We start from the raw sequence: 72089 nt of genomic DNA on the forward strand, positions 1-72089 counted from the left end.
TTTCTGTGCCCCCCATTTGTTTGATTACAGGAAATAGGCTTCATTCAGCCTCCATGACCTTTCCTGAGTTCCAATGGGCAGATCTAAGCAGTTGATAATTAAAGAAGGGAGGAGATGTGAGACCAGGGAGAAACAAACAGTCAAGAAACAATAGTGCAGGGACTTGCCTGGTGGCGCAGTGGTTAAGAATCCGCCTGCCAATGCAGGGAACACGGATTCGAGCCCTGGTCTGGGAAGATCCTGCATGCCGCCGAGCAACTAAGCCCGTGCGCCACAGCTACTGACCCTGTGCTCTAGAGCCTACGAGCCACAACTACCTGAAGCCCGTGCACCGCAACGTGTGCTCTGCAACAAGAGAAGCCACTGCAATGAGAAGCCCGCGCACCGCAACGAAGAGTAGCCCCCACTCGCCGCAACTAGAGAAAGCCTGTGCACAGCAACAAAGACTCAACACAGCAAGAAAGAAAGAAAAAAAGAAAGAAAGGAAAGAAAGAAAGAAAGAAAGAAAGAAAATTTAAAAAAGAAAAAGAAACAATGGGCAGGCTTGGGGCAGGGTCCTGGATCCCCCTCAAGGGATACACACAATAATATCTTTGAGCTGTTTTTGCAGATACCAAAACCCCTACCAGGTGGGAGAAGTTATTAAGTATGGTATGCTGCCCACAAGTACGTAGACCCCAGACCAGTTGGAACCTGAGGGTTGATGATGCCGACTCCTACTTACCTCACCACCAACCAATCAGAAGAACGTCCACGAGCTGCTCATGCCCTCTCTGAACAATTACTATAAAACTTCTCACTAACTTCTCCAAGTTGGGACACACAGTTTTTCGAGGCAGGAGCCCGCTGTGTCCCTCTTTGCCTGGCAAAGTAATAAAGCTATCCTTTTTTACTTCACCCAAAACTGTCTCCGATCAATTCAGCGTGGGGTGTACAGAGAAGCTCAGCTTTCGGCACCAAGAGGACCCGAAATTTCCTTCTGGGGGACAGGGGCGGCACTATTTCCTGCAGGGAGTAACCATCACTCTGCCAAGTTGAAAGTCTGGCTGGTTTTCAGGGAACTTAAACTTCAATTTTTCCCTGATTCAAGGGTTTGGCCAAGACAGGAATTTTACAGAAAGAGTCAAGAAGCAAAAAAGGAGAGTGGAAAGAGAGAGGAAGAGACAAAGGCGGATGAGAGGGAGAAAGAAGGAGGGGCTTCAGAGCAGGGAAGGAAGTCCTCCAGCTGCCTACAGACCCCACCCTCCTCCCCTACCACCACCTGGCCCGACCCCATCCTGTGATCCCACCACCGCTGACTCCCAGGGACCAGGGCTCGGCTGGCCTGGGACTCCTTCCGCCCCATCCCCACCTCACTCCCACCTGTGCAAACCTCAGCTGCACCCCCAGCCTACTCAGGACCCTAACCAGCAAACGGGGCCACAGGGAGCCATGGCTTCCCCTCATGCATCCTTCAAAGGCATCACAGGACAGTGTGTGAGACCGGGAAGAAAATGCATCTGAAAGACCAAAACCATCAGCCTAGAGAGGAGGAGCTCGTGAGACATCACTGGCTTTTCTCGGGCAATGCTTCACACACACACACACACACACACACACACACCCCTCACAATAGTGCAGGGCCAGCTCCTCTCCCCGCGCAGCCCTGCCCCTGGGCTCACCACCCCTCTGTGTGCCCCCTGGCTTGCTTTCCCCTCTCCAGCCCACCCAGGTGATCGAGTACATCGTCTGCATGTCATTTTTCTGGGTCAATCTTGTCTCCTCAGGTGCGTGTAGACTCACTGAGGCCAAGCCTTTAGCCTCTTCTTTGATTAAAGCCTCCCCAACACGCACTACCGGACCCAGCACAGAGTGGGTCCCCCAAATATTTTCTGCAGCCCGTGGATGTGGCCCACAGGTTGAGAGCTGCCTTGTTCGGAGCTGTGGGACCACGAGGTCACACCTGCCAAATCACAGCCCGGACCAGAGCTGGGGCCCTGGGATTTTCCAGGCCTGTCCCTCCCGAGTCCCCAGGTCATTCCCTGTCTCAGCCATCAGGTGGCACCACGGGTCCACGGGTCACCGGGACCGTGACGTGTGGGAGGGCAGCTTTCTCATCGGGCTGCCGCGAGGGGACCGTCCCCAGCCTGCGTGGAGGGGAGCCTAGGGCTGTGACCTGAGCCTGGGGCGGGGGCTGCGCCACCTGCCTGGGGCGTGTTGATTGCCCAGCATGCAAGGACACAGCCTCTCTGCGCTGAGCAGGTAAGCAGGGCTCGCGACTAGGAGGCTCAGGAAAGCACGAGAAGTCTGGCTGTATCACTGACACTCACCTTCACGGGGCGTGCCTGAGTCCCCACATCCTTTCCCTTCATGGCCACCTGCCCCTACCCACTCCCCTTTCCTGATTTAGGCAGGAAAGTCATTTGTATTCCCTACGAAGGTCATGGTGGACACGAAAGGGGCAAGGCACACAGAGGACCCTCTGCCCCCGAAGCCGCAATTTTCTCAAATCCTACAGCCTTTCCTCCTAAAGCCACTTTGCCTAACAAGACTTTTTATCAAACTCTCAGCAAATTGATCAGAAAAAAGTACTTACCCAGTACATTTATTTTTGCCAATTTACCTTCTTCTCTGAAGGCATACAGATTGGATGATGTTGAATAATCTTGATTTCAAATCAGTGCATCCAGGGCTATGACCACAACTCAGCCCAGAGACTCTCTGGCGTATCTGGTGCCTCCGACCTTGCCCTTGAGTCTGTGCACCCCTTGTATTACACAGCTAAGGTCGTAACAACACAACCCACTGGGTCTCTAACGGTCAGAAAGAGGAAGAAGGAAGGAACACGACTTTAAAAGATTTGGTAACAATTTAAAAGCTACAAATATTTTAATATATGTGAACTGCATACCAGCGACCCGATGAGTATGCGGATCACACCGGGCTCGTCTCTAAGCTGAGCTTTATTTGGAGTTCACATGATCCCCAAGGCAGCTTTGAAATTTGAGAGTTCTCTCTCTCTTTCTCAGTCCCTCTCTGTTTTACACACGCACACAAACACATATCTGTCCTTTGTGTCAGGAGTCAGCTGGTCACTTATGCCAGACGCCCCTCCCTGACCCCCCGACCCACCAAACTGAGTGCGGCGTGATCCGAGCATCTTAACCTTTCCCTGAATCATAACCGTCCATGGGCCCCTCTGTACCATTAGCTTCCTGGGAAAGGCAGCTGTGTTCCGTCCTTCTCTGGCTCTGGCGCTGTGCTCTACAGATCTGTTACACCCATGAACACACGTGCATGGGGTGTGGACACACACACACGCACACAGACTCACACCTTTTCACAGGAACTGGTCTCCAGGGAATCTCCAGGAGCCGCAGGGGTCAGACCCTCCCTCGCAAGGCTCAGGGATGCTTTTCCAAACGCAGGTTGTAGAGGAAGCAGCTCCTGTGGACGTGGGCAGCCCAGCCTCACAGTTGATACCTGTGTGCGGGGGTTGGTGGGGATGCAGACACACCGTCCAACATCAAATCAGTAGGAGCCAGACTCAAAACAGCCTTGTGACCCTCTTTTCCCTCCGGTGCCCGGAAATGCCCACTTCTGATGGCCCCGGAGGCCCACGCCCCTTCCTAGCGGCCACCAGCCTGAGGATACGCTGCAGGGAAATTGCCTGCCTGGCGGGCCCTCTGCCGCAGCGCCTTCCCCTCCTGGTTATGCGAGGGGAGCGGCTGAGGTCCACCTCTGCCTCCTCCAAACCAGGGCCGACACACTCATGCTCTCCCTCTTTAAAATCCATAAAGCCCCTGCTCCACTGGGGTATTTCCTCTCACCAAGGTCCTACATTTTTCTAGGACTGAAAAGAAATTTGTAAAAATGTTTTAAATTGGAAGATGATAATTCTGCTCCTCCCCGATCATTTCTGTTGGCCGGAAGGAGTAGAGATTCTTGCTCTGCTCCTATTGACTTAATAAGGAAACAGGGAGGCCAGCACTGATCTTGGGACAGGTCCAGAACCGTCATGGGATCAGAAAGGCCCCGACCTCAGTCTCTGAAATAGTCTCCCCACTGCCTCACCCCAGGCTCCCGCTAACCCTTCCGCGGCTTGGTTTTTCTTCCTGGCAACCTCCCCTGCCGGAATTATATCATATATGTATTCATTGGCCTGCTCTGTCTTCTCCAAGGGGAGTTAAGCTTCTCGAGGTCAAGAACTTTGTCTCATTTATCACTGTAGCTGCAGAGCGTGGAAGAGCGCCCAGACACGGGCGGAATTTGACACGCGTTTAGAGAATGAACGAATGAATGAATGGTCACTCCTGACCCTCTGCGTCTCCAGCTCTGCCTCCTGTACTCTTTCCTCTGTACCTGGGCCACCCTGGCCCGCAGTTCCTCTGCTCACCTCTTCTGTCCCCGGATCCGGCGCACCTAATATACACCCAGCCCCTTCCAGACCTCAGCAGAGACCCTCGCCACCCATCCCCCACCACGCATGTCACACCTACCTGTACTTCTTCTGCACAGCACTTGTCATTCTTTGTGATGTTGTATTTATTTGAGCGATTATTTACCCAGTGACTGTGCCCTCTGCCCAATTTCTCATCACATATTCCCCGTTCTTAGCACAGGGGAACACAGCAGGGGCTTAATAAATATTTGCATTTGATATTTATTCTGGCTATGATATTGATTATGACTAAATCATATTGATTATGATTTTGTCGTGAATAGACGTTTCCTTCAAACTCTTTGAGTTTGGGAGTAAAGGGTACAGTTTACAAAGATAGAAGTCATGCCCCAGGTTGCCAAGAAGTTTTAAAAATCTTTCTGGGCAGACTTTGCTAAATTTTCCTCCTCTTGGAAGCCAAAGCGCATAGGATTAGACCCATTATTTTTCAGCTATTTGCTAATGATGATTTTCTAAGTTAGGTACCAGAAGGATGGAGAGGTGAGGTCTGGAGTGGGAGGGGAATGGATGATAACAGGGGAACAGGAGGGTTTGCCCAAGAAAGAGGTCAAGGGTTTTGGTCTTTCCTCAATAGGGACTACCTTCCCAGCCCCCCGTTGTTATATTAGGAAAGGACAAAAAACAAGCCCTTATCACAAAACACCTCGGCAGTTAAGACTGTGAAAATGTCTGCTTTTCCTTACTGCCACAAGATTAGCAAGACAACCTTGGATCCAGTTTCATAGCATTTTGTAACTTTAAGATATTGGGGGAATCGTGCTACCCGAGCCTCTAACTGTACAGATAAGGGAACTAAGGTCCACAAGTTAACCAGGTTCACAGAATTCAGTCCCGTCTCCTACACCGCTCTCTCAGAGGCAAGTTTTTGGTTTTCTTAAATTAGCTAAAGTTTCCAACATCGCTGTTTGGAGCAGAATATGGTCAGTAACACAAGGCACATGACTGCTGATGAGAACCACGTGTGTGTATTAAGTACCTAGCGTGTCTTCATCTGGGTTTCCCCCAAAGCAGCCTGAGACAAGGGTTTGAGTGAAAGCAGTTGATTCTGGAAGGGGTGTCAGGAAGCGGGTAGTGATGGGGAGGGCATGGGGGGAGGGGAGTGGTGAGACAACAGAGGGAGTCCATAAAGGTGGGCTGATGAGCAATTTCTAACCTCGCTGGAGATACCCCAAGTTGGTTAGTCACCCAGGTTCCACCCCTCTTCCCCTGAGCTCCCTTGGGGGAGGCTGATGGGTGAGTAGCACTTACCACCTGCCCACTGGCTGTCTCCTCGGCCATATAGCACAGGGCTGGGGAGACGTGAGACCGGCTTCAGGCAGCCTCCACGGCAGGTCAGGGGGCACGCACAGACCCCCCCACCATTGTGTAGGCAGGTGAGATGCAAAGCCTTCCAAGGCATGACGCCTCACCCCAGATCCCTACAAACAGAGGGGCCTTGGAACTCATCCAACCAGAGCTCGGCAAACATTTCTGTAAGGGCCAGGTAGTCAGTGTTTGGGTTTGGGGGCAGCGTGGGCTCTATCGGGACTACTCACTTCTGGCTCTATAGTGAGAAAGCTGCCATAGACAATATGGAAAAATGGAGCATGGCTGCGTCCCAGGCAAACTCTGTTTACAAAAACAGGGTGGGGAACTGGACCTGGCCCTAGGCCGTAACCCACTAACTCATGATCTAGACAAATGTCTTTATTTTAGCCTAGAGGGAAATAGACCCACAAAACGGACCTCTGCTCAGGGGTCATAGCCACTTCTGTGTCAGCTCAAATGACCTAGGACCCTTCCTGGCCCCAAACCACATAGGTTTCAACCCACAGAGGTAAGTCCTGCTAACTCAACCCTTGGGGAGCTGCCCGGGGAGCGGTCCCTACCATACGGGGCATCGTTGCTGGGGGAGAAGTAAGCTAAACACAGGCCAAGACCTTGGCACCATGGGGCAGGACAGTCACATTCGGTAGAAAAGTCTGTGAAAACCTCCCAAGTGGCCCATGAAGTGCGGTGCCCATGGTCTTAATTCTGAAAACTCAGCCTCTGTGCACAGTTGCCAAATCGAATCTCAGAAACAGTTTCGGGTGAAGTGGAAAAGAATAGCTTTATTGCTTTGCCAGGCAAAGGGGGACACAGTGGGCTCGTGCCCGCCAAAAACTGTGTGCCCCAACCCGGGAGGGTGGGGTGGGGCTGGGGTTGGTGAGGAGTTGTTTGTTTGGTTTTTTTTTTGCGGTACGTGGGCCTCTCACCGTCGTGGCCTCTCCTGTTGCGGAGCACACCGGACGCGCGCAGGCTCAGCGGCCATGGCTCACGGGCCCAGCCGCTCTGCGGCATGTGGGATCTTCCAGGACCGAGGCACGAACCCGCGTCCCCTGCATCGGCAGGTGGACTCCCAACCACTGCGCCACCAGGGAAGCCCACGGTGAGGAGTTTTATAGCAATAGTTCAAGGGCGGGGTTGCTGATAAGGGTTAGAGTGTGTGAAGGGCCTGCACTCCTTTAATCTGGCCTCAGATGGTCTCTTGATGAGCTTCTCGAGGTTATCAAACTGTGACCTCTCTGGAACATCTTCCATCTGGTGGGGGTTTTGTGCTGTAGAAGCTCAAAGACATTGTCACGTGTATCCCTTGAGGCAGAAAGAGGACCTGCCCCGAGGCTGCACTATTGTTTCCTGGCTGCTCCTTCCTTTTTTCCGCATCCCCTCCCTTCCCTGATTAGCAGCTGTTTGAATGGCCCCCTTGCCCAGGAGCCCCACAGCGTCCTTCTCAGTTTCACTGTCATGCACACTGTTGTACATCTCCTGGCTTCGCCTCAGATCCCTCCATCCTTCCCCACCCTGCGCCCTGTTTACCCAGAGTCTGGACCATAAGAACCACAACAGCAGGCTCACATCCTCTGGATTCCTGTTGGGTTCAACAGGGGTTGGGAGGAAGGGGGACAGTAAAATCAGGACTTTAACTCTCCCATGTCCCTCCCAAGGGGTCCCTGCAAACTGAACGTTTCCCTCTAACAATGGTCCGGCCAGGCTGGTCCTGATACTAACCTGCCCGCGCTCCTTCCAGCATAAGTGAAACTGCAACTCAGATTGGGACTCAAACCCACAGTCTCTTAACTGAGATCACACACCTGGTCTCAGGACTTAATGAAGCTCAGGTCCTTGATGTCTCACCACAGAAAGAATTCAGTGAGGGACAAAGTGATAGGTAAGGAGTGGATCTATTTAGAGAGAAACACACTCCACAGACAGAGTGTGGGCCATCTCGGAAGGCAAGAGAGGCACTGAAATATGGCATGGTTTGCTTTTATGGGCTGGGTAATCTCATAGGCTAACGTGGGGGAGTATTATTCCAAGTATTTTGGAGAAGGGGCAGAGATTTCCAGGAATCGAGCCATCGCCTACTTTTTGATCATGGCGCTGGTGGGTGTGTCACTTAGCTTATGCTGATGTATTACAGTGAGCGTACAATGAGGCTCAAGGTCTCCTGGAAGTTGAATCTTCTGCCATCTTGGATCTAGTTACTTCTAACCAGTTTTTGTCATGTCCTATGGCTACGTCATTCTTTTAAAGGTTGTGCCCTGCCGCCTTCCCTCCTGTTTCATAAGGATGGATAAGGCACCCCCGGATTCTAGGGCCAGTATCTTGTTTTCCTCTATCCCGAGTTCCCCGCAGGGGCGGGGGATGGGGAGTGTGACTGCTGATGGCTTGGTGGCTGCAGATCCTTTTTTACTGACATGGCAGGTGGCATTCTTTGTCCACAGGACCTTGGGAGCCCCTCTCCCATGCTCGCTACTCACCCGTCAAAGGCGGAACTAAGTCAGTATTTTTCTCAAGGTATGATTCTTGGATCACCCTTTTCAAATGATCAAGGTACGTGGTGACAGTGCAGACTCTTGAGTCCCCCAGGCTGACTAAATGATGTTTACTTTGGGACCCCAAGACAAAAGGATCCCTCAACCTCTTCCAGACCATCCGTCATATGACCATGTGACCACACAGAGACAGCAGTCAGCTCCGCCCACCTCACCTTCCCACCTTTGAAAGTATCAGGTCTTCAGCATCAGAGTCTGATTAAAATACCGCCCACACTTCACTTCCTTAGCTGAAGGCTCTGGCCCACCTTCAAGTCAAATCTCGTGGAATAAACTATTATCAGTCACTTACACCTAAGTCAGGCCAAGCTTCAAATCCTTTCTGAGGACAGATATGAACATGGAGAAAAGTATGGCGGGAGGGAGGAGAGGGAAGGAGGGGGGAGGGGAGGAGAGGGCAGAGGGCCCGGGGCTCTGCTGGGATGAACGTTGCCCCTTCACAATTTCAGCCATGGCTGGTGCCAGGTAGGAATCAATCTTTAACAATCTGCACGTGTTTCCTGAGACGGGGGTTGTTTCCAACTTTGCTACATGCTTGGAGTTTAGTACATCCTGACTAAAGCCTTCAGCCCTCCTTGCAACAGAACTTGAGCTGCAGACTGGTGCTTGCCAAAGGCCTTCCTGCTCAAAAATAATATTTGTGGAGGGACGGGGCGGGTCTCTGTGAAGCTCTGAGAGGTCAGGAAGCGTCTCCCTCACAGGCTGGTCCTGTGCACCCGCCGCTCCCTAGCCACACCCCCAATGCATCCTTCACATTTTGGCACTTCTGGGGGGGACACACGGGCCCCTTCAGACACTCCAGCAGGAACCAGGAAACACTGGAGGGGAGTTTCTGGCAGTGCTATGAATACCCCCTCTCAGAAAGGGCCAGGGCAGGCACCAAAGCTGTCTTATCCTGAATTTAGTGCTGTTTTCACTTGCTCTTTGAAGCTATTTGCACCTCCCTCCACACTCCTGGGGCTCTTTAGCTGTTTTCCCAAAGACTCAGTTCCTTTTTCTTCATTTATTTCATGCCACGTTCAGAGCTCCCCAAACCCCTCACCTCCAGCACTTCCCCTGTGCCCGCCACTCTCCTCCTCCACTGCCCCTGCCCTCCTGGGTGCACTCAGCCCTTTCAGGGGGCTCCTCGCAGCAAGTCTCCCTCTGGTTGCAGGTCCATAAGAGCAGCAGGGCCATTCTGGCAGGTGCGTGCTTCCACCTCTCAGAATTAGGTAGGAAACGCTGGAAAAGACCGAAAGGGCATGCGTCAGTCGGTGAGGTTCATTGAACACAAACTCCTTGCTCAGTACCACGATGTTCTGGGAAAGAACAGAGAACAGGAGCCCAATCCCTGCTCCCAAGAAGCTCAGAGCAGGATGAGGCTGACGGTCCTTCACTCTGCAGGCCCTGCTGGGCGTGTAGGGCAGAAGCGCTTGGAGCACAGACCAGGTGATTTCGGCATCCCTGCCCTTCTTACAGATACAGAGAGGGAGACTCCTAGAAGTGACGTGGCTTGCCCAGGGCCTCACAGGGGTACAGGGGTGGGCCGTGATGCTAATTCAGGGCATCTGACCCAACGGCCAGGGAGCGTCCCACCCAATGGACTGGGGCACCAGTACCAGGATGCGAGGTCTGGAGCTGAGCTCACAGGGTCTGGCACTGGCAAGCCGAGTGGGGACTCGATGAAAGCAGCTGTTCCGGGAAGAACGTGTGCAATCCATGTACGAGACGGACTGGAAGGAAGAAGGGTAAAGATTGGGTCGCCATCTGGGGTCCGTTAAACGAATTAATATGATCAGGTGACTGTGTATATTAACTCTCTTCCAGGGCTGTGATATTGTGATTTATAATAAGAAATACGTATTTGGTCTTTGTCTTGGTTCTAGCATGAGCTCCTAAAACCCTTGGAATTTCCTAAGAGACGAGAGTCTTAAAGGTGTCTTTTGTTATGTTAATGAGGTGACTTTTGGACAGCCCCATTAGCTTGGGGGCTGGTTACCAGGGAAACCAACGATGTGATTGGAGGGTTGAAACTTTCGGTCCCACCCCTGACCTCTGGGGAGGGGAGAGGGGATGGAGGTTGAATCCTTCGCCAATGGCCAATGGTTTAATCAATCGTGCCTGAGTGAGGAGGCCTCCATAAAAACTCTAAGGACTGAGTTGGAGAGCAGCCAGGTTGGTAAACACATCAGGATGTAGGGAGAATGACACCCAGAGGGGGCATGGGAGCCCCGTGCCCTTCCTCCAGACCTCACTTTCTGCGTCTCTTCCACATGGCTGTTCCTGAGTTACATCCTTCTTTTTTTAGATTTATTTATTATCATTCTTATTTTTTAAATTTTTGGCTGTGTCGGGTATTAGTTGCGGCATGCGGGCTCTTCCATGTGGTGAGCGGGCTTCTCTCTAGTTGTGGCGTGCGGGTTTTCTCTTACCTGGTGTGGCATGTAGGCTCCAGAGCGCGTAGGCTCCAGAGCGCGTGGGCTCTGTAGTTTGCAGCACTTCCCTGCGGATTTTCTTACCATTGGACCACCAGGGAAGTCCCCTGAGTTACATCCTTTTATAATAAACAGGCAGTCTAGTAAGTAAACTGTTTCTCTGAGTTCTGTGAGCTGCTCTAGCAAACGAATGGAAGCCAAGGATGGGGTCCTGGGAAGCTCTGATCTCTAGCCAGTCAGTTAGAAGCACAGGTGACTAAGTGGACTTGCAGTTGAGTCTGAAGGGGGCAGGGCGGTCTTAGCCCCTTAACCTGTGGGATCTGACGCTCTCTCTCGGGGAAGCCGTGTCAGAACCAAGTTGACTCATGGGACAACCTGCTGGTGTTGGAGAATCATTGTTGATCTGGCGACGCCTCGTCTTCCCCGACACTGGAATTGGTACCAGAACAAAACTCAAAAGGGCAAAACTCAAAACACATCTTTTGTGGGAGGAGGGGATTCACTTTTCCAAGCAAGCCCACTGACACCTACCCTCATGGCCTCTCGAGTGAAAGGAATGCAAAAGCAGCTCCCTTTCTTGCTTCTCTGTCATGTCAGCCACCCTCACTCTAACAAGGCCACGGAGCCGGAATCATCACCTGCTTCTCACTATCACCTGTGTTCGAACTGAAGCGGGCTCCGAGTTCAGCCCACGCCATCCACCACCCTGTTCTCCACTCCGTGGGCAAGGCAGTCGTGAGCATCTTCTCCCAGGCCAGGCCGCAGCCAAGCACACTGTCCCACTCCTAGGACGTGCCACCAGCTGGCTTATCATGCAGGCAATGTTTGTTGAGGGCCAGTTCTGTGTCAGGCACTGTTCTAGGCCCTGAGATACGTCCACAGGCCCAACACCCTCTTCTCCTGCAGCAGGTAAAAAATGAGATGGCCAAGGTAGGTCATTTGGTAGGTCATCACAGGTCATGGCGAGCCCTACAGATGGAGGGCCATTGACGGCCTTTTACACTGGGGGCTGAGGCCTGAGGGACAGGGAGGCTTAAGCCGGATGAGAAGCTGGAGGGTGAAAGTGCCCGGCAGAGGGGACAGCTCGTGAAAAGTTCAAAGGCAGTCACCGCAGTCTGAGGACCCGAACGGAGGCAGATGCAGCTGTAACTGGGTGACGAGCAGGCCGCGTACTCAGCCAGCGCGTGCGAGCACCCACACGCTTGACATCTGTTCTGATTGGTCAGTTGTCCACTCCGATTGTGTTAGGTAGCTAGTCAGACGTGAGCAGGTCCTGCCCCATCCTGGAAGGGGTCATCTTTCCCTCGCCCACCTGGACACTGGTAATCAGAGCATGCCCAGAGATCCTCCCTCTATTGGTCAAGGACCACTGCTACGTTTCCAGCCCTATCAGAACCAAGCAAGGTAAAACCGTCAGCACAGGTCCGCGCAGGCGCACCAAGACCAAAAATGTGACTCAAAGCACCCCGGGGTTCACTATGCCGTCATTATAGTAAATTAGCCCTGCGGTTCCCCCTTCCATGGGTTTCACTTGTGTGCTTATGATCATGTAAGCATCCGCGCACTAAGGGAAAGGTCATATGACCTAAAATTGTCAATCAACTCAGAAAGTGAAACTTAGACAGTCGTCTAAGCCACAGCAGCAGCATTTCATCATTCCCACCCCAACTCCAGATTTGAACCAGCAGGATCTAACCCCAAGGATTTTCCATGGTGCACAGAAGACTTGGTCCTAATGGAGAGAGCGTGTCCTAAAGGTGGTGGTCAGAAGTGGGAACTGTTCTCTGCTCCCAGCCTGAAGCAGTTACAAAGGGCTGGGCCAGCCGGGCTTAGAAAAGAGCATCTCGGATGAGGTCCCGAGGCTTGGTTCTTTCTCCTTCACTGGTTTTTCCCAAAAAGACTAGATGGATTTGGTTCGGGGTCAGCCTGTCCTTTTACCCTTTCAGCGCATCAACCTTCTGTTTCCCCATCTACCTTCTATCTCTGCCACAATAGCAAGATCCTACTTTGACCTGTGCGTTCTGATTCACAGAGCTCCTTCACATGCGTGATCTCATTTGACCTCTCAACAACCCTCAGGTAGAGATATCATTCCCAGTTTACAGATAAAAACCTGAAACTCAGAGGCTATCACTTGCCCAAGGTCAAAAAACAGAACTCATGACTTTCCCCCAGATATGCCCTTCCTCCAGCTTTCTCCACACTAATGATGGGCTCCACCAGCTACCCAATGATTCATGCCGGAAGCCTGGGAAACAACTTTTGACACTCTCTTCCCCAGCCTCCATCTCATCGATGACCAAATCCCATTATCTCTGTCTCCTAAATATCCCACTCTGAATCCAGCTCTAGACTATCATCTAAGTCACCATTATCTCTCCCCCGGGGCTGATAAGACAGCCTCTCATCTGGTCTCCCAACACCATTCCTGCCGTACTTGCATCCTTCCTCACACCAAGCTGAGAATTGTTGCAGAAACGCAAATCTGACCATATCACTCCCTACTTTAAAACTCCTTACAAAGTCCCAAAGTCTAGTAAAAAAAAAAAATAGAAAATGCATAATGTGGGTCCCAAGCACTTCATGCCTACCACGTCTTCATCCTACCACGTCTTCATCTTCACCTTCATCACACCTACCTCTTCCCCTCCACCCCTAAGTTTAACCACAAAGCCTTCCTTCCATTCTCCACAGATGCTAAACACTTCCAGCCTCAGGACCTCACACCCGCTGCTCCTTCTGCCTGGAATGTCCTTTCTTTCAGTCCAACATCACTTCATTTGGTTAGTTCCCACCCAGAGGTCTCAGCTTAAATGTTCCTTCTTCAGAAAAACCTTCCTCACTTGTCCAGATGAGGTCAAGTTGTTCTCTTACATACTTTCATAGTTGCCCATATTCTTCCCTCACCACTAGTATCACAATTAGAATTCGTGTATTATTTACGCAGTTGTCAAAGTTACCTATTGCCGTAAAAATACTGCATCACAAACTGTTCCTAAACACAGGGACTTCAAGCAATAATCATATTCTCATGGATCTGCAGATGAGTTAGATGTGGCAGAGCTAGAGTGTGTGTGTGTGTGTGTGTGTGTGTTTAATGTTTGTGTATTGAGACAAAGAGTCAGAGAGTAATACCAAGGAGCTCAGCTCACAAGCGTTTGAAAATCCAGAGTTCGGGTTCTCCAAGTCTCTTGACTTGAAATTCTAATGTATGTTAGGTGTTTTGCCCCAAATTTGGCTGTTGCGCTCCGAAACAATTTACTTATCGCCCCCAGCCCCAGCCCGCCCTGTGCCACTCACTCAAATCTGCCAGCAGAACGCCAACCCCGCAGGGACTGTGATGGTTCATTGTATGTCAGCACTTGAATGTGCTGGGTCTCTCTTTATTTTTTAAATTTTATTTTATTTATTTTTTATACAGCAGTTTCTTATTAGTTATCTATCATATACCTATCAGTGTATACATGTCAATCCCAGTCTCCCAATTCATCCCACCACCACCACCCCCCACTTTCCCCCCCTTGGTGTCCATACGTTTGTTCCCTACATCAGTGTCTCTATTTCTGCCTTGCAAACCAGTTCATCTGTACCATATATATGCGTTTTTCTAGATTCCACATACATGTGTTAATATATGATATTTGTTTTTCTCTTTCTGACTTACTTCACTCTGTATGACAGTCTCTAGGTCCATCCACGTCTCTACAAATGACCCAATTTTGTTCCTTTTTATGGCTGAGTAATATTCCATTGTATATATCTACCACATCTTCTTTATCCATTCTTCTGTTGGTGAGTCTCTTTTCGTCTTCTACACAACGAGATGATTAGACTCTGTGTTCGTTAAGGCTCATTAGGCTAAGCTGTTGGAACAAAAGCACCCCAAAATACAATGACTTAAATAAGTTAGAAGTCTATGCCTCTTTCTCATAAAATCTAAACTTATGTAGTTTCGGGTAGTAAGTCGGCTCTAATCAAAGAGGTCATCCAGGGGCTTCCCTGGTGGCACAGTGGTTGGGAGTCCGCCTGCCGATGCAGGGGACATGGGTTCGTGCCCTGGTCCAAGAAAATCCCACATGCCGCGGAGCGGCTGGGACCGTGAGCCATGGCCGCTGAGCCTGCGCGTCCAGAGCCTGTGCTCCGCGACGGGAGAGGCCACAACAGTGAGAGGCCCACGTACCGAAAAAAAAAAAAAAAGGTCATCCAGGGAGCCAGGCTAGTGGGTCACCTCTCCTGTGGTCACACATGCTTCCACCTCTGGATCCAAGGCAGCAGAAAGGAGAGAAAGAAGAGCCAGGGCTTTGCTCTTTAAGGAGACGATGTTGTAAAACTTCATACCTCATTTTGTTCACATCCCTCTGGCCCATGACAAGCCACATGGCCCCTGAGCTGCAAGGAAGGTTGGGACATTCAGTTTGTAACTGGATTGTCATTACAAGCTAAGAGTGGGGGGAAGGTTGGGAAAGGGTCTCTGTTTGAAAAGAAAAGCATAAGTGGGAAGAGAGTTTACCACAGAAAAGTGGGTCTTGGAAGTTCTTTTGTCTCTTCCAGCAAGAAGAGGCCGTGCTCTTCAGCCATTACACAATCTTTCCTAAGTATCGGCGTCATCTCGTTGTCACATTTTATTCCAGATAGTCCATTTGGGCACATTTCACAGTCCACGGCTCACTGCGATCTTGAATTCCTCCGACATATTTCCTATGGATTGGCCAGGTCGTGTGCTTTTTCTTCCATCTCTTGCTTGATCGTTCATAAAATCTGAGCTAATTAGCAAGCTTCATGGTGGTTAAGTTGTTTCTTTGATGACTTTTCTTTTCCTCTTCATTGCTATTATTCCTGGTTATTGGTTGGATTTTCACATGTTATGGAAAATCCTTAGGTTATTTTCAGATTTCCCAGCCCCACCCCGCTTGGTAATCTCCTTTCCTAACAACTGAGACGTTTATCTGGCTATGTCCAACATTCTCTTCCCTTTATTTCTCCCAAATCTCCCATACCATAGTGTTCAGCCTGGGAGAAAGAATGAAGGTCAGGGCAAGAGTTTCCCATATCCCTTATTCCACCTTTTGAAAGCCAAAAGAGATTAAGGTAAGTGAAAATTCACAGAGGCTTGATTTTCTACAGACTATTTCCCATTAATTCTTCTTTAGTCTAAAGGGAGATTTCCACACTTTAAGACTTCACTTAAAAGTGACTCTGGCGGGCTTCCCTGGTGGCGCAGTGGTTGGGAGTCTGCCTGCTAATGCAGGGGACACGGGTTCGAGCCCTGGTCTGGGAGGACCCCATATGCCACGGAGCAACTAGGCCCGTGAGCCACAACTACTGAGCCTGCGCGTCTGGAGCCTGTGCTCCGCAACAAGAGAGGCCGCGATAGTCAGAGACCCGCGCTCCGCGATGAAGAGTGGTCCCCCCTTGCCACAACTAGAGAAAGCCCTCGCACAGAAACGAAGACCCAACACAGCAAAAATAAATAAATAAATTACTAAACTCCTACCCCCAACATCTTAAAAAAAAAAAAGTGACCATGGCAAGATCCACGTTTCCCAGTTTTTTGCTAGGGTTCCTTTCAGCTAAGCTACGAGCTGCATGCATTATTTAGCCTCATCCAGCCTCACCCAACACACACAGCCAGCCCAGCACTTATGATGCCCTTGACAGCACTTCTGCAGCGTGCTTTCCTTGACTCTTAAACCACTTTCCCTCTCCTTTATTCCAGGATCCTGGTTGCTCATGACAACCCTTGTCTGGAGAAGGACAGGAGCCTTGCCTGGATGGAAGAGAGAAAGAAGGAAGTGTGCAGCACTCAGGAAAAGGGGAAGGAGACAAGGAGAAAACTGAAAAAGAGCAGAGGCTTGGCTGGAGCTCACACGCTGGAGGTCATGGCCAACGGACCTCGAGAGCCCACGGACGATGGCAGCCAAGGAAGGAGGTGCAGCCAGCTGGCTTGGGGGCCCTAGAAAGACAGGACTCTGGACTGATGGGTCCTCAGAGTGCCCTGTGGGGAGCAGAAGAGAGAAGTGAGCCTCTATCAGCCAGGCTCTGATCAACATGGAGGAGAGAGAACGGAGAACACCAGATGTTAATTTCCAGGGTGTGGTGAAGAAGACAGCCAGTCCTAGGGGGGCAGAGCTGGCCAGAAACCATGAGCCCACGTGGGCAGCTCAGGAATGCTGCCTTTTGGTGAAGCAGGGACTGGGGAGACCCAGCAACCTCAGGAGGCTTTGCAGAGGTAGATGTGGTCAATCTTCGCTCTGCAGAGTTTGCTCCAGACCCTTCATGTTTTTCAGGTGAGTGAGTAAGGGGAGATTGGTGCTAAAACAGTAGAGTCCAAAAAGGCTCTTCCATTTCTCTGTATCAGAGACTCAAAATAAATAATAACAATGGTTGAAATGAGCCTGAAGTGGCCCTGGTTTGAGTTTTGTTCGGGACAAGGACAGATATTTGAAACAGTTCACATCAGAACATAGAATTGCAAATACTTCTGTTTCAGGTTGAAAAACATCCTTGGAATCAATTCTAGGTTTAGCAGGAAAGGAGGGTTCAGGGGTAGTAATGCTTTGGACCAATTGCAGCCTTTATCTCTGAGAGAAGAATCTCTTCTTTTACCATGTTTTCTATCTAAGGTGGTATTAAGGTCTGAGAATCTAGGTCACAGTATAACCTCCTCTGCTACTTAAGAAAAAGCAGATACAGAAACACCCCTTCATCAGCTGACGTGCAAGTTTGCAGGGGAGCCCTGAAATATTGCGCAGAAAGACTCGTGCATGATCAGAAAGACTTGGAGACAAGACAGGACATTTATAGACATTATTCTCTGAGGGGCTGCCTTACCAGGCTCTGCCCCCTCCGACTTTCAGAGGGACAAGTCCCATCTTCCACTCTAAATGGACCCTACCATTTTCTCATTATTCTAGAGCATCTCAAACTCAAGAAGTCCAGGACATAGTCTCTGGGTCCTGGGTGATCAGAGGTACCAGCAGGTTTCCCAGAAGTCAAGATAGACCTCAAGAAATAGAAGCAGGGCTTCCCTGGTGACGCAGTGGTTGGGAGTCCGCCTGCCGATGCAGGGGACACGGGTTCGTGCCCCGGTCCGGGAAGATCCCACATGCCGCGGAGCGACTGGGACCGTGAGCCATGGCCGCTGAGCCTGCACGTCCGGAGCCTGTGCTCCGCAACGGGAGAGGCCACAACAGTGAGAGGCCCGCGTACCGCAAAAAAAAAAAAAAAAAAAATTCCTGGTGTTCACATCATCCCAGAAGTGGGGAAAGGTCTCTGCCTCAGCACTGTCTTCACTACTTTGATGCTCAGTGTCCTAGCCTGTGTGGTCCATTCCAAGACCCCGACCCCGCCTCCACGCCAAGCAGGGAGCCTCAAGAATGGGGATGTAGGGATATATGTATACATAGAGCAGATTCACTTTGTTATGCAGCAGAAACTAACACAACATTGTAAAGCAACTATACCCCAATAAAGATGTTAAAAAAAAAAAAAAAAAAAGGAACCTTTCGCATCTCTTACCGAAGTGGTACTTCCTGTTCACCCCGGATATCTCCACACTCATTCCATCCAAGGTCCTGTACCTCCTGCCTCTGGGTGCAGGCAGAGCATAGGTCCCCACCCCCAGGGGGCCCAGGAGCTCTCCATCCATCCGCTCTGGGCGTCCTTCCTTGGGATGTGTCCCCCCTCCCCTTCAACCTGAGAAATCCCACGCTGGGATCAGCCAGCTCCTCCCCTGCACAAGCCTGTACTTGTTTCTCACCTGGGGCAACGGAGGTCCAGGTCCCCGGAACACAGAGCCCTGGCTGTCCCTGAGGGGAGGTGGGAAATACCACTCATTCCTTCAGAAGTCCCATCCAGCCCGGAAAACAGGGGATGGATTCCTGAGTCAGACTGTATGGCCAGCACTGTATAGGGGGGCCACCTCCCCCCACTATCCTCAGGGGTGATTTCCCTGACTCTGCCTAACGGGGGTGAGGGAAGGAAGCCTGGCATCCCGGCTCTGATCTCCTCTTTCTATTCATTATACAGAGACACTGACCAAGGGAACAGGGGAGGTTGGCTGCTGTCAGGGCTCCTCTCCAAACCCTGTGCCCGGCTTGGGGCTGCATTTCCCTGGAGGAGGTGCCTTTCTTTCTGCCTGGTCTGGGGTCAGCCCTGGACCCGAGCCTGCGTGCCCTCGGGTGTCAGGGCTGCCTCACACGGACACCTTGGGAACATTGCCCGGTGCTCTGTGAGGCTTACACTTAGCATGGGTGTCCCATGAGGAAGGGAGAAATGAGAAGAGGCTTCCCATCCCCAGGAACAAAGCCCCAGAGTCTGACAGCAAGGATGACAGCCGGCATGCTTGAACGATGTGGCTCTGCTCAGCTGTCCCCGTAGTGGGTCAGGCAGGGCCAGGGCGGGACATTTTGCCCCTCTGGGCAGTCTCTTCCTAGAAACCTCTTCCCCGGTTGAGCTGACTTACACAGCTTACTAGAAAAAGCTCTGAAGTAGGAGTTGAGAAACTTAGGTTGCTATCTCACTAAATGACCTTTGAAAATGATTTCTCTCTTCTGGCCCTCAGTTCCCCCATCATTAGAATCCCAGGTTCCACTTAGAGTAGTTAGAGGATCACATTAGAAGGATGAATAAAACTGCTGTGAAAAGTACAAAGACGTACACAAGTGTTAGTAGCTAGAACAAGAGTTATGTTAGGTTTGAGGGAGTCTCTTCTTTCACTCAGATCCTTGCTCCTATAACACGTCCTGTACAGAAAGTGTAGGGATCCAGGAGCAAGCTGAGAAATTATAGGAACTTTTCTTGATACAAAACCAATGTCTCCCGTTCTGTCTTGACAGGAGAGGACAGACAGCCTCCTCCAGGCTTTCTAAACTCTCAACCACGGTTTCCCGGAGCTTCAAACAATCTGTCCATTTGGGTTGGGTCTTGAGATGACCCTGGTCCCCATCCCCCAGGGGCCCCCCAGAGACAGCCGTCCATCCTGGGCTCACCCCCTTGAAGCCTTCATCATTCCCCAGTCATATCCAGGCCAAGTGCCCGGCTCTGGGGAAGAAAAAGAATCGGTGGGGAGGGGACGTTGGCACAAGGAATCCAGGGAAGGACAGGGAACATTGGTTCCCCTGCCAGAGCAGACTTGGACTCTAAAAATAGTTTCGTGATGTAAACCCCAGAACAAAGTCTTCTTTGGCTCCAGAAGTAAAAATTCTCTGTTTGGAATTCAATCCAAGGCTTTGTTCTAAATACTTTACATGACAGAACCTATGAATATCTCCAGCTAATTGCTCTGAGTTTTGTAATCTCTGTCGCAAGAGTTCCAGCCAGGTCAATTAAGGGGAGTGGATGTGCTCTATCAGGGGGGCCCCCCAAGTTCCTGTAAATCAGATCGTGTTTGGCTTTGTACCCAACTCAGAAGCCTGTTGTATGACTTGGTCTAAAGGCTCTGTTTCCAACCCAACCTGTTGGGTTCTTGGCCATTATGGTGGGGTGGCAACACGGAGGGGGCAGGGGACACACAGAGACATGCACTTAATCAAGGCTTAAAATGAGGCAGGATCTCAGGCCGCAAGCACGTTTCCGTGAGTTTGCTTTTGGTTAGATGCGAGAAGGGGTTGCTGAAAGCTCCAACCTTATGCTTGGTAAATCAGATCAATCAAAATCGACCCTCTGGCTTTTATTAGGGAAACTGCAGGCCTGAGGCAGGGGAGGCAGGCTCTGTTCTCCCACAGGAAGACCCAAGTTCATCATGAACAGAAACGATGGACACTGAGAATTCGGAAAATGGTGGCAAGAGCATTTGGCCCATGGCTCTGGCCCAACGGAAGTCTTACAGAGAGAAAACAGCTTCAAATTGGTGTCCCCAGGGGCCTCCCTAAATGTAAAACTTTATTAACACAAAAATGAAGCATTTCCTTCATGCACCACAGGTAGGGGCTGAGGGACTGAGAATTATTTACCTGTTGCTCCAGGAATCATCTGAAGCCGCTAAGATCAGTGAAGGTAAATGATATTAAAATTTAGAAATCTTCCCAGGTTGTGGGGGAGGGGGCGGGGGAGGGGAACAGACCATCCCACCCACACATAGATTCAAGGGCAAGTTACGCACAAGCAGAGCAGAATGCTACGCGACCTGGTCACAGACGTTCTTTAAATGGAGTTGGAAATTCCCCTTCAGATCTGAGTCCCTGGTTGTTTCCGGTTTGTTGGCTTCCTTGGTTTCCTTTCTCATTAATTACTTTTAGCCTGCTAATTTGCTCTTTCAGCAAGGAGTTTTTGAGGGACTATTATATCCTAGCTTCTGTGTTAGGTGCTGGAAATTCAACAAAGAGCAAAACTGGCCGGGACTCCTGTCCTCCTGGGGTTTACCGTCCAATTGGGTGGCGTTGCTGGGGGGAAACAAAGATCTTCAGAGGGTACCAGGAGAGGCTGCATTGTAGGTGGTGGCTTATTTTGTCTGGAGGTTTGATTTTACTTTGTTTTGGGAGATTGGCTTCTGAAGATGGTGGTTTGGGATACGGTTCTTTCCATATGATTTTCACTTGTTTTGTTCTTAATCAATGACATCTTGGACTGTCGCTGAAAGCTCCTCCTGGCTGAAGCTGCTCGAATGATCCATCCCAAATTGTTTGGAAATGCCAGGAAGACGAGCCCACAGGCTGCTGTCACCAATTCAAGTCAGAGCTCGAGAATAACCCGCCGGTGACCTCTGAGCCCGAACGCCGTGGACTGTGGTCGCCTCTTAGTTGCCAGGCTCTGCAGTGGTCCCTGGGGAACATTCATCTGGGTGACTGCCGCGGGTAGATGTCTCTTCTTCGGGGTGATGACATCTTTGTGGGGATTGAGCTGGCCCCTCATCCCGAGAGTTTAGGTCTACAATGAAAGGCGCTTAGAGGGAATGTTTGCACAACTCTTTTCCAAATACATCAGTTACTGACGTGCAGAGAAGCTCCTTATAGTAAGACGTGGAAACTGCAGGCTGCTTGAACACTCTCCCCAGTGTTTTCTACCCAACCTGGGGAGCAGCCGCTCCTGGGACAGTCCTGGCCTATGTAGACTCTGGAGGCCACAGCTATAAACTCACCATTTAGTCAGACCTCCCAGTTTAACCTGCCGTTCTACCAGCCTTCCTTCCCTTCAGCCACCGGAAGCCTTTCCTTTGGGCCTCCCAACTGTGCATTTCCTTTGAGCCTCAGAACCTAGCTTCCAGGTACGATGCTGAGGCTGGAAAGGTGGATGACTGAGGGCGCCGTGTTTGAACAGCCATCCCCGGGACTCACTCGTGAATGCGATGCGGGGCGGGCAGGACAAGGGCCATCTCCTAGGTCTCCGGTCCTCCGCATCATCTATCCCTCCATCTTCTAGAAACCTGGACATGGGGTTTCTATTTACCTTCTGAAGAAAATCAGTTCCAAGCATAGAATTGGCAGGATTCCTAAACGCTCTTAATATTCATCCTTCACCATGTCATAAATCTTCTCTAATCTGTCCCCTTATGAAAGCCAAACAGACATATTTCATATTCCTCTCTCCTTCCTCTTTTCCTTTTTTTCTTCTCTTCTACTTCTTGCCTCCCTCTCCCCCTAGCAGGGGGAGCGTGAAGGGGCACAGGGGCCTCCAACTTTCTGTTTGTGCAGAGGAATTATTCTCAAGGCAACAATTTTCCCAACAACGATGTAATTATGAAATATTATCCAAACACATTGGGTATTATTGAATGTGCCATTTCTGGATCCTGGCCAAAGGCTTTGGCAGAAACAGGACTCGGGAAGAAAAGAGGGAGAAAAATTATGCACACGTCTCCCTTTCCATCCTGCTGTTGAATTAAACCACATGTAAGTTTTGTAGCAGCGCACAGCAGAAAGGAACAGCTCCAAAACACGTGTTTCAGAGCAGAGATCTTGTCTTGGGGATTTTGAAAATTAGCGGCTAAAGCAATATAACATGAAGTCAGGGCATGTGGAAGTGATTAAGGACCGTTGCCATGTACAGTAAGAGCTGTTAATCAGCGCCTCACTACTGGCTACTTGGAGACAGGATTTGAGTAAACATGGAGTTGAGCTCAATAACTAACCCAGGGGTCATGAGGACCCTGGGGTCAGGGATCACATTTACCCTTGGGAAAGAGGTGGAGTTAATGACACAACAAATTCCTTAGTAAAGCAAACCCTAGAGGGATGCTAAAGCACAAACCTCATCCGCAGGGTTGTAATTACATGTGCCTGGGGCTCGGAGGAGTCTCTGGTATTTCTTCCTGCCTCAAAGACATCACAAAGAAGCACCTCAAAGCTAGGATGTGTACGGTCTCCTTATTTCTATCATTCGCTCATTGTCTCATTTATAAATTTGTTCACATGAATATTCAAGTAGTATTGATTGAGTAACTACTATGAACACATATTGTGGGCGATGTAAAGATCTGGTCTCTACTCTGAAGAAACCTACTACCTAATGAAAATAGAAAACCCATCATTATAACAAGCTAAATTAACAATAGAAAACATGACATCAGGAAACATACATGTAACTAGTAAAGGAATAATGCAGACAAGAACCTTTCAAGGAGTTTAGAGAGGGTGCTGAGATTGCTGTGGTCCAGGGTAACCTGAAAGGGATGGGATTTGGGTTGGGCTGTGGATGGGTGGGAATGAGGAGAAGAGGCATTCCAGGTGAGTTAGGCCAGTGTAGAGTGGAGGTGAAGTCCTTCTTCTTTTGCTCCATTCCTGTATAAAAGCCATGCAAGAGCTCTGCCATCAGGACAGGGCTGAACAGATGAGCCTGACATTGACAGGAGCTTCCAGAAAGGATGACCAGTGATGGTTACATTAAACGAGACCATTAGGGTGGGCCATAGTCTACTCTGACTGGTCTCTTTATAAGAAGAGGAGATTAGGACACACAGAGAGACACCAGGGGTGCACAGCACTGAGAAATGACCTTGAAGAAGCAGCAAAAAGGGGAGCATCTGCAAGCCAAGGAGAGGGGTCTCAGGAGATGCCAAATCTGCGGACACTCTGATCTTGGACTTCTGGCCTTCAGAACTGTGAGAAAAGTAATTTCTGTTGTTTAAGCCACCCAGTCTGTGGTATTCTGTAATGGCAGCCTTCACAGACTAATACATATGGCTTTTCTCATTTCATCTGTGGATGTAAATTACATTAACAGATTTAAAAATGTTAATTCATGCTCGCATTCTTAGGATAGACCAGTTATTTAGGATATATTTTTAATACATTTTACTTAGGATATTTACATCTGTATTCCAAGGTGAAATTGGTCATAATTTCTTTTCATGTATGATTTTTAACCTCATCTTGGCATTAAAGATAAAGGAGTCTCTATAAAACAAGTTGAGGATCATTCTGTTTTCTATTTTATAGAAAATTTTGAATAACATTTAGTAAAATTCACCTATATAACCACTGAGTCTAGTAGAATTTGTGTGTGTTTTGGAGGTGGGGGTGGGGATAGACTTTTTTAAAACACTGACTCAACTTTTATAAAGGTTGTAGATGTAACCAGGTTTTATAATCTTTTTGAGACAGTTTTGTTAAGTTATATTTTCTAGGGATTTTAAAATTTTTTTCAAGGATAATTATACAAGAATTAATTGCATTCCTAAGTAGCAGAAACATAACGATAGAAAGCTTTTAACAATATACCATTAACTACATCACAAAATATAAATTGCCTAAATAAATAAATCTAACAAAATAAGTACAAGGTTTAGAAGAGCAAACTAAATCCAAAGCAAGCAGAAGAAAGGAAATAATAAAGATAAGAGAAGAAACAAATAAAGTAGAAAAAATAATAGAGAAAACTCAGAACCAAAGTTGGTTCTTTGAAAAGGCCAACAGAATTAACTAAACTGAAGCTAGACTAACCAAGATTACACACACACACACACACACACACACACACAGAGAGAGAGAGAGAGAGAGAGAGAGACTCAAATTAGTAAAATAAGGGGAAAAAAGAAGGGGCATAACTACCGACCAAACAGAAATTTTAAAAATTATAAAAATATACTATAAACAATTGTATACCAGCAAATTAGATAACATAGATGAAATAGACAAATTCCTAGAAAGACATAAACTACCAAAACTGACTCAAGAAGAAACAGAAAATCAGTATAAACCTATAACAAGAAAAGACACTCCTCACAAAGAAAATCCCAGGCCCAGAGGGATTCATTAATGAATCAGTCAAATATTTAAAGAAATAACATCAATCCTTCACAGACTCTCCCATAAAACAGGAGAGGACAAAATGTTTCCCAACGTATCTTATGATGCTTACCTTGGTATCAAACAGAGACAAAGACATCACAAGAAGACCACAAATCTTGTGGATGTAGACAAAAATTCTCAGCAAACTGAATTCAGCAACATGTAAAAGGCTGATATACTATGGCCAAGTGGGGTTTATCACAGGAATACAGGGTTGTTTTAAAATTTAAAAACCAATCCATGTGATAAACCATACTAATAGAATAAAAGTAAAAAACTACATGATAATCTCAATGTATGCAGAAAAAGCATTTGACAAAATCCAACATTCTTTCATGATAAAAACATTCAACAAGTCAGGAATAGAAAGAAGCTTCCCCAACCTGAAAAGACCTTCTACCAAAACCAAAACAAAACAAAACAAAAACAAAAACGAAAAACGTGAATATCATACCTAATGGTAAAAATGAATACTTTCCTACTGAAATCAGGAGCAGTACGAGGATAGCTATTATTGCTACTTTTATTCAATACTATATCAGGATTCTAGCCAGGGCAATTAGAAGAAAAAAAAAAGGAAGGAAGGAAGGAAGGAAGGAAAGAAAGAAAAAAAGGGAGAAAGGAAGAAAAAGAAAAGGCATCCAATTGAAAAGGAAGAAGTAAATCCATGCACGTTTGCAGATAACATAATTTTGTATATAGAAAATCCTAAGAAATTTAAAAAATACTGTTAGGACTAATAAGTGAGTTCAACAAGTTTGCAGGATACAAGATACAAAATGCAATTGTATTTCTATATAACAATAAACAATCTGAAGATGAAATTTAGACAATTCCATTTATAATTGCTTCAAAAAGAATGAAATATGGAACAACTCAGGAATAAACTGAACAAAATGTAGGACTTACACACTAAAAACTACAAAATAGTGTTGAAAGAAATTAAATAGGACCTAAATAAATGGAAAGACATCCTGTGTCCATAAACTGGAAGACAATATTGAGATAGCAGCACTCTCCAAACTGATCTATAGATTTGACGCAATGCCTGTCACAATTCTAGCTCCCTTTTCTTCGTGAAACTGACAAACCGATCCCAAAATTCATGAGGAAAACTAAGGGAACCAGAATAACCAAACAATCTTGAAAAAGAAAAATAAACTTGGAGGACTCAAACTTCCCAATATCAAAACTTACTACAAAACTACAAAACCGCTAATCAAGATATGTGGAACTGTCATAAGGATGGACATACACATCAGTGGAATAGAATTGAGAATCCAGAAATACATCCCTACATTTCTGGTCAATCGATTTTTGACAAAGGTACCAAAACAGTTCAATAAGGAAAGAATAAGCTTTCCAATAAACAGTGCTGGGACCACTGGATATCTATATCCAAAAGAATTAATTTGGAACCGTACCTCACACAGTACACAAAAAATTTACTCAAAGTGCACCATAGACATAAATATAAGAGCTAAAACTATAAAACTGTCAGAAGAAAAATCAGAGAAAATTATCATGACCTTGTACTAGGCACAGTTTCTTAGATACGACACTAAAAATACAGGTGGCCGAAGAAAAAAAATAGATAAATTGTACTTTGTCAAAAGTATAATAAAAAATTTTGTGCTTCAAAGAAAACTTTAACTTGTATGTGAGTGTTCAAAGCAGCATTATTTACAATGATAAAAAAGTAGGAACAACCTAAATGTCCATCAACTGATGAATGGATAAATAAAATTGGTATGTTCATACAATGGTATATCATTAGGCCATAGAAAAAGAAGGAATTACTGATACAACACGGATGAACCCTGAAAACATGCTAAATGAAAGAAGCCAGGCACAAAAGACCACATAGTGTACAATTCCATTTATATGAAATGTCCAGAATAGGCAAATCTATAAACACAGAAAGTAAATCAGTGGTTGCCAGGGACTGGGGACAGGCCAGGGAGAAGGAGAGTTGGGGAGACTGTTTATGGGTATGGGATTTCTTTGAGGTTGATGAGAATGTTCTAGAATTAGATAATAGTGATGGTTACACAGCTTTGTAAATATAAACTACTGAATCACATACTTTAAAAGGATGAATTATATGGTACATGAATTATATTTCTATATATTTTTTTTAAAAAAAACAAGAAAAACTTTAAAGAAGACATAGCTATATGAAGAGAACATCGTGATTGTGACTTATAACATCAATATTTAAACATGCCAATTCAATCCAAATTATTTTAAAGAGACAATGAAATACAGCCTAAATCACAATGGGTTTTTTTTTAATAGACTTAAAAAGCTAATTCTAGATATTATTTGGAAGAACTAGGCATTCAAGAATAGCCAAGGAAATTTGAAAGAATAAAGTGAAGATGGGTGATTTCCCTACGCTATGAAAACATATTTTAAACTATATTAATCAAGTCAGAGAAGTGTTAGTACAGGAAGAGAGAGGTATAGAAGAGATTAGACAGTCCAGAGACACACACAGACATATATGGAATCTTTCTATATGACAGAGAAAGCATTCAGCCCTCAGGAAATAGGAAAGGATGAGCAAAATGGACCAAATTCCTAAAGAAAGAATCTGAAAACAGAAAATCCAAATGACCAATAAATATATGAAAAATGCCCAATCACACTGGCGATCAAGGAATTAAAAATTAAGACGATAGTGAAATACTATTACATAGTTATAATGTCTGACATTACGATGAATCGGCAATAATATGGAGCAATGGGAACTCATATCCAGCTTCAGGAGTTTAATTTGAACAATCACGTTACAGACTGATTTAACAATATACAGTCAAGTTGAAGATGTGCAGATTCTATGATCCAGATATCCCTTTTCTAATTATCTATCATAGAGAAACTTTTGCACAAATTTCTCTATGGGCTCAAAAGAAGTACAAAATGTTCTAACAGCACTATTTTTAATGGGAAAAACTGGATATTTTCCTAAATTTCCAACAGTAGGCAAATTTCTGCCTTGCTTGCTACTGAATTCTCAACAATTACAACAATGCCTGATAGTACTACTCAAGAAATATAGGTTGCATCAATAAATCAATGTAAAAGGAAGACGTTCCCAAGTCCGCCATCCATCAGAAATCTAAGTGGGAAAAGAGAACTTCTGATAGAATTTTCCATGCTGTGTCTTAGGCTGTACCGTCTGGGGTTCACCTTCTCAGGGTCTAGCAGTTCGTGATTTATCTCTTCTACAGCAAAATAGAAAGAAGATTCTTGCAGCTCCTCATTTTTCTGCCTCACGTTATTACTACTAAAAATCACCATGGCAGCCTTCTGGAAAAAGAATTTTCTCCCCAGGCAGTAGCCTTTATCACCGATTGGAAAAACATTTTTTACCAAAATGTATCTCCACCAAAGGAAGCACATTTTCTAAAATTTAACGTGGCTACCTATCTATCTATCTATCTATCTATCTATCTATCTATCTATCATCTATCTATCTATCTACGTAGCTATGTATCTATGTATCCATCCATCTATGTATCTATGTATCCATCCATCTATGCATCTATGTATCCATCCATCTATGTATCTATGTATCCATCCATCTATGCATCTATGTTATCCATCCATCTATGTATCTATGTATCCATCCATCTATGTATCTATGTATCCATCCATCTATGTATCTGTGTATCCATCCATCTATGTATCTATGTATCCATCCATCTATGTATCTATGTATCCATCCATCTATGTATCTGTGTATCCATCCATCTATGTATCTATGTATCCAACCATCTATGTATCTATGTTAGCTATCCATCTATGTATCTATCTATCTATCTATCTACGTAGCTATGTATCTATGTATCCATCCATCTATGTATCTATGTTCTCTATCCAACTGGGTGTCTATGTACCTATCTATCTAATCTATACGTATACCTTCTTACTCATGTCATCAGAGGTGTCAGTGCTTCTGAGGCCATATTTGTCAATAAGCCTTAACGAATAGCATGAGATGCTGAGAGTTGGAGCCTTGTGACACTACAGATCCCAGGTCACAATCATAAAACCTCCATGGGGACATTGATGCTAGACTGCCTCCTTGACCTGTTCCTTCAGGATGATCCACTGCAGAAGCTGCATGAAATCCCTGGTCCCAGTGTCTCAAAATGGGTGCAGAGAGTAGCTGCCTGATGCAATCCAAACCTTCCTCAGTGATCCACGTGAGCTCTCTGCCTACAACGGCTTCCATTTGTGGGAAATCACGTTGCTATTCAGAAGACTGGGCTATGCTATATGCAGCTTATCCAGGAATTCTTTACATGAAAGAATTGGCTAGAAGCTCTGTCTGGTGGCCTGGATTTAATCCTGAAATTGAGGGGAAGGCAGGGGAGTGGGGTATGTGCCAGACTAGCCAAGGGAAGTGATCGAGAAGCCAGAATCACCCGTATTTCTTTCTCAGGGATCATATGTGGGGAAGAATATCTTGGTTTTCATCTGCTTCTCCTCAGAGGGCTCCTGAGTTTGGTTGATTACAGCTCCTGTGGCATCAATCACAAGTCTAAGCTTGTTAACTGAAAAACACTGATAACAAGACACTGTGGTTTCTGACTCTGGATTTGCTTTTATCGTATGGATGTATCTCTACATTGTCTGCATTGTTTCTCAAAGTCTTGCAACAGAGATATTACAGATATTCTTAAATCAATTATCGAAGGAGGCTAGCCAAGAAAACTTCTCTGGTTTCTCATTTCCGATATAACAACTGAAGTCATTCTTGTTGAATTACTGAAGAGGAAACATCTCAAATCTTGCCTAACATTTCCAGTCAGACTTAGATAAGACCTTACAACACAATCAAGCATATATTCTGAATGTTTCTTAATGATGCTCTTTCTACACCTACTTTTTCTCCTTTTTCACCGCCAATGCTGGCATTGTAGGAACCATGGGATTTGAATCAAGAAATGAGCTCCTGACACCAAACTTATGTCAAAGTCAGTGACCTGGAACAGAATCAGACAGACCCGCTCAGCATTGCCATAATGAAAGCTATTTATGGAACACCTGAGCACCAACTATTTATTAGGTACTTTTCGTAATTTCTCCCTAGTTCACACATCACTGCAGTATAGTACATATCTCATCTCCAGCCCCATTTTTACAGATAAGGAAATGAGCTCAGAAAGATTAAGTAACCTTCCCAAGTTACAGCCACTAAGTAGAATGACAGTCCAAACCCAGGTCTGTCTCCCCATCAGACCCACTGCACTAAGCAGACCATTCTTCAGGATGGCGGCTGTAGCCATGGCCCCCTTTTAAGAAGACTGCTCAACTCACTGCACCTGTACAATGAATAAGCCTTAGATGCTTTCTTGTACGTGTTGCCCAGCTGAGGTCATTATTAGCTCTGGCCAAGCTGATTGGAGCAGGGGTGAGTTCTGCCACTAGGCTGCCCAATTGGCCAGTCGAGAGGTTGAACCATGGCCCATGAAGTATCTCAGATCAAAGAGCATTGCCCAGAAAGCATAATGATGATTCACTTCATCCAGTCAAACCCTCCTTCTCTTGGACTTTAACAGGAGAGACAGGGAAAGAGTCGATAGCTAGTTTTGTTGGGGGCGCACTTGGAAACCACACAGGAAGAAGACATAGAAAGAAGACAGGCCACGAGGGCTCGAGAATAAGCAGTGTCAGTGAGAAGCTGAAGATCTGAGTCAACAGAATAAAACACCTATAAAGGATGGGGGATGAGAAAGTAGGTTGGTCGTCACCTGAGTGCTGGAAGCAGCGAGGAAGACGTTCTGAGTCACCGGAATTGTGGGAACCAAGAAACTCCACGGCTGGTGAGGAGTGGGTGGGAGAAGGCAACCTGGTGAATAGAGCTGCATCTTTCCAGTTCCCAAGTTATGTTCCCGTGTCTTTGAGGCCAGCTCTGCACCTCTTTCCAAGGATACTGTGACATCCCTGTCCCCCTTGTTACGTATGTATTCTTGCTCTGAATCCGCATTCCTTGACATCACTGAGGACCAGGGGAGGCAAACTGACCCGCACCCTCCTCCCCTTATGTGGTGGTCCTCGGGGGATGAGCGCCTGCAAAGTTCTCTCCTGTTTCTGCTGCAGTCCGGCCAGGAGAGCGGCTGAAGCATCTCTCCTAAGCTGGCTGAGTCCCAAAGCCTCACTGGTACCCAAGAGGGGACCTCTGGTCACAACTGCAGAAGGTGCAGATCCCTGGCATTTTCATACAACACAGGGACAGCCTCGAAACAGTGCGAAACGACTTAACTAATGGAAAAAGGATGGGTGGCTCCCCACGCTGCTTTTGCTTCTTTCTGGGATTGTGGGCACCTGTTCCTGTGAGGTTGCTGACAGTCTGAGCCTCAGAGATACACCCTCAGCATGGTCTCGTGAGTTTTGCCTGGACTTGAGGGTGTGCTCGCTTCCTGCGTGTTCCTTGCTACTCGGGTACAGCCAGAACTAAGCAGACGGTTTCTGGTCAGGAATAAAGTTGAGAGAAGGGAAATGAGAAATGGTCAAAAACTCCATTTGAGACCCAGGAAAAAAAAGGGGGGGGGTTTATAAAAGAACACGCTCATGCCCCTCCCAACGGCTCTGGATCTGCCCCAGAAAGAGGGAAGGACCCTCCTCTGCCCCGACTTGAGTCACGAACGCCGGCCAGCAGCGCACTGAGGCACAGACGACCAGGCATGTCGTCCTGCAAACTTCCTTGGAACATCAAAGAGCCCACAGCCTTCTGGGTGACCTTGGAGGAGGGAAAGAGAAATGGGGAAGCCCGGAGCCCCGTGTTGATGGTATAAAGATCAAACGGGACCCAGTGGAACATAATGCTTCCCTTTATCTCCTGACTCTAAGAGGCTTCAAACTGCCCACCGTGCCCTGAAGCTGGGGAATTAGGAAGGAATTGAGGTGTCTTTTTTCATTTGGGGAGACAGAACAATGCAGAAATTATAACTCATCCTAGGAAAGCCTCCTAGGGGATTTTCACCTTCCCTGTGCTGGGGAAAGCCCTTGCTTCTGAGAAATCTCACCCCGCCTCATTTCACACCCCTTGCTCCCTGCTCCAGGGCCCCTGCCTCTCTGTCACTGTCGTTCTCTTGAGACTCAGCACCCAGTCCAGTACCTGGCCTTGAGATGGCACTAATAAGTATTTGCAGAATAAAAGAGTAATAAAGGAATGAATGAGTGTAAGATGTCTTGTTGGAGGGGGCAGTGTATAAGCATGGTCAGTCTATCAACATTGCATCATTTCACTCAACTTCAATGAACATACACGAACCTTCTGCCTGTGTGTAGGGGGAGACAAGAAGAGCCTTAGACACGGCACCTACACTCAGGAGCCTTCAATTTACCTAAAGAGATGACATATGGACCCATTACAGGAGTGTGTGTAGAGTCTCAAACTATCACCCAGGGAGCACTAATTAAAGATGAAAATTTCCCAAGCCCCACCCACCACGGCTTCTGATTCAGATAAGGGCCCCCAAATTGAAAATTTGAGCCAAGTCTCCAGGTAATTCAGAAGCTGATGTAAACCAGTCCACTCCTGGAGAAACACTGACGTGTGGGGAGAAATAGACCCTCTAGGCAGGTATTGAAGACCTTGCTCGGTCTTTTCAATGACGTCCCATGACTCCTGAAACCTCTCCGGCCTCCTCTCTGCACCCACTCCCTATATCCCATGATGACTCAAAGCTCTGAGACCCCTATTGTATGGGTGCACTTGGATCTCTGCGCACACATTTCTGGCAAACTGGCTGAGAAGGCTCAGCAAAGCCTGTTGCCTGGGGGCTAAGAAACATCCTGGGAGAATCAACTCCATTCCCCACCCCCCATTCCCCTGCTTTCACTCCTGCAGGATGGGAGAAGGAGCCAGTCACAGTGGGCTGGGTTATCAGAAGTGAGGGACACGGGGAGGATGGGTTCTGGCAAGCAGACCTCTTTTCCGTCCCTGTCCTCCTCTGAGTTACCTGGAGACGAGGGAGTCTCTGTGTAACAGCTCAAAGGACAATCTTATGAAAAGTGTATAATTATTAGGAAACAAGCATCACTCCCCCAGGACACTCAACACCCCCATCTCACACGTAGCCTGTGAGGGCAGAAGCACCCCAGGGACAGGGCATGGAGGGACCACGCAGGGGTACAGACTCACTCACCAGCACCTTCGAGACAACCCTGGGAACCCCCAGAAGCACTTGGGAGGAGGCGGTTTAGGGATACAGGGTCATCAATGGAGCAACAGCCATAAATTTGTGTCATGGCTGTTGGTAATCCCCAAATGGACAAAATTCTAAAATATCTCTTAACTCCACCTGCACTTCTGCCTTATCTTTGGATGACTACTCAATGTCACATTGGGTCTTCCTGTCTCTCATTTCTTCACTCTCCATTCTACTCACTGTACTGCAACCATTTTTTTTTAACTGTTAGTCTGACCATTTTTCTTCCCCATCACCTACAGGATAAAGTTCAGACTTCTGCAGACCCTTCAGAGCTTGATTCAAGCATAAGGTCCTCCAGGAAGCTGTCTCTGGCTTCCTTGGGTAAAGAATGGGCCACTTCCTCCTTTGCCTCTGCTGTATTTTGTATAAAGTCCATATCACATTTCATGGGCTTTATTTATTTACCTTATTCCCCTAGACTGGAATCTCCTTGAGGGCAGAGCCTGTGTCTCTCCTGCATCTCCACTACTAGTGCCCCGCACAGCACTGGGTGCACACGATGAGTTTGACCAGTGTTTCATTCATTCATTACTACCCTCCTATCAACTCCATCTAGGACTATTACCTCCTTGCCCCTCAACATGTTCTCATCCCCACTACTGAACCTTTTCTTCTCTTCTTCCCCTTGCCCGAATTGTTCTCAATTCTCTTTTCATTCCTCTTTTTATCTCTGTAGCATTTTCTGTAACTTATCATTGTGATACATCAAATCCTTGAGAGAATGATCCTGTCATTTGGTGTTGCTCCTGCTGACCCTTGCTCACAGTGGCTTGTTTCCTTGTGCAGTTTGTAATTTGGGGTTATGAGCTTGTGTTTGGTAAGGTGTCCTAGGGCACTACGAATCAAGAACCACTTACAAGTTACTTTTGTAGCTTGAAGTTTCCTGTACAATGCATGTAGTATAAAGTTAAACCCCAATCCCACGTGAGAGTACGCCTACCTATAGTAACCAGTTCACAGGGCAGATACTTTTCTTTTTCCATCCAGAGCCCAACCTGATAAGACAAGTTTCCTTATCTGTTTTTCTTTGCCCAGGGCCACATTTCTCCCGCACCACATTCTCCCTGGGGATCTTGTTTCCTGTGTATGAGGGTTGTCTCCATTCTATGTTCTTACCTTGTATGGGCCCAAGATCAGAAGAGCCACAAAAGGCATTCTACTCTAAGACTCCAGGTCAGAAACTGGCGAAGTGTGGCCCAAGGCTCAGCTCCAGTTACTGTAAGTCAAATCCTCCTACACCTGCTCCTTATGTATTATCTCTGGCTTCATTCATGCCACAAAGGCAGAGTTGAGTTGTTGCGACAGAGAACCATATGGGCTCATAAAGCCAAAAATACTATCTGGCCCTTTACAGAAGATGTTTGCTAATCCCTGCTCTAAACAACGCGGAGTACCAAAAGCAGCGGCAACTCTCACCTTTTTGCCAACTCAGTGATGCATTTCAAAGGAATTTTGTATCCAGCAAGTTTCGCTGTATTGTATGGGGAGATTTTCTAAGACATCTAGTCTACTGCATTGCCAGAAGGTGAAATTAGCCTCTTCTTTCTTTTTTAGCCTCTCAAAAGTCTAAAAAGATCCAAAACAGAACTTCTCTCCTTCCCCAGTGATTTCAGCTCGGGTTATCGTTCTCTACGCTTCTAACACCCTTGCCCTCTATAACCTATGGTTCAGCAGCTCATTGTAGGGGTGTGTGTGTGTGTGTGTGTGTGTGTGTGTGTGTGTGTGTGTTTGATTGCTTTCCAGTTGCACTGAGCAGGTAATTTTTCTCCTTTGTGAGGTTGTCAGCATCTTGAGAACAATGTTTATCATTTAGATCAAGACCTAGTATTGTGGGTTTAGAGAATTGGAACAATCCTCAGGTGCTACAGAACTCTAAATCTGGTGGGTTAGAACAGAACCCTTGGCAGTGGAGGATGTAGCAGAAGGCAGTAGTGAGTGATCTGGGTTTAGACGGAACTGGGCTCAGATTTGAGCTCTGTCACTAGCTGCACGATCTCAGCAGCTCCTTAATCTTTCTAAGTTCAGGTTGTTTCATCTATGAAATGGAGAGTGATGTACCTTCCGTGGACAAGTGGGAGACTTAGAATGGATGCACAGTGTCTGGTACAAATAGGTGACCAATAGGCTATTATCATGCTGTTATGGGAACAACTTGTTTATTAATGCTCTTGACACTACACTTGAAGATGGCTTTGACTATTCTAATACTCAGTGCATCCCAGCTGGAATCTGATCTGCATTTATATCCAAATTTGTAAAACTTAAACAAGGAGCATAGGAAACATAGAGAGTGAGGAGTTGGGAAGGATGCATTCCTAGACCTTACAAAAATCAGATTCCCAACGTTTCAGGTCTGACCATAGAAATGCTGCAGGGCTAGACTATGAATGGGCCAAATGATCTAACCCGTCTAATCAATAAAGAGTGCTTCTGAGGGCTTCCCTGGTGGCGCAGCGGTTAAGAGTCCGCCTGCCAATGCAGCGGACACGGGTTCGTGCCCCAGTCCGGGAAGATCCCACATGCCGCGGAGCGGCTGGGCCCGTGAGCCATGGCCGCTGAGCCTGCGCGTCCAGAGCCTGTGCTCCGCAACGGGAGAGGCCACAACAATGAGAGGCCCGTGTACCGCAAAAAAAAAAAAAAAAAAGAGTGCTTCTGAGTTATCACTGTAACAGCTGTCGAAAAGTGTTGGTTGACGGTCACTGCCGTAGGTAACTCATCTTGGTTTTGCATTTGGCGTTGGCCGCCTTAAGCTCTGTTGGTGTCTTGTCCCATCATCCCAGCAGCCCTGAGCTCTGCCAGCTAGCCCTGCTCTTTAGAGAAGAACACATTTGTTTGTCTCTTCTTTCCTTTCTCTTAGGATTTGTAACAGAGGAATAGGACCCAAGGCGGGAAGTTAAGAGGAAGATGGGGTGGCCTGAGGTTGTACCCCCTACCTCCAGGGTGACTTATACCTATGCCTTCGGCACTGGTTTGGGGCCTTGCGTGGGGGCTCTGGGGAAGGGTTTGGACTGGGGATGGCAGGGGAAGGAGGCACAGATTTACTTATGGTCCCAGCCACAGAAGAGGCACAGGGAGTTTGCTGGTGAGAAAGCTGGCTCTTTCAGGCACAGGGCCCCGATCTCTTAGCACTGAGCACATTTACCGCACCTTGACCTCTCCAAGGCCTCGCCTGTGGCTGGCGCAGCCCCCAGATCACCACGCTGCTCCTGTCCTCCTGGGACGTCTGAACTCACCTGTTTCATTCAGTTTTCTCTTCCAGGCAGTAAAAGGGGTTCCTACCCCATCCTCACTCTGCCCAAACTCATCCTGCCCATGTCTCTCTCCACAGTTCCCATCATCTTCCTGGTCCATCACTTCCGAATTACTCAATTATGTTTTTTTTAAATCTACTTGTTCGTGTTTCTTGCAGTGTCAAACACAGGTGTTCTGTGTTTCTTGACTATTTCAACCACGGTTTGTTAAGGTGTTTTGCACCTGACAAGGGAAGTTAAGCAATCGTGAATGTGATTTGTGCAGTATTCTTTTTAAGGAATGTAATTGTATACTTTTTTCAAGTAAATAAAGTAGCTAAATTAGGTCAGTACTACGGTTTACTAAGTCATCTAGAATGATCTATAACAAGCAATAAATTGACGAAAAAATTTCAATTCCAATTTCCCCAGTATACAAAAAGCATTGCAAAATAGATCAAACCACAGCAGAAAAATGGCAAAGAATATGAACAGACAGCTCACAGGAAAGGAAATAAAAAATGGATTTTAAATATAGGAAAGTGCACTCGACCTCATTCATAATCAGAGAAAAGCAACTTCAAACTATATCATCTTACAGATTTTTGCCTTTCAGACAGGAACAGATAAAGGATTTGATAACATACCTTGCTAGCAACTTTGTGAGCAAAAGTGTGGGGAAATAGTCCAGCTCATGAGCTGATGGAAGGAGTATAACATGTGATTTTGCAGTATTCATAGAAATGACAACCGTTCACAGCTTTGACCTAGGAACGCCACTTGCAAGAAATTATTAAACACATGTATTCTCACATATATGTGAAATAACATATACACAAGATTATTCATTGTAGCGCTATTTATAATAGCAATGATTTGGGAATAAAACCTAAATATTCATCAACAGAGAACAATGCTTAATTAAATTATGGTATATCCATAAAATGGAATACTATGCAGCTGTCAAAATGGAGGGAGGAGGGGTAGTTCTTAGGGCAACTCTTTATATTGTTAACAATACACTGTTAAGTGGAAAAAGCAAAGTGCAGGACAATTTGTAACTTACATGGTTGTCATCTGTACCAAAAAAGGCAGGGAGAGGAGAATACATACAGATACTTTTATACGCATAGAGTATCGCTAAGGATACACAAGAAATTTAACATGGCTCGCCTCTGGAGAATAAAACTGGATGTCTGGGAAAGAGAGATGAGGTGCAGACTTTTCACTGTGTGCTGTTTTGTACCATTTGAATTTTGACCATCAGAATAAATAAAACATTTTAATCAAGTGCCTCAGTTGTTGGTGACGAGTGATGCTTCTGTTGTGCACCCTGAGCATCACCAAATCCCTTTTGGAAGTAAGATGGCTGCCACACATTGGCCGACTCCAGCTACCAACGTACCCTTGTCATTTCTGGGTGCACTGGAGGGCTGCTTCTCAGGTGCCCTCAAACCATCTGCATCTGTGCCACCTCTGCCTCATCCTTCTCTCCCACTTATCCTCCCACCTGCCCATGCTACCCCCAGGAAGGCCTCCTGGAGTGGCCTCACCTCACTTCTGCCATTGTCTCTGCCAGGACAACTCCAGATGACTCCAAAATTTTCCATTCCCTGGAAGCCTGGTTCCTGACAAAGCAGGTGAAGGACCAGCAACCCTGCTCAGGGCTATGTTTTGTCTCCTTGACCCTGAAGCAGCTCTGCCTGGACACAGAGTCTCATGTCTCTTGAACATTTCTATCGGCATCTAGTACCAACCTCCAGTCCCCTGTCTGTAAAGATCAAACTGACTCCACAGGGCTGATGGGAGACAGATTCCCTAAAACCCATCAACCCTTCAGTTTTGGGAGGGAGGGGCAGATGGTGGAGGGGCATGCTTCCTCCCCCATAAATCCCTTTCTCTTCCCTCAGAAGCAAAACAAATATGGGTGGTGGTGGGTAGAGGGAAACAGATGTTATCAACAGCACCTGCAGTCAAGAAACAATTTTTGGTAACCACTACACTTATAAAAATACAATTTTGGACAATTCCTTTCTGGCAAGGATGGGCGCATTAAGTTCTTCCTTGGTGTTTTCCACCACACTGATTTTGACGCTGATTAGCCCAAATCCATGACAGCTACCGTCCTGCAATTACCTTCAGCCCAGCCTGGTTGCAGTCTGCCCTCTGAGCTGTATCAGCCCTCCTAAAACACCTGAGTCAGACCACATCCGCAGGATTGAGTGTCTGAGGCCATCATACTTTTCAAAGAACCCTGGAGAGTTACAGCCCACGTAAAGGAGACTGGCTGCATTGATCAGGCTGGAAAATGGACAACACACTCGACGAGGAGCTATGAGCATGCTCTGTGGGAGTTGCTGGGCTAAGTGACGTGTAGGAGAGAGGGATCTGGTCCTCAAGGAGCTGCAGGCCAGGAGAGAATAGAAAACTTTCACACCAAGTGGCAGCCACGCAGGGCCCAACATGGCACATGACATAAAATTTGTGCAGACGACATTCAGTGCAAGTTCACAGGAGGGAGCTGTTTCATCCAGCTGGAGGGAGCAATAAGATCCGAGTAGCGGCGTGACGGAAAGGTAGAATTGGACACACGGAGAAGAAAGAGGAGAGTCTAGCCACATGAAAAGATGCTCAGCATCGCCAATCATTAGAGAAATGCAAATCAAAACTACAATGAGGGGCTTCCCTGGGGGCGCAGTGGTTGAGAGTCCGCCTGACGATGCAGGGGACACGGGTTCGTGCCCTGGTCCAGGAGGATCCCACATGCCGCGGAGCGGCTGGGCCCGTGAGCCATGGCCGCTGAGCCTGCGCGTCCGGAGCCTGTGCTCCACAACGGGAGAGGCCACAACAGTGAGAGGCCCGCGTACCGCAAAAAAAAAAAAAAAAAAAAAAAAAAAAAACTACAATGAGTTACCGCCTCACACTGGTCGGAATGGCTGTCATCAAAAAGTCTACAAATAATATGGGGAGGGGGAAGGGTGAGCTGTGATAGGGCAAGAGAGAGGCATGGACATATATACACCAACAAACGTAGGGTAGATAGCTAGTGGGAAGCAGCCGCATGGCACAGGGATACCGGCTCGGTGCTTTGTGACCGCCTGGAGGGGTGGAATAGGGAGGGTGGGAGGGAGGGAGACGCAAGAGGGAAGAGATATTGGAACATATGTATATGTATAACTGATTCACTTTGTTATAAAGCAGAAACTAACACACCATTGTAAAGCAATTATACCCCAATAAAGATGTTAAAAAAAAAAAGTCTACAAATAACAAATGCTGGAGAGGGTGGAAGGTGTGGAGAAAAGGGAACCCTCCTACACTGTTGGTGGGAATGTAAATTGATGCAACCACTATGGAGAACCGTATGGAGAGTCCTTAAAATACTAAAAATAGAGCTACCATATGATCCAGCAATCCCACTCCTGGGCGTATATCTGGAAAAGACAAGAACTCTATTTCAAAAAGATACATGCACCCCAATGTTCATAGCAGCACTATTCACAATAGCTAAGACATGGAAGCAACCTAAATGTCCATCGACAGATAGATAGATAGATAGATATAATGGAATACTACTCAGCCATAAAAAAGAATGAAATAATGCCATCTGCAGCAACATGGATCGACCTAGAGATTATCATACTAAGTGAAGTAAGTCAGGCAAAGACAAATATTATATGATATCACTTGTATGTGGAATCTAAAAGATAATACAAATGAATCTATTTGCAAGACAGAAACAGACTCACAGACATAGAAAACAAACTTATGATTACCAAAGGGGAAGGGGAGGGAGGGGTAAACCAGGAGCATGGGATGAACAGATACACACTACTATATATAAAATAGATAAGTAACAAGGATTTACTGTAAAGCACAGGAGATTATATTGAGTATCTGGTAATAAGCTATGATGGAACATTATCTGAAAAAATATATATGTATAACTGAATCACTGTGCTGTATGCCTGAAACTAACACAGTATTGTAAACCAACTATACTTCAATAAAAAAATTACTTTTCTTTAAAAAAAAGAGAAGAGCCTGAGCAAAGGGGACCATCTGGAGGATCTGGACAGGACCCTGAGCCCGGGAAGGTTTGGTGGGAGTGAGCCTGGGGTAATAATCATGACACCCACCGTTTTAATGGAGCTCTTTCCTGCAAATTGTCATGTGATGTCACAGTGACCTCCCCTGATTTAGACACTTTCATATAAAGCAACGAGGGCTCAAAGAGAGCGTGAAGTAAGTCACCCAAGATTACTCAGTGGCAGAAGTTGGTCTTAAGTTGGGAAACTACATAGTACTTTGCATAAGAAGGCACTACAAATGCCATAAATATGTGTTGGTTGGCCCCCAGTTGCTTGAGGCTAATTTTAAAAGTTCTTTTCCATAGTTTTAACATTCCCCTTGAGTAAATAATTTTCCAATATTAATTTGCATTATGAGTCATTTCTTGAGGTTAAATTTCTTCAGGTAATTGCCAGGTTAAACTTCAGGCTTGACCCTCTTAGAATTATCCAAATTACTGGGGGGTGAACTACTGTCATTCTTTTAAGTCAGGCGGCCTAGGCCAGTCATTCCAGCCTCATCATTTTCACAGGCGTTCGTTCACTGCTTTTGTGAAGCCCTCAGACGAGTTAGAGTAATTAACGGGGAGACCCTTTATCTTTTTCTCCTTTTTTGGTTTTTGTTTTTGCTGTTTTGTTTTGCTTTTAATGAGGATTAAAAGAAGGAAAGTGGTTCCGATACATCTTTAGGACAGAAGTGAATGGATTTCGTTATTACGTCTCTCCTGAAATTTCTCCCCGGGCTGATATAACTGAACTGGGTCGGTTGCAAATAGTCACTTCCTATGAGATGCCTGTTGCTGGGTAGCGATTTGCTTTTATTGTTCTTATGTCCTGATTTCTGTTCTCCTATTGGTGAGTGGATTTTCCGTTCTATTTGTTTTTTGTTTTTCTTGTCCTCGCTTTATTTGGGGCCAGGGAGTGTTGCTGGGTAAATACTCTGCAGAGAAAGAGTTCAGCTCTGCAGGGAGAAGCCCTGCCTCACAGTGGCACTGTCCTTGCCCCCGTCGTGGGTGTTCTGACGGCGTTTGCTAAATGAGAGAAGTCATCCTCACCCATGTGAACCTAGAACTTTCCAGAACTCCAGGACTTCCTCACTTGTTACCTAGATAGAGGCACCCAGGGGCAGGGATGCTGACCAGTTCATGCCCATCCCCATCACAGGACCTGGATGAAAAATATGCAGTCTGTTTTTGTTATTCAAGGTAGTTACGTCCTATAGTGTCTGCACACGCCGCCTTAGTGAACACTGAACCGTGGCTCCGAGGTGCCTGCGAGCCTCTGGTCACAACGTGTTCGTCAGCCGATTATTACTAACCTCATTTTAGGTCTGTTGCAGTTTAAAGACGGCTTTTAAAATATTTACTGTTGATTCATTAACGTAACTCACAGCCAACAGCACCGTAACTCGCACCTGAAGGAAGCGTATCTAACCCGCATCCTTTCCGAGAGGCGGTCACAGCCTTCCTGTGCTTGGGGACACTGGACAGCTCTTAGCCCTATTCTTGGGGGCTAATCGAAACAGTGAAATCACCAAAAAAAGCACAAAAATGCAAAAAGAAGTGGCACTAAATAGATCACGAAAAGGACATCTATTTACAGGAGGAAACAAGAGGGCAGAGGGTTGCCTTTTTTGACCTCAGCTGGGAACGGGCGAGGAGACCCCAACAGTTCATTGGCAGGTCCACGTATGACCACAAAAGCACCATGAGCACTGGTGTGGGGTGATGAATACATTTTAGCGAGTGGGTGAATTCACAAACACAGAATTTGCAAAGAATGAGCGTCGACAGAATATTAAAAGTGTGTGTGCCTGTGTTCATGGAAGGAACGAAGGGTGCTGTCTGAGGCTGGGCAGTGTCAGGCTTGTGCCCAGCCAGATCAAGGCCACTGCTGTGTATCTGGCGCCTTCCTATGAATTACAGGCGCCCACGGCAGCCTCAGACCCACAGCTCACAACTGAGAAGCAGGCAGAGCAGGGGAGGAGAGGAGCCCCTTCCCTCAGGGCGTGAAACCTCGCACAGCATCGCCCAAGCCCTGCTGAGGGAACACCGACAGGATGCCAGGCCCTTCCCACCATCTGATGCAGGCCAGATGCGGTGGTGTAGATGGGCCAACTCTGTCTAGAAGCAGAAATGGATCCTTTAAACGCGCCCTGTCATGGAGCCTCCGAGGGGACCTTATATGTCAGCATTTCCCTCCTCTGACCCATGTTTTGCTCCAGGCCTGAATTTCTTTAAAAGCCCCTATATTTTTTTCCCAAGGGCTGCTGTAACAAATGACCACAAACTGGGGGGATTCCAACAGAAATTTGTCCTCTCACAGTTCTGGAGGCCAGAAGTCTGAAATCGGGGGTCAACGGGGCCATGCCCCCCTCTGCAAGCTCCGGGGAAGAATCCTTCCTTATCTCTCCCAGTTTCCGGTGGCTCCCGGTCCCCCTTGACGGTCCCTGGCTCGTCACCGCCAAGGTGGCGCGTAGTTTCGATCTCTGCCTCCGTCTTCATGAACTTCTTCCCTGTGTATGTCTCTCTTGGTCTGAGGACACTGGGCATTGGATTCAGGGCCCACTCTCATCTAGTGGGACCTCATCTTAACTAACTGTACCTGCAAAAACTCTATATCCAAATAAAGTCGCATTCTGAGCTTGCAGATGGACCTGAACTGGGGGAAACTATATTCAATCCACTACCACCCTACAAATGACATCTGGGGTGGGGGGGCATCCTGATCACAGGGACCTTGACAGTTGTCTGATCTCCTTCTCCCAGAGCCCTAGATTATTCTCAGGGTCTCCACTGTCACACCCCACCAGCTTTAGGGGCTTTTTGCCCCTGTGTCCTCTTCAGGCCTGAAGGGGTTGGAACTGATGGTAGCGCAAGAAAAGAAAGAGAAGGAAAAACAAACGGCTGCCATCGGAAAAACACTAAAAACGATTCGCCTTTTGAAAGTTTATGCAAATAAGTACACAACCTCCGCTCAGCAACAGCTTAAAGTTTGTTGCAACCCGAGGGCAAATTCCAGAGCTTTAGAACCACAACCAGAATAAAACGGGAGGCTACACATCAATGACCCCTTTGGCCACAACGTTTCCCACGGACTCAGGAAAACGGCACCTCAAAGCACACCTTCGTCACACGCGCTCTGACACATTCCGTAGGAGACCCCACCCTTCTGTCTGCGCCAAGCTTCGGACTCTTGACCATGACCCTGAAATAAGTCCCGTCAGTTCAGGTGCATCTCTGCCTACAGTCTATCCACCAATACCTAAGCCTAAGTCCTTCTGACGACAACAGAATAATCTTTTGAGAATGATTCTATCCACTGCCCCGTAGAGTCAGTACCAAATACAGCCGACTCCACAGCTCTGTGGACTGCTCAGCACCGTTCCTCTCTCCCCCCATCTGTCCAGGTGTCCCAGGTGGACTTCACTCCACCCTTGCCTCCAGGTGGACAGGTAAACTGAGCCTGCCCATTTAGAGCACCGAATTCTTCTGGCCGCAGCAATTGGATGAAAGCTAGGGGCCGATGAAGAGCAGGGAGACGGTCTGGGACTTTGGGGAGAAGTTGGGTGTGTGCAGCCGCCGGCAGCCACAGTGCCACCAGGGAATTACTTGGCAACGAAGCCAAGCTGAAGAGCAGCAGAGCTGAGAGAAGGGTCTAGACTGAGACTTGTCAGTGGCATCGTTTGGGCCCTGCCTTGAGCCGCAGATGGAACTGGGGCAGCATCTACTGGACTCTGAGTTACATGAAGCGGTGAACTCCCTTATCTGCTCATTTGAGTTGGGTTTTGTGTCACTTGCAGTATCTCAACTGACATGACCACAGAGGGCTGTTTATCCGGGGGGTTCTGACCCCAGACTCCATCTCCTCTTCCCCAGGACAGAGGAGATGCTTCTGAGCCAGTGAGGCCGAGGTCCCTGTGATCACCCCGTCGGGTCCTTCCTCTGGGTCTCCCATTGCCCTCATCCCACTCTGTCTGATCTTCTGGGGTTGTTGATTCTTGATCGTCATTCAGTCTTTGCATATATATCAGGTTCTCTAGATGCACCTCCTCCTGCAACCCAGATGGACAGAGAAAATATAATATTTCTGGTTTGCCAATAGCAAATCTGATCTTTTCCCTCTGGAGTCTCTACCCACTGGTTAACAAGAAACTATCGACCAAATCCAGTTTAAATGTACTCTAATCCAATCACGCAGATTTTTAAAATAAATTTATTTATTTATTTTTGCCTTCATTGGGTCTTTGTTTCTGCGTGCGGGCTTTCTCTACTTGCCAAGAGTGGGGGCTACTCTTTGTTGCGGTGCGCGGGCTTCTCACTGAGATAGATTCCCTTGTTGCCGAGCACGGGCTCTAGGTGCGCAGGCTCAGTAGTTGTGGCACGTGGACTCAGTGGTTGTAGCACACAGGCTTAGCTGCTTGGCGGCATGTGGGATCTTCCTAGACCAGGGCTCGAACCTGTGTCCCTGCACTGGCAGGCAGATTCTCAACCACAGCGCCACCAGGGAAGTCCTGCAAACAGATTATTTTCAAAAGAAATACACAGACTTGTTTGGATAAAAATTCTCAGTTACTAAGACAGAACTTCCCTCTTCCTGCTTCTCTGCATAAGAGGGTGTCTGGGTGCATGAGAGGAAGGGGCTAGCTCATCCTTGTGTCCGCAAATACCTTAGCCTTACGTTTGGCATCCTCAACCTCCTCCAGGCTCTGGACGCCGTCCCCGTCCACCCAGGAGGAGTCTGCAGTGTAGATCTTGCCCTGGCTGCTCCTGCGTACTTTGCTCAGAATCAAGTGTCTACCCCAGGCTGCCTTGGCCTCACCTCGGCTGCCACTAGGGACAGACGTTGAGTCTCTGCCAGCCCATCATCTAGTTCAGCACCCTGCAAGTCCGGCACCAGCCCCTACAGTGGACCACCTCCACCTGCCATGGTGGATGCCATGACGGGCGCCCTGGCTGCCAGTGCAGTGTCCACATCCCAGGGTGACCAAACAGGAGGCAAGTCTGCAGGGTCTCCCGAGGCTACCCTGTGCCACGGGTGACCTTAACGTGACTGGGTACCAGGCTGATGGGTGGCGATTCTGCTTTCAACGTGGCCCTCCCGCCTGACAGCCCCGCCCTCACCAGCCCAGGCCTGGGTCAGCAGACGTGAGCCCAGCTGTGCCTGGTCTTCACTCCTTTTCTTCTCCTGCCCACATTCTCCAGGCAGAACACACACTCTGCCTGTACTTCAGAAAATACTCTGAGTTGTGTTTTCTCCCCCTGTCTCCAGCTAAGCCTGGCTATCCTCTTGGCGGTGAGGAAACCTCTGGCCCAAGTCGTCTGGGCTCTGCTGCTGAAACGTCAGAGGGGGCGGTAAAGAGATGTGGACAATTGTTTTTCAAGACGACAGTCTGACACACACAGCTCTGCTACTGCGGAAGGATCAGATTCGCAGTGTCAACGGCTGAATGTTAAGTGGTTCTGCCTCTTCACATTTCTTGAATAACTTTTCTCATTTCCTGTGTGGTCTCCAGCCCCCACACAGAAGAATGCTTACAGCCGGCCTGTCCAAAAGAACTTTCGCAAGGATGGAAATGGTCTCCATCTGTGCCTTTCAGTCCAGTAGCCACTGGCCAGATGCGACTATGGGGCCCTTGCGGTGTGGCTGGTGGGCCTGAGGATCTGACTTGGTAAGTTATTTCATTTCAATTAATTTAAAAAGCCACACCTGGCCTGTCACTACGAGATCAGACAGCACAGAACTAGAGTAAAGGTCTCATCCTTAGCAAGGCAAGGAAGAAAGGTACAATAATCACTATAAAATCTGATATCTCCCAGGCCAGTTGAAAAAGGTTGTGTCATTCTGCAATCTTCATTCCAGTGCAAGTGCTCTGTGTGGTTAATTACTTCACACCCAATACTTTCCATCGTCACCCGCAGACACAGCAGCCGGTGTCTGGTTTTGTAGCATTCCACCCCACACAAATTTCCAAGAGCTGCAGGCCGTTTCCAAGAAACAAGTCCTTAACCTAGAACCCTGACGTTCTCATCCAGACATCATCCTCATTTTTTTGTTTGTGTGTTTTGTTTTTCCTTTTTGAGCGTTTTTTTCCCATAGCATCACGTTGGCAAATATCTCAGGAACCTTTAGGAGGAAGGTCAGTGAACAGCAGGAAACAGCTCCTGAAAGCCTGATCTCCTGGGGCTTCAGGAGGTCACAGGAGAAGGGCAACCTCCCGGTTTAGTATATTTTCTCTGGGAAATGTCTGTCATCCTGGTCTCTTTCATCCTGCAACCCTGCAGGCACCCGCTGGACCAGGAACCTCCCGCAAAGGTGTTGGCGGGGAGGAGCCATCCCCTGAAGACCCCCGCCTTCCAAGACACACCTCCCTGCCCTCTGAGTGCCCCTAAGACCTGGGGACCTGGAAGGATGGGACGCCCGGCCCCTTTCCCATCCTACTGAGGCTGCTTCCTGAGTGGAAAGCAAGGCCAGGCAGCTCAGGGCCTGCCCATTGCCGCACCCCTCAGGAGGATGGCTCAGCCTAGGATGCCCTCCCTCAGGTTGAGGTGCTCTGGGAAGAGGCTCAGAGTTCCGGGAGCCTCCCAGGTGCCCTCTGTGTGGGCTCCCCTGACACACACGTCCCTCAGGGCCGCTTCTGTGAAGCCACGTGGAGAGAGGGGTGCAGCTTCCTACAGCCACACTGCCCCAGGCCCTTCTTTTTCCTTTTTTATTTTTTTTATTGAGGTATAGTTGATTGACAATATTATATAAGTCTCAGGTGTACAACATAGTGGTTCAATATTTTTATAGATGATACTCCTTTTAAATTTATTACAAATGAACTTATTTACAACACAGAAACAGACTCACAGACTTAGAGAACGAACTTAAGGCTACCGGGGGCAACGGTGGTGGGGGAGGGATAGGCAGTTTGGGACTGACATGTACACACTGCTGTATTTAAAATGGATAACCAACAAGGACCTACCGTACAGCACAGGGAACTCTGCTCATTGTTATGTGACAACTTAAATGGGAAAAGAATTTGAAAAAGAATAGATACATGTGTATGTATAACTGAATCACTTCGCTGTACACCTGAAACTAACACAACATTGTAAGTCAACTAGACTCTGATATAAAATAAAAAGTTAAAAACTAAAGTTATTACAAAGTAATGGTTATATTCCCTGGGCTGTACAATATACCCTCGTAGCTTATTTCTTTTGTACACAGTAGCTTGCACCTCTCTTGCCAAGGCTGGTGACAGGAGGCCTGCCGAGAGTGGGAAGCATGAGGCTTGGAGGCCAGAAGGCCCGCAGCCACTGTGCCTTCGCTGGGTGACCCCAGGCAGGCCAGGCCAGCCTGCTCCTCTGTCACCTCCCTGCCCCTCACTCCCGTGCAGGGAAAGTAGAGATGCTGACCTCGAAGCCCCTTTCACCCATCCCTTCCCTGAGCGCCTGCTGTGTGCCAGGCACTCTGCCAGGAGCTGGGGAGATGCTCAGGGGCCAACCCGCAGGTTGCTGCTCACAGAGAGCTTACCGTCTAGCTTGCAAAGGCAAGAGCCCACTCAGCTGTGCTGGACACACACAGGCGCGCACACACCACACACACACACACCACACACACACCACACACCACACACACAACACACACATACCACACACAACAAACCACACTCAAAAACACACACACCACACACACACACCACACACACAACACACACACAACACAACACACACACACACACACCACACACACACACGACACACACATACGACACACACACACACCACACATACACACCACACACACACCACACACACCACACACACACACCACACACACACACCACACACAACACACACCAAACCACACACAACACACACAACACACACACAACACACACAACACACACACACGACACACACACACGACACACCACACACACAACACACACACAACACACACAACACACACACACACATACACACACACCGCACACTGCACACACACACATACACACCACACACACACCACACACCACACACACACATCACACACATACCACACACACACACCACACACACACAGACCACACACACACACCACAAACACACATCACACACCACACACACACACCACAAACACACATCACACACCACACATACACGACCCACACACACACCACACACACCACACACACACACACACCACACACACGACATACTCACCACACACAGAGACACACGACACACACACACCACACACACACACCACACACACACCACACACACACCACAGACACGCCACAGACACACACACCGCACACTGCACACTGCACACACACACATACACACCACACACACACCACACACCACACACACACCACACACACACACCACACACATACCACACACACACACCACACACACAGAGACCACACACACACATCATACACACCACACACACACACACCACAAACACATATCACACACCACAGACACACGACCCACATACACACACACACCACACACACACATACCACACACACCACAGAGACACACGACACACACACACACCACACACACCACACACACCACAAACACACACCACACACACACACCCCACACACACCACAGACACACACCACAGACACACACACACACTCACACACCACACAGTAGGCCTCCATGGTTCTCTTCCTAAAAGCCATTTGAGGATCAGTTAGGACTTGGGTTTGCTCTCCTGATGCAGGGTCCAGAAGCTCAGGAGCCGGCTGCCCACCCTGCCGTGGGCCGTGGCTGCGGGGGCCTTTCCCTCTCCAGGGGGAGGGCCCCTGCGCTCGGAGCTCTGGGCTCACCCAGATGCGCATGGCTCCAGCACCTGAACTGGGGCAGAGGCTTCACGGGCGTCCACTGAATTCAGTTCCGACGCTGGCGTGAGTGGGCAGCGTCCACCATTCCCGGGCGCACTGGCCCAGCTTCCAGCAGCAGCAGCCACTCATTTACTAACAGCCACAGAGGCTGCCAGCGAACCTGCGCTGCCCCTGGACCGGGCATGCAGGGACCCGCCCTGCAACCTTAGGCAGCTCTCGCCTACTCTCCGTGCTCCTTCCCTGTCACCAGCCAGCCTTCCTCCAAAGAACTGAAAAGCAGAGATTTCCCCCTGAAGCCACCCTACAAAAGCCCCTCACCTCCACCCAAGCAGCACCACCATCCTCATGATCCCTCAGAAAGCGTTCACGGCACCATGGTGCCAAGGCTGGCCAGACTTCAGAATTACCCGCAGAGCCGGGACCCACCGGGGGACAGTCTGATTTAGTGGGTCAGGGCTGGAGCCAGGCATCTGTCTCGGCATTTCTGTTTTCAACTTCACCCTCCATCAGAATCAGCTGCGTGTTCACGTCGATGCATATTAGTGTACAGGGGAGGATGGTGGATTTAACACACACATTTGCCAGGGCCTAAAAGGTGGAATGAATCCCCACCTCTTTCCAGCATGATGAGATACAAGCATTCAGAAAATGGAAGGTAGTTTGGTGGGCTGGAAGGCAGGAGATCAGGTTCCAAAGTCCAGCTCTTCATCCACTAGCTCCGTGACCTTGAATGTACCGCCCCACCTCCTGAGCCTCGGTTTCCTTGGTTCAGGTCCGGGGGGTATACACATGACTTGATACAATGACTCAGGTCTCTCAAACAGAAGAGGAAGGGTTGCTAAGTTGCCCCCACTCTCTTGGTGGTTTAAGATCTTGGATCTTGGTTTAAGGTCACCAAGGGAGAACTTCAAATAGCATTTTCCAAGGAACAGAAAAGATTAGAAGCCTCCTAACCCAAAGAGACAAGAAAAGTCTCTTCTAGAACCTTCCACAACCCGAGTCTTGAGTCACTCTCAGCCCGACAGACAGTGTTATTGGGCTCTGACATCCTGGATCGCCCTTTTTAAAATTTGAAATGGGACTTCATCTTGGCTCCACCAGTGTCCCTGTTGCATGCCAAAGTCACAAGAAACCACGGGGTTAGGGCTGCTGGCCCATCTTCCCCAGTGCTGTGAGCACCAAATCCTCATTGGTTTTATTTTTTTATTGACTTACAATGTTGTGTTAGTTTCAGGTGTACAGCACAGCGATTCAGTTTATATATATATATATATACATATATACATATATATATATATGTGTGTGTGTGTGTGTGTGTGTGTGTGTATGTAGCTATATATTCTTTTTCAGATTCTTTTCCCTTATAGGTGATTGCAAAATATTGAGTATAGTTCCCTGTGCTATTCAGTAGGTCCTTGCTGTTTATCTATTTTATATATTGTAGTGTGTTAATTCCCAACTCCTAATTTACCCCTCAACCCCCCTTTCCCCTTTGGTAACCAGAAGTTTGTTCTCTATGTCTGTGAGTCTATTTCTGTTTTGTAAACAAGTTCATTTGTATTACTTTGCAGATTCCACATATAAGCGATAGCATATGATATTTGTCTTTGTCTGGCTTACTTCACTTAGTAGGATCATCTCTAGGTCCATCCATGTGCTGCAAATGGCATGATTTCATTCCTTTTTTATGGCTGAGTTATATTCTCACTGGCTTTAGAAGGAAGCTCACAAGTCAGAACTGAGAACTGCTGGGATGGAGACATCTTTTCTGTTCTCAGTTTGCAGGGCCTGGGTTCACCAGATGCCAGTCACCGTCCGAGGTCTGCGGGGGCTGATAAGGAGATGAGTGATGGTTTTCTGGGGAAGTTACAGGTCAGTGGGGTTTTCCAGGCCTGGGAAGTCCTCCCTGTCAATCCACGGCTCAACCTCAGAGCTGTAATTGGGAGCAGACGGCTTTGCACACCGACAGGCTGAATGAAGCAGGACGTGCCCGTGGCTCTTGTCCATCATCAGTTTGCTCTCAGACTGGGAATAGGAGCTTGACGGGGAGGCTGCAAGCAGAAAGAAGCCAAAGGGTGAGTTAATTCCCAGAGGAGCCTCAGCCCAGCCAAGAGGGGATGCAAGCTCCCCAAAGGAGAGAGGATGGCTCTTAGAAGCACAGCTGACTGGGATGGAGACCCTACTGCTAAAACCAGCTGAGGTCTCTGGGGCTGAAGTAGCCTTGCTGCCTGCAGGCCCCTCGTACAGCAGGCCCCTCATCTCACACCCGCGTCTTCTTGAACATGGTCCAAGTGGCAACTTGTGGATGCACCTGCAGGGATGGCCACGTGGCAGCAGCCCCTGATGAGCTGCGCTCCTTTCCTGGCCTCACTGAATTCTTCCTGCCTGAGTTCCCCACCCCCATAGGGGTCAGGAAAGGCCTCTGAAGAGCACGGGAGATGTCTGGGTCCCCCCACCATTTGGAAGCAGCCAGCCATGGACGAAGAGGGGCAGCGGGAGGGGATGTGGCCTCTGTGGCCCGCTGTGTGTTGCTCATTGGTAGAGACGTGGCCATGCCTCCAGGAAAGACAGCGACTTGCTGTCTCTGTGGATGGCTCTACCCTGGCCCAGAGGGAAAGGAGCCTGGCTTGGGGAAGGGCAGAGTTGGGGGCCTAAGCTGAACGTTACTAAGTCTTCCCACTAGGGTCTCCCCAGCTGTCCCCAAGTTGAGACAGGCTTGCGTGGAAAAGATCGGGAGGGAGGGCACTCTACAGGGCTTGTCCCACGCAGAAGCCTCCCGTGGCTTCCCGACAGCATGGATTCCAAACTGCACGCCCAGACTGAAGCTGCTTAAATGTGGTCCCACTTGACCATCCCAACGCGTCTGCCCGCACTTGACACGAATGTGATCTTGGCTTCCTCACCCCTGCTCATCCCTCAGTCCAAGCCGATGCTCACATGCGCCCCTCCCTCTGGCTCCCCCCGATCGCTCCACATGTGAACTCTGCTCCCCTGGACCCCACACCCGTCCATACTACCCCATTCTCTAAGCCATGTATGAAGACCCAACTCTTTCAAGAAGTGTTCCCCAATCATCCCTGCTGACACTGACCTCCCTGAAACACTCGTTCTTGCTGTGTGGTTTCCTTATGGGAAGAACTTCAAGTCCTGACGTAGCCTGTGCTTAGTAGTTTTATAACTCCCACTAGACCGTCAGCTCTGAAGGGGAGTAAACCTTTGAATTTTTTGAAACATCATTCATGTGAATGAAGGGACTCCAGACTCAAGTGCAAGGATCCTAGGCCACTGCCCACCTCTGAGCACCTTTCCAACCTGTAATTGCTGCACTGAGGTGGGATTTGGATGGGGCTGGTGTGATAAGGAGGGTCCTACTCAAAACCTCTCGCTCTGGCCTTGCACACATCACCTTCAGTCTGGCCCCAGTTCCTTGACACAGAACTGCCCCGCTTGCTTCCGGGTTGACAGCTAAGCACAACTCTAGAGAGTGCCATTCACTTAGACTATGGTGTGACTTAGCCCCCTAGATTTGCTCAGTGCGGAACCTGCACAACCACACATGGCAATAGTATCCAACTTCCTGTGGTCGTGTGGCCAGAAGCCCATGTTTTTAGAGCTATCCATCTATGGCCACTAGGAAGAAAAAGGACACCAGAGATGAGCTGAGCATGGAGTTTGGCTGAATCAGCCTGTGGCCTGATAAAGAGCCAGCTTCTCTCTTCCACACTCTGTAGCTTATGTGCCAGGAATCACGCTGAACCACCACCTGGCATCTGGTCACGCCCCTCCTCTCTCCTCACAATGGAGAAACTCTGGGCCAGGCTTGCGGCCAAACCAAGGGCCTGGGGGCCATCTAGGTGCTGCCTGGGATTCTGACAATTGACACAATCTAGTTGAAATTTTGCCCCTCGATCTTAAAAAGCCCTGAATTCCAAATGAATTCCCAGCATCCCTGTTTCTCTTCATTTTTCTCTGCCCCAGAGAGCATCCTGACCTCCTGGGCTGTCCACGCACTTGCGGGGACCGAGGCTTTAGTCATGCCATTAAGACTTTCCAGACGGTGCGTAAGCGGAGCAGCTCTGCAGCAGGCAGGAAATTATCAGTAGAAGTGGAAGTGACAGCGTGTTTTGCAAACATTAAACCAAGGAAGCTTAAAAGGGCTTTGAGCATCGTTAAATAAACATTTAGGATGACTGAGAGGGCAGAATATAAAATGGAAGGGAAAGTATAAACACTTTCTGTGGGTGGGGAGACCTCGCTCTTCCACTGTCTCCTGAGCATGGGGCTGCAAGGATGCTAGGAGGGACCTGAATGAAGCTACCGAATACTTAAGATAAAATTACCCTTTGGAGGCGAAGCATGAATCAGCAGACATTCTGAGCAAAGGAACGTGGTCTCTTTGTTTGTCTCAACAGTCAGATTTGTGCCCTGAGATGCTGGGCAGGTCCCCAAGTCTAGATGGTCCTGGGAGCTCAGCTGACTCAGGACCTCACCCTCCAAGACACCCCAACTGGTAAAGCAATGGGAAGTCCAGTGTAGGGACTGAACAGTCCCCCGCTGAGTGCCAAATACATTAGTTAAGCTTCGAAACCACACCCATGGCATAGATGTTCTTACCAGCAGGCGAAACTGAGGTGGAGAGAGTAAGGTTGCACAGTGAGTGGCAGAGCCAGAGCTGGGACTCCAATCCGTGTGCCCCCGGGGCCCATCCTTCCAGCTCCACTCCCGCATTGCCAGGAAGTATCACAAGGGGCTCCCACCAGGCTCCTCTCGGGGGGACCGCGAGGGAAAACGAAGACTGGGAGAGAAAGGGGGCCAAGCCCAAAGTGACAGGAGCAAGTGACAAGGCGGCACCGATGGCAGAGATCACGGACCTCGAAGCTTCAGGAAGCAGCATCTGCTGCACCCCTCCTTGCTTTTCTGGGGGGTCTCAGTGCCTACTTTGCAGAAGATTCATTTCTCACATGGCCCCAGTCAATCCAGGCAAAGGGCAGCACCAGCAAGCTTGAGTCAGAGGAAGGCCAGCCAGCCTCCCAGCTGCCGGGTTGAGTCCTGGCAATGTCACCATCAGCAGAGTTGGAAAGCCTGTCCTCATTTTCTGCCACAGGGGCTCAAGTCTGCTAAATAATCTCAGGGCTTTACGTGCTCCTGATCTCCTGCAGGCACAGAAGACACAGGCGCAGGATTAGCGAGTGTGTCTGCTTAGGACTCTCCCACACAGACACACACACACACACTACCCTCTCCCCTGACAACCAGGATGGCTGAACACCAGAGGCTGTCGCAGGCCCACCACCTCCCCACAAGAAGCCCACCTCCCCACCAGGGGCCTTTGGCTGCACTGTCTTGCTTTAGTAACTGGAGGATATAAGAACTTAACCAAACAAAACAAAGCAAGTCAATAAACAATAATTCAATAAGTGCAAGAGAAACAACCACGGAGCCAGATGCATCCAGCAGCGTCTCCCCAGAGCCTCAGTGAAGGCCGTGCCTTGCCCGTGTCTACAGACGCTGTCTGCATCCCCAGCTGCTTCTCTGCTTCCTTCCCCAGAGCTGCCCGAGGCTCCCACAATGCAGCAGGAAGGACCAGGTAGCTGCCAACACCCAGCCAGCCTCTTGCTGTCTGTCCCCCATCCCAGGTGCCTTCTGCATCCCCAGTTCTGGGTCTCCTCATGTGATTTTCCTCCCTCCTTCTTTCTGTATCTTCTCCAATCTCTGCCCGCCCGTGAGGCCCGGCTCCACCTTCCCTTCAGGAAGACTCCCTTCCCGCTGCCAGTTCCAGGAACACCCCCTCCCCTGAAGCACTCTAACCTCAAGCCTGGAGCTCGGCTGCCTTCCTTTGCGCTGAGGAAATGAATTCTGACTCCTCTCTTAGACCCTCAATCTCTGGGCTCAGAGGCCACAGCTGCTGTTTCTTTGCCACCTGGCACGTAAGGACTGCTTAGTTAGCCGGGAAAGGAACATCTATCCTCTCTGTGATAAAGTCAGGCCAGCAGCCTGGCCCTGGCTGGACGGGCCCGTCCAAGATCTAAGTGGATACACTCCAGGGACCCCAGAGCATTAATGAAAGCTCGGCGCCTCTCCAGGTCAGTCAGAGCTTCCACCCCGACCTCCGAAATCAAACCCTGACCTCATTTCTCTTGTGTTGAACTAAATCCCAGTGACACCAAGAGAGGGGCAAGAATTTTAAAATAGCCTTCTCTGTTACATGTTGAATCAGTTATGAACTTCCACAAACAAGGTTCCATCTTTTCCAAATTAGAGTTATTTTTATAGTATAGTACAAGGACTCAAAGAACCAGTTGTGTGATTACAACAGCTGGCAGGGCCCGTCTGAAGCCTGAAACATGTGTGTTTGCTTACGCAGCCCGGGATTTTTAACTCTGCTTTTGTTTTAATGTAATGATACATCTTATGTGTGAGGCAGTCTCCACAGGGATGTGTTTCAAGATGCTGTAGAAGTGCCCGTGTCGGGAACTGAGTCCCAAAAGCATCCAGGAGGGAGTGGAGGGGGGAAGGCCAGCTGTGTGCAGGCAAGAGGCTGTGGGCGGAGGAAAGCCCAGGCTCTGGATCAAGACGTGGGCTTTGCTTCCAGTTCTGCCACTGAGACCTGTCTGCCCTTGGGCGAGTTACTGAGTCTCTCAGAGCCTTTATTTTTATTCCTGCGAAAAACACTCGTATTAGTTTCCTGGGCTGCCATGACACAATACCACAGACTGGGAGCTTAAACACCAGACATGATTTTTCTCACAGTTCTGGAGCCTAGAAGTTCAAAGTCAAGCTTTCAGAAGGGCCGTGCTCCCTCTGTAAGGTCTGGGGAAGAATCCTCTCTTCTCCCAGCAGCTTCTGGTCGCTGCCAGCATTCCTTGGCTTGTAGCTGCATCGTCCAGTCTCTGCCTTCACTGTCAGGTGGCCTTTCTTCCCACGTGTGTCTCTGTATCTGAGTATCTCTCTCCTTTCTCATATAAAGACTCCAGTCATTGGATGGAGGGCCCACTCCAGTCCAGTATGACCTCATCTTAATTTGATTAGATCTACAAAGACCCTGTTTTCCAAATAAGGTCCTGTTCACAGGCACCGGGGGTTAGAACTTGAATATATTTTGGGGGGACACAATTTAACCCACTTCAAGGGGATAATAATTTGTGCCTCTCTGCAATGTCTAGGGAGAGAGAGGAGGAAGTAACATCACAGAGTGCACAATAATTGGCCCATATATGCACAGTAGTTTAGAGCAGTCATAATCGTGGTGAACTTGGCCTGTGCAAGGATGGGCCAAGGAGCCCAGGAGGGTGGAGTTGGCCTCACAGCTGGAGTCTTGGGAAGTGGTGTGCACAGGACAAGTGAAGAGCCGTGGTGTGCTGCCCGGTTGTCCCCCTGGTTTAGGGCAGGCATCTGCCGGGAACTGGAATTAGTGAGAACAGGGCCTAGCTCCCAGGGAAGAGGTCGCCTGGGTGTTTGGGTCCTCTCATATTGGAGAGTCAAAGCAACAAGGTAGTCACACACACTGGCCAAGCAGAATGGAGCAAAGAAACCTCCTAAGCACAGAGGTACCCCTCATTAAGGACAGAAAGACCACCTTCTGGAAGGGACAGTGATGGGTCATGAGATGTGCCTGCTGTGGTCCCACTGAGCCCTGGACAGAAGTGGGCCTGTTCTTTGGGGGCAATCCAGAAATGAGAGGGGACTCCTCAGACACAACCATCACAGACCTGTGTCATCTCTCTCTTTGAAATGATGAGCTACTGTTGGCACCGGTCAGCTTCAGGGAGCCCTGCCTCACTCTGTCTACTGCTCTGTGTTTCTCGTGTAAATCCTACCTACTATTCAAGGGCCTGATTCATCATTCAGCTTCCCTAGAAACCTTTCCCACACACCCTAACCTCCTTCCTCGCTTTACATTTTAATCACACCATTCACTCCTATAGAACCTCTTACTATTGCTCTGTAGGTTAATTTCTTCCCCAAATGGACCATGAGTTCCTTGAGAACAAAGATCCTGCCTTATTCTCAGTACTCCCATGAGCTCATGTGTGGTACCCGGGATATAATACGTACTCAATAAATACTTGCTTATTAATTTCTTATATTTCACCCATCCTCCATTCCAGAATTTTATAGGTTTCAACAGAAGATGAAAACTATTTCCAGGGGAAAAGATGTGGCTGAAGACTTATATCTTAACCCTTACTATTTTTCAGAAGTTGATTCTGCAGCAGGTTCCAATAAGTAAGTATCATATTATTCCATGACTCGGTTGGAAGCCTCCTACCAGATTGGGGTAAAGTCCTTCATCACCCTCAACCACAAATATTTTTGGCCACTTACTATGTGCTACACACTAAATTAGCATAGGCAATGTCAAGAGGAAGAGACCCCTGCCTTCAGGAAACCAGAGTACGTACTGGATTTGTTATAAAAAGCATTGTCCAACTGAAGATATCCTGCTGACCTAGTGGGCAGGGATTGACCATGGAAAAGAGCCGAGTCCATCTGCTGCAAAATGAATTAACCAGGGAAAAAAGTTTTCTAAATTCAAAAGAGGACACGAATGAATTGTGTCAATACTACCCTCCTCCTCCAAGATCTGGAGTTGGGAGGCCAATTTTAGATTTGTGCTTGATTGGGACATTGATTTAGTTGTTGGCATGTTAGCAATGCAAAGGAATGGACTTGAGAGAGGTCACGGCAGAAGAGGAAGAAATCCAAAAGCCTTGGTCACTTCCCCTCTCCTCTTCCCACATGCCCGCTGTGCAAGGAGAACGTGAGCATTTCCAGTACCAAAAACGACTCTTGCATGGAGGGGAGCCACGATGTTCCTTGAGGAGGATTGATTATAATGAGATCAAGAACGCAGTATTCCTCTGGGTCATCTGATTGAATATGAACATAGTTTTGTTGTACAGAGTCCAAAAGGACCTATGAATGTTACCATCTCCTGAATTAATGTCACCATTGGATGTAAGTCTATTTTTTTAAGGTCTCCAACAAATATTTGCATATCATTATAACTGCATAGGCCCATTCACCAGGCAAAACTTATTATTAGAATAATCATATCCAGGCATTATGACAAGTGTCAAGAATAGAAGAGTAGCTCACAACTGGAGAAGTGGGTATCAGAAACCCATACAGCCCTCTACACCCCAAACATGCCTCTGAAACTATGATAGCCCCTCACTGCTGTATGTAGTTTCAAACAGCTGCTCAGGAGACCCAACCACTGGTTGAGGGCCTCCTGGATGTGTGTCGAAGCAGGATTGGTTTCCCAGCAGCTGCAGTGATAAGTAATGAACACGACTGTTCCTGTTTTTGCAAATTCCCATCCACGTTGCCCAGGAGATCATTCATAACAGCATAACGGCTCTTAGCCCTGAACAAGAAGATTCACTGAAGGTAAAAATGATCCTGATGCCCTGACTCAGGACTCTCAGGCCACCTTGTCTCTTTTGGAGATGACTTAGACGAGTTGAACATCTCTTGGCTTAGTTTCTATGAGAACCGAAGGAGAAAATAAGTGTGTGTGAAAGCACTTTGCAAAGTTGAGATAAATATCATGGACTTTTGGTTGGGCGTCCAGAATCTGAGACAAAGTTTGACAAGGACCTTGGCTGGGGGGAGACATAAAGCAGGGAGACAGGCACGTGACTACTCTCAACCCTGAACCCCAAGCTCCCACTCATGCCGGGTTTAACTGCTTGATGCCGAGACATCAGCATCTACACAGGTCAAAGTAACATGTTTTCTTTCTCAGAGACATGGATGGAAATGTCCTTGTCTCTCAAGGTGTCAGCGTTTAAAAGAACAGTGGAGCCTTGGGAAGAGTACTTTCGCAAGCTTTGGGACTGTATGGATTTTTGTGGTGTCAGCTTTGGGAAACCAGAAGTAAAGCAGAAGCCAGATTCCTTTGACAGTCAGAAGGTCAGGGCAGCATGCCATGTGCTGCCTGCGTCTGTTCGCGCACACCGTCACTGCCTGCGGCCTACCCCATTGCCATGGGGGAGCAGCCAAGCCCAGGCCGACTCCAGATGCTGCCAGATCCCCTCTTGAGCACCTTCAGTTCATGGCCCAGGTGGGTTTTAGCACCGTGACATAGGACGTCGGTTGCTCCTGCAGAATACCCATCACCCAAGTTCCAGGTGCGGATGGTGAGAGACCAATGTGGGCTCTAGTTCATCCTCAGGGATTCTACGTCATCTGTATAGGTTCTTGCTCGTCCTTGCTTCTTCCGCTTCATGAGCATCTTTACAGACTGGCCGCCCAGCTGGTCATGACCCAGCACCAGTTTCAAAAGCCAGAACCTCTCATAGAACACCCACAATGGCCTAAGGCTAATTCTCACAATAAACCCCTATTGTGTAGAACTCCTTGTGGCTTCTCTAACTGAACCTTGTCTCATACAAAATTTGATACTGGGAGCTTGGTTCAAGACGGCAGAGTAGAAGGACGTGCTCTCACTCCGTCTTGCAAGAACACCGGAATCACAACTAACAGCTGAACAGTCATTGACAGGAAGACACTGGAACTCACCAAAAAAGATACCCCACATCCAAAGACAAAGGAGAAGCAACAATGAGATGGTAGGAGGGGTGCAATCACAATAAAATCAAATCCCATAACCATTGGATGGGTGACTCACAAACTGGTGAACACTTATACCACAGAAGTCCACTCACTGGAGTGAAGGTTCTGAGCCCCACGTCAGGCTTCCCAACCTGGGGGTCTCGCAATGGGAGGAGGAATTCCTAGAGAATCAGACTTTGAAGGCCAGTGGGATTTGATTGCAGGACTTCGATAGGACTGGGGGAAACAGAGACTCCACTCTTGGAGGGCACACAAAAAGTAGTGTGTGCATCGGGACCCAGGGGAAGGAGCAGTGACCCCATAGGAGACTGAAACAGACCTACCTGCTAGTGTTGGAGGGTCTCCTGCAGAGGTGGGGGGTGGCTGTGTCTCAGTGTGAGGACAAGGACACTGGCAGCAGAAGTTCTGGGAAGTGTTCCTTGGCATGAGCCCTCCCAGAGTCTCCCATTAGCCTCATCAAAGAGCCCAGGTAGGCTCCAGTGTTGGGTTGCCTCAGGCCAAAAAACCAACAAGGAGGGAACCCAGCCCCACCCATCAGCAGTCAAGCGGATTGAAGTTTTACTGAGCTCTGCCCACCAGAGCAACAGCCAGCTCTACCCACCACCAGTCCTTCCCATCAGGAAACTTGCATAAGCCTCTTAGATAGCCTCATCCACCAGAGGGCAGACAGCAGAAGCAAGAAGAACTACAATCCTGCAACCTGTGGAGCAAAACCCACATTCACAGAAAGATAGACAAGAAGAAAAGGCAGAGGGCTACGTACCAGATGAAGGAACAAGAGAAAACCCCAGAAAAACAACTAAATGAAGTGGAGATAGGCAACCTTCCAGAAAAATAATTCAGAATAATGATAGTGAAGATGATCCAGGACCTCGGAAAAAGAATGGAGGCAAAGATTGAGAAGATTCAAGAAATGTTTAACAAACACCTAGAAGAATTAAAGAACAAACAGAGATGAACAATACAATAACTGAAATGAAAAATACACTAGAAGGAATCAATAGCAGAATAACTGAGGCAGAAGAACGAATAAGTGATCTGGAAGACAGAATGGTGGAATTCACTGCTGTGGAACAGAATAAAGAAAAAAGAATGAAAAGAAATGAAGACAGCCTAAGAGACCTCTGGAACAACATTAAACACAACAACATTCGCATTATAGGGGTCCCTGGAGGAGAAGAGAGAGAGAAAGGACCCGAGAAAATATTTGAAGAGATTATAGTCGAAAACTTCCCTAACATGGGAAAGGAAATAGCCACCCAAGTCCAGGAAGCACAGAGAGTCCCAGGCAGGATAAACCCAAGGAGAAACATGCCGAGACACATAGTAATCAAATTGGCAAAAATTAAAGACAAAGAAAAATTATTGAAAGGGAAAAATGACAAATAACATACAAGGGAACTCCCATAAGGTTAACAGCTGATTTCTCAGCAGGAACTCTACAAGCCAGAAGGGAGTGGCATGATATACTTAAAGTAATGAAAGGGAAGCACCTACAACCAAGATTACTCTATCTGGCAAGGATCTCATTCAGATTCCATGGAGAAATCAAAAACTTTACAGACAAGCAAAAGCCAAGAGAATTCAGCACCACCAAACCAGCTCAACAACAAATGCTAAAGGAACTTCTCTAAGTGGGAAACACAAGAAAAGAAAAGGATCTACATAAACAAACCCATAACAATTAAGAATATGGTAATAGGAACATACATATCGATAATTACCTTAAACATGAATGGATTAAATGCTCCAACCAAAAGACACAGGTTTGCTGAATGGATATAAAAACAAGACCCATATATATGCTGTCTACAAGGGACCCACTTCAGATCTAGGGACACATACAGACTGAAAGTTAGAGGATGGAAAAAGATATTCCATGCAAATGGAAATCAAAAGAAAGCTGGAGTAGCAATACTCATATCAGATAAAATAGACTTTAAAATAAAGAATGTTACAAGACACAAGGAAGGACACTACATAATAATTAAGGTATCAATCCAAGAAGAAGATATAACAATTATAAATATATATGCACCCAACATAGGAGCACCTCAATACATAAGGCAACTGCTAACAGCTATAAAAGGGAAATCGACAGTAATACAATAAGAGGGAGGGACTTTAACAACTCACTTACACCAATGGACAGATCATCCAAACAGAAAATTAATAAGGAAACACAAGCTTTAAATGACACAACAGACCAGGTAGATTTAATTGATATTTATAGGACATTCCATCCAAAAAAAGCAGATTACACTTTCTTCTCAAGTGCACATGGAACTTTCTCCAGGATAGATCACATCTTGGGTCACAAATCAAACCTCAGTAAATTTAAGAAAATTGAAATCATATCAAGCATCTTTTCTGACCACAACGCTATGAGATTAGAAATCAATTACAGGGGAAAAAAAGGGAAAAACACAAACACATGGAGGCTAAATAATACATTACTAAATAACCAAGAGATCACTGAAGAAATCAAAGAGGAAATCAAAAAATACCTAGAGACAAATGACAATAAAAACATGACGATCCAAAACCTATGGGATGCAGCAAAAGCAGTTCTAAGAGGGAAGTTTATAGTTATACAAGCCTACCTCAAGAAACAAGAAAAATCTCAAATAAACAATCTAACCTTACACCTAAAGAAACTAGAGAAAGAAGAACAAACAAAACGCAAAGTTAACAGAAGGAAAGAAATCATAAAGAACAGAGCAGAAATAAATGAAATAGAAACAAAGGAAACAATAGCAAATATCAATGAAACTAAAAGCTGGTTCTTTGAGAAGATAAACAAAATTGATAGTCAGACTCATCAAGAAAAAGAGGGAGAGGACTCAAATCAATAAAATTAGAAATGAAAAAGGAGAAGTTCCAACAGACACCGCAGAAATACAAAGCATCCTAAGAGACTACTACAAGCAACTCTGCCAATAAAGTGGACAACCTGGAAGAAATAGACAAATTCTTAGAAAGGTATAACCTTCCAAGACTGAACCAGGAAGAAATAGAAAATATGAAAAGACCAATCACAAGTAATGAAATTGAAACTGTGATTAAAAATCTTCCAACAAACAAAAACCTGGGACCAGATAGCCTCACAAGTGAATTCTATCAAACATCTAGAGAAGAGCTAACACCCATACTTCTCAAACTCTTCCCAAAAATTGCAGAGGAAGGAACATTCCCAAATTCATTCTATGAGGCCACCATCACCCTGATACCAAAACCAGACAAAGATACTACAAAAAAAGAAAATTACAGACCAATACAACTGATGAACATAGATGCAAAAATCCTGAACAAAATACCAGCAAACAGAATCCAGCAACACATTAAAAGGATCACACACCATGAACAAGTGGGATTTATCCCAGGGATGCAAGGATTCTTCAATATATGCTAATCAATCAATGTGATACACCATATTAACAAAATGAAGAATGAAAACCATATGATCATCTCAATAGATGCAGAAAAAGCTTCTGACAAAATTCAACACCGATTTATGATAAAAACTCTCCAGAAAGTGGGCATAGAGGGAACCTACCTCAATATAATAAAGGCCGTATACGACAAACCCACAGCAAACATCATTCTCAATGGTGAAAAACTGAAAGCATTTCCTCTAAGATCAAAAATGAGACAAGGATGTCCACTCTCACCACTATTATTTAACATAGTTTTGGAAGTCCTAGCCACAGCAATCAGAGAAGAAAAACAAATAAAAGGAATGAATATAAATTGGAAAAGAAGAAGTGAAACTGTCACTGTTTGCAGATGACATGACATACATAGAGAATCCTAAAAATGCCACCAGAAAGCTACTACAGCTAATCAATGAATTTGGTAAAGTTGCAGAATACAAAATTAATGCACAGAGTCTCTGGCATTCCTATACACTAATGATGAAAAATCTGAAAGAGAAATTAAGGAAACACTCCCATTTACCACTGCAACAAAAAGAATAAAATACCTAGGAATAAACCTACCTAGGGAGACAAAAGACCTGTATGCAGAAAACTATAAGACACTGATGAAAGAAATCAAAGATGATCTCTCTCCAACAGATGGAGAGATATACCATGTTCTTGGATTGGAAGAATCAATATTGTGAAAATGACTATACTACCCAAAGCAATCTACAGATTCAATGCCATCCCTATCAAATTACCAATGGCATTTTTTACAGAACTAGAACAAAAAAATCTTAAAATTTGTATGGAGACACAAAAGACCCCGAATAGGCAGTCCTTGAGGGAAGAAAATGGAGCTGGAGGAATCAGACTCCCTGACTTCAGACTATACTACAAAGCCACAGTAATCAAGACAGTATGATACTGGCACAAAAACATAAATATAGATCAATGGAACAAGATAGAAAGCCCAGAGATAAACCCACACACCTATGGTCAACTAATCTATGACAAAGGAGGCAAGGATATACAATGGAGAAAAGACAGTCTCTTCAATAAGTGGTGCTGGGAAAACATGACAGCTACATGTAAAAGAATGAAATTAGAACACTCCCTAACACCATACACAAAAATAAACTCAAAATGGATTAGAGACCTAAATGTAAGACCAGACACTATAAAACTCTTAGAGGAAAACATAGGAAGAACACTCTTTGACATAAATCACAGCAAGATCTTTTTTGATCCACCTCTTAGGGTAATGGAAATAAAAACAAAAATAAACAAATGGGACCTAATGAAACTTACAAGCTTTTGTACAGCAAAGGAAACCATAAACAAGACAAAAAGACAACCCTCAGAATGGGAGAAAATATTTGCAAATGAATCAATGGACAAAGGATTAATCTCAAAAATATAAAAACAGCTCTTGCAGTTCAGTATTTAAAAAAACAAACAACCCATAGACAGTTCTCCAAAGAAGACATATAGATGGCCAAGAAGCGCATGAAAAACTGCTCAACATCACTAATTATTAGAGAAATACAAATCAAAACTACAATGAGGTATCACCTCACACCAGTTAGAATGGACATCATCTGATGCCCATTTATGTTGATAAAAACCTGGGAAACATATGTGGAATGGTTCCAAATGGTGTGGGAATAGATTGGAAGGAAAATTAAGTTGGATCAAGCCAAACTGATTGATACGGGCCACTAAGCAGAGATTTCAGATTCAGTGTGTTCGCAGTACGGGCTGAGAGTTCTCTAACACTTTTCCTGGTTGGTGGACAGAAATCTGGACCAAAAGGTGGCTCACACTACAGGTGGCTGAAATGCCAAGATTTCCAAGGCACATGGTAGGGAGATGTTACCAGCACGGTGACCGTAATGGACAGCAGAGGACTTGGGTGTCCGTAGGACTGACAGGATGGGGATCCCACTCATGTCTTGATCCATACAAGCTGAGAAGCTCTAGGTCTGAGAAGCACAGTAGAGTCATGGACACTAAATTCACTCCCTATTAAAGCCAGTTCACTGTTCCAGAGACCCTTGAAGGAAGGGGAGGCCAGGTCTTCTTGAGGAAGCACCTGCTACACAGCCCAAATTTTGCCCTGGGAATCTTCATCCTCATCCCCTCCAAAGGCACCTGCACATTTGCCAGGAAGACTGAGCTTCATGGAAGGGAAATAATCAGAATTTGGAGAGATAACTGGACTGTGATTCTGAACTCACAGTAATTCCTAGACACCCCAAACTCCACAGCAGTGGACTAGTCAGTGTAGAGGCTCATGATGATCAGAAAATCAAAGGAATTTTGGCTCAAGCCCATCTCATGAGAGGTCCTCACACCCCAAACCCACTCTATAGCTATTTCCCCAGTCTGGGAACGTATAAGTGGAATATATACACTCAGAAACTGGCAAAATCCCATAGAGTGAGGGCTATCACGGTAGGGAAAGCTGAACGGAAGTCGCCACGATTGCCTCTATCTACTAACCAAAAGGCAATACCAATCTTTAAAGAAACAAAAGAGATTAATACCACAACCAAGCAACTGAAAGATTTAAGGGTGGTGATTCCTACTGCACTCCCTTTCGACTCACCCATTTAACCTGTACAGAAGAAAGACGGATCTTGGGAAATGACAGTGGATTATCATCATAAACTTGATTAGATGGTCACTCCAATTATAGCCACTGTTCCTGGTGTTTTTTAATTGACAGAGGAAATCAATATATCCTATAGAATCTGTATGTAGCTATTGAATTGGTAAATGCTTTTTTCTATGTACCTATATTAGTTTCTAGGGCTGCCATAATAGAGGGCCACAAACTGAGTGGCCCTTAAAACAGCCACTGAAGCCTGTAAGGCATGATCCTTCCTTGCCTCTTCCAGCTCTGGTAGGCCCAGGTGTTCTTTGACTTGTGGAGCATCACTCCAACCTCTACCTCCATCATCACCTTGTCAACTTCCCTCTGCATCTGCATCTTCACAAGGTGTTCTCCTCTGCGTGTGTGTCTGAGTCCAAGTTTCCCTCTTCTTATAAGGACAGCAGTCATGGTGGATTAGGGTCCATCCTAGTGACCACATCTCAACTTGATGATGTCTGGAAAGATTTTATTTCTACATAAAGTCACATTCACAGGGACTGGGGGTTAGGAATTCAACACATTTTTTTTGGAATACACAATTTAACCAATTATAGGCTGCCTTAAGTACTCCCACGCCCTGTGATTAAATTAATGTAATGGGATTATTATTATAAGAGAATAAATTGATGGAAAACTACAGACAGTACTCACCCCACTAGGTAGGGAGCCACGACCAGCCAAGGTGCTTGCTAAGAGCAAAAGGAATAAATATGTTCTGAGAAATATAAGAAGATATGTTTGAGCCGTAGCTGCAACCATGGACACAATTGCAGAATGAGAATTGGAATAGTTATGAATCATTTTTCTTATTTTGATAAGAATATATTTGAGTATATATTAACCAATTCTTTTCTTTCTTACTCTCTTCCAATTCTCTACCATCTAAGCTGTGTTAACAATAGTTTACCTTATACCTCAGTATTTAAGTCAGAGATATTAACACATTATTGACCAGGGGATTTTTGCAGAAACGAATACCTGTGGCCATAATATGTCTCTGGTCAAAAATGTGTTAGTAAGGGAGTGTAACTCAGCCAGAAGTGGAATAAACCTCACCCACAGATGGTTAAAGGGATTTTGTTTCTTCTTTTCAGGAGAGGGTTAGAATGTTTTCAGTTGTGTAGAGGATAGTTGTATCATATTAGGTGAAAGCATGGTTTTGCTATTGTCTTTGTCAGGAAATAGTTAATAGTGATACATGTGGATAAGAAGTTTCTAAGGGTATATTGTGGTAAATTTGTTTCAAGTCAACTTAGCTAAATGAAACTTTGTTTCCCAGAAGTTCTGGGTTAGCACTGGCCACAAAACACATTTTGCGTGAGATCTGGAAGGCAGAAGTGAAGCTGGAGCCTTATTCCTTTCATGCTCGGAAAGCTGGTGCAGGGTTGCTGGCCCTGCTGCCGCAGACACACACTGTCTCTCATCTGGCTCGCCTGGGTGACGGCGCAGCAGCTGCATCTCCGGCCAGGTCTCTTCAGCTCAATTCCTGGGCCAGATGTGTTTAGCTCTGCGGCAGCTCCCGCCAGCTTCTCCTGCCCACCGACACCCATCATCAAGGTTGGAGGCTTAGAGGTGACAAGAGGTCAATGCAGATTCTAGTCCATTCTCATAACTTCCGGATCATCTGTGTCAATTTCAGTTTCTCCTTTCTTCTTCTGTATTATGTGCACCTTTTCTTCCCAACTGCCTGCCTGCTGAGTTCAGATTCCAGCACCAGGCAAAGAAGCGACAACCTCTTAACCTTTGTGAAATAAAAGCCATATTTTTATGGCAAGACAAGAGAAATTTAGACAAAAATTCTTCTCTGCCCTTTGACCTCCTCTCTCCCCCCACTGTGCATGGTATATCTGCATTAAGCATCACCAAACCTCCCCCATTGGCAGGAATACCTGCTGAACCATAAAAAGCAGCACTCCCCCTGCATCAACAAGACAACTCCATAAAAGATAACATTCCTTCTTGATCTTGTAAGGGGTCATATGACCCACCAGGATGACACTTAGATATCTGGATTATGTGAACTGTCAATAATACGTCATTTGATGTACAGCCCTCTGTCTCAAAAAACTTATATAAACTGTGTCTTGACTTCGAACGGGTGGAACCGTTCTCAGATTTCTGAGATGCTCTTCCTGGGTTACAACCCTCAAATTTGGCTCGAATAAAATTTTCCATTTCTTTCTTAGATTGATTAATTTTTTGTTGACAGCTTTTCACCAACTGCCACAGTTGTGGGAGGTCAAATCCCCACAATAAACCCCTCATTATAAATCCTGGTGGGTTCTAGGTATTTCACTGTAAGAATCTTTGCCAGAAGCAGTTTCTCAGCACAATTAATTGGCCGTAAGGCAATTTTGCCATAGAAGATAAAATAATAAAAATAAGATAAAGATGGACATTTAAAAAGGACATAGTGAATCAGGAAAAGTTAATGACAAAAACTTTTAAAGATTTTATGGTGAAAATGAAAATACAAAAAAAAATTGAATACATGTAAAATGTCTCTGTGTTCATGGCAATACTGCACAAATAACTGATTTTAACTTGTGGATTGTATCTCAGCATTTGTCTTCCAAATCTTTCCTTCATTCATAGTACTACACTTTTTTTTTTCCTTGTTAATTCCCTCCTAGTATGGCATTCCATTTTTCCTGTTGCACTAAAATATCCCTCTTTATTAAGACAGATACCAGTTTCCAAATCCTAGGCTGTATATTTGTAACTGCATTCTGTGCCTCATCGCGGAAGCTTCTACACTATTCTGTGTTCTTGGCATATTGTCACATGGCTGCTGATAGACGTTCCAAAGTTCTATGGGAAATGTGCGTTCAACTGTGTGCCTGGGAGACCCTCATCCTCTTTCTTTTCCAATGTCGTGTGCTTCAAAATAAGAAAGCAACTCTTTGTCACCTGTCAGCTGGATAAAGCCATCAGAAATGTCACTAACCGGAAGAAATGCTAACACTGCAAAGCAATTAATTTTCACGTTAAATTCAGCATCTGTTTGACAGAGCAACTTTTGTCCAATGTCAGTGATTTTGTAGAAATGTTTTCTGCCATATAAAACAAACAGCTGGGGAATTCCCTGACGGTCCAGTGGTTGGGACTCCGAGCTTCCACTGCAGGGGACATGGGTTAGATCCCTGGTCAGGGAACTAAAATCCCTCATGCTGGGTGGCAAAACAGCTCGTTATCATTGTATTCAGGTATATCGGTTTTTTTTTGGCCGCGCCAGGTCTTAGTTGTGGCACGTGCGATTTTCACTGCGGCATGTGGGAACTTTTTTTTTTTTTACTTGCGGTATGCGGGAACTTTAGTTAGGACATGCAAACTCTTCGTTGCGGCATGTGGGATCTAGTTCCCTGACCAGGGATGAACCCAGGCCCCCTCCACTGGGACCGTGGAGTCTTAGGCCCTGGACCACGAGGGAAGTCCCGTATTCAGGTATATCTTAAGGAAAGTGATGATGACTTCCCTTCTCAAAGTCGATCAATAAGGATTCAGGATCTAATGTTGGACATAAGTTCTCTACTATGTACATATAATCGGCTGTAAGTCTTTCCAGATTTCCCCGGAAGTAAGACTAGGGATGCTGCTATTTCTCATCAATGTATGTAACTGCTAGAACGTATCTGGGCTACACTGGAATATTCCATCACCTGCCCAGTCCCTTATATTTCACCAAATCATCTAAGCCAGATTCTGTGCCAAATACCCAAATTCCATCTACATCATGTTCTCTACTACCAAATAGCAAAAAAAGTCACCATTTTCAAGAAACTTACGTTCATCAGAAATCGCATAACCATATCTTTAGGGGGGAGAGGGAGGGCCTTGATTCTTCTTCTGCCTCCAACTTCTAATACCGCTGATAATGATAAATTTGCTAAAGCTGGTGTATCTAAATCAGCCAGTGAATCTATCATTAATGCTCTCAAAGACTCTTGTGAATTGCCGCCTCTTATAGACTTGTGGCCCCGAGGGGCAGGAGGGATGACTGTGCTCATGGAAGGATTTGCAAACTAATACGCCATCATTTTCTAGTATGGTATGCAATCCAGCTCTGCACACTCTTATTTTACACTTCCACTAAGTTTTCTTATCATCTTGTGTTTTATCAAGTCAATAAACATGGTTGTTTTCATCCACTCTTTTTTTTTTTTTTTTTTTTTGGCGGTACACGGGCCTCTCACTGTTGTGGCCTCTCCCGTTGCGGAGCACAGGCTCCGGACGCGCAGGCTCAGCGGCCATGGCTCACGGGCCCAGCCGCTCCGCGGCATGTGGGATCCTCCCAGACCGGGACACAAACCCGTGTCCCCTGTATCGGCAGGCAGACTCTCAGTCACAGTGCCACCAGGGAAGCCCCATCCACTCTTTCAAGATCACCATAACTACATCACTGTAGAGATCATTACAGGGCCTGAGATGTATATAATAGAAGAAGGGAGTATTGTACCCACGGAGAAATGAAACCCAACTGTCAATCAGTTGTCTTGTCTTTTACGGCAAAATTACATTATAGCCAATTAGTTGTGCAACAAAGCTGCTTGTGGCAAAGATGTTTCTGGAGAAAATATGGACACAGTCCTAGTGGTGCTGCTTCTCTGGTTGAAGCCTGCTGACACAATGCTGTCCCAGACCTTGACCGGCCAACCTTAAAAGGCATGGAGAGGCCGTAGTCTTAGCCATTGGTCTGCCAGCTGTGTCAAACCTGCCCAACATGGTGGCCACAGTGTGCTCAATGTTGAGATGGTTAGGGGGTCACACCCGTGTTCACCCCCAAGACCCAGTTGTTAATGTTTACCCCTGTGGACATCTTTTTATAAATGTGTAAGGTATCCCAAAATTGTGTTTATTAGGTACCCTCTAAGTTGTTTTCCCATGTTATGACTGAGAGGTAATAAAAGCTGCTCATCAGAGGAGTGAGCCGGCTTTGCTGTCCTGCACTGAGATCATTCCAGCCAAAGACAAAGAAACCTGACACGCTGGCCAGCTCTCCCAGGAGGGGGAGTCGTCACGTCGTCAAGTTTCCCTCGGAAAAGCCTGTGGGGAGGGAGGACATCAAGATGGGTGAGCCACAAAAAGCTTCAGTGATCCTCGTCAGTGGGATCATGACAGTCCCCAGCAGAGCCCTGGAAGCAAGGAAAGCAGAAAGAATGGGTAGAGGTTGGGGGAGGAGCAGGTGGACGCCCCGCCACGGGGAGCAGAAGCTCTCCTGCAGCATTCTGCTTGCGGCTGAACCTGGAAGGAGGCTGCCTTTCTGAAACAGCATGAAAATAGAACTGCACACAGTCAGAGAGGAAGGTGTAGAGGGCTCTCAGTCAAAGTGACAGTCGGGACGGATCCCAGGACAGGTCCATTGCTAACCCCGATTCAGCAAAGCTTGGACAATTGTACAGAAAATCCAGAGCAAAGAGTCACCCCAGGCAGAGCTCTCCAGTGGAAGTGAACAGAAAAGAGTTTATCCCATGAGTTACCTCTGAAAAATAATGACAACAGACAATAACAATAGCAACACTTGGCGTGAGTTAGAGACCTCAGTCAAGATCTTACACTGTTCTGAGTGAAGCTTGTGACCTTGAGTAGGTGACACCTTTCCTGGCTTAGTTTGCATCTTTAAATAAAGGAAGGACCAGAGGGCCTCCTTGGCAGAGATGTTAGATATGCCAAAGATCTGCACTCTAGTCTCTGCTGGAAAAGCAGCTCTGTGGCCAGGACTACATCTCCCAGACCCCTTTGTGATTAGCTCTCGCCAATGGGATGATGAGTGGAACTAACTGGATGTCTTTCAGACTAAAATGGACAAGAAATGAACATGCCTCTTCCATAGTCTCTTCTGCTATATCCTGGCAGGGTGTTGTCACCCAGGGCAGCCCTGGGAACCACGTGTACAGAGCTCCCATCAGCCCATGTTCCTGAAAGCTCGCATGGAGCAGAGCCCAGTCCCCACAAATAGGACTCTGCGTGAATGAGAAATAGATGTTTATTACGTTCAACAAGTGAGATTGTAAGATTTCTCTTTCAAAGCAACTAGAAAAACTGATAGGCCTCTAAGCTATAAGTTTATGACCAATTAATAGCTTACAAATCCTTTCATTTAAAAAC

Source organism: Grampus griseus (genome assembly GCF_964374135.1).
Source record: "Grampus griseus genome assembly, chromosome: 21".
Taxonomy (NCBI): domain Eukaryota; kingdom Metazoa; phylum Chordata; class Mammalia; order Artiodactyla; family Delphinidae; genus Grampus; species Grampus griseus.